At 44.3% G+C, this 67,793-nt stretch overlaps 4 protein-coding genes across 9 annotated transcripts; 3 read left to right on the top strand and 1 right to left on the bottom strand.

The window, feature by feature from the left end:
* The first annotated feature begins 5,244 nt into the window (after nucleotides 1–5,244).
* On the top strand, nucleotides 5,245–12,451 carry LOC139543092 (matrix metalloproteinase-9-like). The gene is made up of 13 exons (XM_071349249.1): nucleotides 5,245–5,542; nucleotides 5,856–6,094; nucleotides 6,340–6,488; nucleotides 6,808–6,936; nucleotides 7,480–7,653; nucleotides 7,825–7,998; nucleotides 8,289–8,462; nucleotides 9,102–9,257; nucleotides 9,547–9,754; nucleotides 10,322–10,461; nucleotides 10,640–10,790; nucleotides 11,244–11,347; nucleotides 11,532–12,451. The coding sequence occupies exons 1-13, from the start codon at nucleotides 5,399–5,401 to the stop codon at nucleotides 11,654–11,656; spliced, it is 2,067 nt and encodes a 688-aa protein (XP_071205350.1). The 5' UTR covers nucleotides 5,245–5,398; the 3' UTR covers nucleotides 11,657–12,451.
* Nucleotides 12,452–12,961: 510 nt separating this feature from the next.
* On the top strand, nucleotides 12,962–42,198 carry LOC139543091 (zinc finger protein 335-like). 5 transcript variants are annotated; one of them, XM_071349244.1, is made up of 30 exons: nucleotides 12,962–13,125; nucleotides 14,251–14,505; nucleotides 15,026–15,166; nucleotides 15,611–15,725; nucleotides 15,895–15,978; nucleotides 18,929–19,030; nucleotides 19,141–19,265; nucleotides 19,460–20,696; nucleotides 22,519–22,662; nucleotides 22,919–23,080; nucleotides 23,300–23,555; nucleotides 23,788–23,962; nucleotides 24,172–24,284; nucleotides 24,555–24,573; nucleotides 26,347–26,466; nucleotides 26,593–26,669; nucleotides 26,918–27,078; nucleotides 29,858–30,078; nucleotides 30,273–30,372; nucleotides 30,547–30,635; nucleotides 30,790–30,876; nucleotides 31,554–31,750; nucleotides 31,984–32,110; nucleotides 32,919–33,128; nucleotides 33,595–33,737; nucleotides 33,898–34,043; nucleotides 34,226–34,554; nucleotides 36,886–37,029; nucleotides 37,225–37,330; nucleotides 40,540–42,198. In XM_071349244.1, the coding sequence occupies exons 2-30, from the start codon at nucleotides 14,251–14,253 to the stop codon at nucleotides 40,665–40,667; spliced, it is 5,313 nt and encodes a 1,770-aa protein (XP_071205345.1). In that variant the 5' UTR covers nucleotides 12,962–13,125; the 3' UTR covers nucleotides 40,668–42,198. The 5 variants fall into 5 exon arrangements, with proteins under 5 accessions (XP_071205345.1, XP_071205347.1, XP_071205348.1 ...); XM_071349246.1 differs by having other exon boundaries at nucleotides 26,350–26,466; XM_071349247.1 differs by having other exon boundaries at nucleotides 12,983–13,125; nucleotides 15,895–15,945.
* A 123-nt stretch (nucleotides 42,199–42,321) lies between these two features.
* Nucleotides 42,322–44,857, top strand: LOC139543094 (uncharacterized). 2 transcript variants are annotated; one of them, XM_071349250.1, is made up of 6 exons: nucleotides 42,322–42,611; nucleotides 42,739–43,053; nucleotides 43,364–43,478; nucleotides 43,607–43,716; nucleotides 43,890–43,936; nucleotides 44,195–44,857. In XM_071349250.1, exons 1-6 carry the CDS (start codon nucleotides 42,530–42,532, stop codon nucleotides 44,378–44,380), a joined length of 855 nt encoding a protein of 284 aa, XP_071205351.1. In that variant the 5' UTR covers nucleotides 42,322–42,529; the 3' UTR covers nucleotides 44,381–44,857. The 2 variants fall into 2 exon arrangements, with proteins under 2 accessions (XP_071205351.1, XP_071205352.1); XM_071349251.1 differs by having other exon boundaries at nucleotides 42,739–42,945.
* A 1,092-nt stretch (nucleotides 44,858–45,949) lies between these two features.
* LOC139543063 (pepsin A-like) lies at nucleotides 45,950–57,509 on the bottom strand. Its single transcript, XM_071349192.1, has 9 exons — nucleotides 57,311–57,509; nucleotides 56,984–57,128; nucleotides 53,896–54,013; nucleotides 53,382–53,500; nucleotides 52,010–52,206; nucleotides 51,667–51,783; nucleotides 50,795–50,939; nucleotides 50,384–50,482; nucleotides 45,950–46,432 (listed from the first exon to the last, which is right to left on the bottom strand). Exons 1-9 carry the CDS (start codon nucleotides 57,367–57,369, stop codon nucleotides 46,295–46,297), a joined length of 1,137 nt encoding a protein of 378 aa, XP_071205293.1. The 5' UTR covers nucleotides 57,370–57,509; the 3' UTR covers nucleotides 45,950–46,294.
* Nucleotides 57,510–67,793: the final 10,284 nt, after the last annotated feature.

The raw sequence follows: 67,793 nt of genomic DNA on the forward strand, positions 1-67,793 counted from the left end.
GAGCAGCTACACACAAGCCTAAGATCACCATGCACAATGCCAAGCGTCGGCTTGAGTGGTGTAAAACTCGCCGCCATTGGAAACGCGTTCTCTGGAGGGATGAATCATGCTTTACTATCTGGCAGTCCGACGGACAAATCTGGGTTTGGCAGATGCCAGGAGAACGCTACCTGTCCCAATGCATAGTGCCAACTGTAACGTTTGGTGGAGGTGGAATAATGGTCTGGGGCTGTTTTTCATTAGTCGGAATTAGGCCCCTTAGTTCCAGTGAAGGGAAATCTTAACGCTACAGCAGTTTGGGGAAGGTCCTTTCCTGTTACAGCAGGACAATGCTCCCATGCACAAAGCGAGGTCCATACAGGTTTGTCAAGGTTTGTTGAGATTGATGTGGAAGAACTTGACTGGCCTGCACAGAGCCCTGACCTCAACCCCATCAAACACCTTGGGGATGAATTGGAACGCTGATTGCGAGCCAGGCCTAATCGGGCAACAACCGTGCCCGACCTCACTAATGCTCTTGTGGCTGAATGGAAGCGAGTCCCCGCAGCAATGTTCCAACATCTAGTGGAAAGTATTCTCAGAAGAGTGGAGTCTGTTATAGCAGCAAAGGGGGGGACCAACTTCGTATTAATTCCCATGATTTTGGAATGAGATGTTTGACGAGCAGGTGTCCACATACTTTTGGCCATGTAGTGTAACAGTATGTCAGGTACACACACATACAGAAAAAAAACATACCTGCTGAAGGTGAGTCATGTGTATTGTATAAGACCGTGCTGCAGGCAGGCGGAAACACTTCCCCTAACAGAGGAGTGGAGCCAGACTGATTTGACTCATCAGTCCCAAGGACAACAGCCAGTCAGAAGTAGTTATTTCTGGTCCATTAGACCAGTCGTCATCAAAATAGTCTATTTTTCTGATACTTGATCTCTCTGTCAGTCTCCAGATCTCTCTGTCAGTCTCCAGATCTCTCTGTCAGTCTCCAGATCTCTCTGTCAGTCTCAACTGTGCTGAGTCTGACAAACAGCTTTTTTTAGGAGCAAGTTAGTATGATTGACTGGGTTTGAACAATTTACAAGACTGTGTAATTATGCTGAGCTAAAGGCTATGGCATTAGCTTCGAGAGCCAACACAAGTCTTCAGGTTTCTGTTACGCATCAAGCGAGCAAGGTTCTGACAGACTATAGCAGAGCAGATCTGTTCCACACATTTTCCCTTAACTCTGCTGGTATAATTAAGAAATAAGGCCCGGGGGGGGGGGGGGTGGTATATGACCAATATACCACGGCTAAGGGCTGTTCTTGTTGCGGAGTGCCTGGACACAGCCCTTAGCCGTGGTATATTTCGGCCATATATCACAAACCCACGAGGTACCTTATTGCTATTATAAACTGGTTACCAACATAATTAGAGCAGTAAAAAATTAATGATTTGTCATACCCGTAGTATACGGTTGATATACCATGGCTGTCAGCCAATCGGCATTCAGGGCTCGAACCACCCAGTTTATAAATGCAGACAATGACTCCCGTTGTGGTTTTACAGTAAGAGATTTTCAAGAGATGTTTCTATGGTTTTTAATTTCCTTTGTTTTATGGTACTTGTTACCTTTTCCTGACCTCCATTTTACACAGAAATACTCAACCGGCTCTTCTTAACTGCACCTTTATGGCATCAGGCCTACAGTGAGCATTGGCCAATGTATGTTCCTGGACTGGAGCAGTATATTTTTAGGCTGTTGCTGTATGTGTATACCAGGTGCATCAAAGCTACTGTATACTGTAGACTGAAGTGAATTGTGTATGGGATCGAGTAAATATATTTTGCACCTTGGACAGCTATCAAGATAAGATACAAGATATGCTCATGCAATATCCTAACGAACACGGCAACATTTCTTTGGTGTTGTTTGTCATATCCCTTTACCAATAATTCTGAGAAAACCAACCAGCCTTTCGCCAACCACTGGCAGAAAGTAGATGGACAATGCTTCCCATCAGTCCCTTGCCTCACGTCCTGCCTACGGAACTAGAATGAATGTGATTCAATGTCTATAGTTGTACCATCACCTGGATCATTCCCAGCTGTAGACCGCTTCTCGACACATCTGGTCTAGTGTATATGGGGACAGGGGGGGGGGGGGGGGGGTCAGCTGTGTGCTCATAGAAAAAAAAGCCCCTCATGCAGGTTTGAGTCATTCTTCCTGCTTCACAGAAATGCTGCTATATACAGAAGTAATTAACCACATAACCACATCATAATAATAGGTCACGTTGTATCTGGTCTTTCGGGGGTCATTGTCTCCATTTTGATTGTAAGGCAGAAGAGCAAACCAATACTCTACTCTGTATGTTGTAAAGGTGTTGCACTGAGGCCTCTGTAAGATTATTGGACGCTTGGACTGGAAATAAAACCAGTCTTGAATGATGAAAGATCTCCTCTGTTGGGAAACACACACTACTGATGACCCAATATGGGGCTCACGCGTTTGATCACAATGATTTAGGTGATGATCATCACTGTTATGGTGACATTAATGTAGCTTGTTACCTAAAACAAATTGTCCACAGATGGTATTGCAACGCCATTATGACATGGACATGTTCAGTAAAAAGTTCAGTTGTGAAATTAATCACAACGTATGTTGTTAAGAAGCATTTTATTTGTGTAATAATGTGCATAGCATTATTAGATCCTTATATATACAAATAAATATGTAAATATATATAAAAACATGACTTTCTGTATCAATTTATTTTGTTTGTAACATTTTTATTTAGTTCAATGTCAGCCATATCATTCTGAACCATACCTCATCTACTACATGTATTCAGTCATTGATCTGTGGGGAAAGACAGAGAATGTTATTTTTATACCTTTATTTAAACTAGGCAAGTCAGTTACGAACAAATTCTTATTTTCAATGATGGCCTAGGAATAGTGGGTTAACTGCCTTGTTCAGGGGTAGAATGACAGATTTTGTACCTTGTCAGCTCGGGGATTCGAACTTGCAACCTTTCGGTTACTAGTCCAATGCTGTAACCACTAGGCCTGTATATCTTAGACAGTTGTCAGTACAGTAGTTATAGCTTGACCCAGTCAGTCACAGTTTTCTAAGTCTGAAAATAGAAAAGTGGAAGCAATCTCCATTTAGAGAAGTTTTTTTTTTTTTTTTTTTTCAGCTACAATGTATTATTTTAGATAACAGAAGTTTGTGTATTATTTTACATTTTACATTTATCTTCCACATGTGTTACAGTTACACAACCTCTGGTTAAACCTCACAGATGAATATGACCATTGAATAAACATGCCGTAACCATAACTATGCATATATTTATGTGACTCAAAAACTAGTCAGCAGGTGCTTTTCCTAGAACCTCGTACAGGAAATGAAAACAATGGATTTCTGGGACACTACAGCATACCCTGTTCAAATCAAATCAAATCAAAGTTTATTACGTGCGTCGAATACAACTAAGGTGTAGACCTTACAGGGAAATGCTTACTTACAGGCTCTAACCAATAGTGCAAAAAAGGTATTAGGTGAACAATAGGTAAGTAAAGAAATAAAACAGTAAAAAGACAGGCTATATACAGTAGCGAGGCTATAAAAGTAGCGAGGCTACATACAGACACCGGTTAGTCAGGCTGATTGAGGCAGTATGTAGATATGGTTAAAGTGACTATGCATATATGATGAACAGAGAGTAGCAGTAGTGTAAAAGAGGGGTTGGTGGCGGGACACAACGCAGATAGCCCGGTTAGCCAATGTGCGGGAGCACTGGTTGGTCGGCCCAACTCAGGTAGTATGTACATGAATGTATAGTTAAAGTGACTATGCATATATGATAAACAGAGATTAGCAGCAGTGTAAAAAGAGGGGTTGGGGGGGGGCACACAATGCAAATAGTCCGGGGAGCCATTTGATTACCTATTTAGGAGTCTTATGGCTTGGGGGTAAAAACTGTTGAGAAGCCTTTTGGTCCTAGACTTGGCACTCCGGTACCGCTTGCCATGCGGTAGTAGAGAGAACAGTCTATGACTGGGGTGGCTGGGGTCTTTGACAATTTTTAGGGCCTTCCTCTGACACCACCTGGTGTAGAGGTCCTGGATGGCAGGAATCTTGGCCCCAGTGATGTACTGGGCCGTTCGCACTACCCTCTGTAGTGCCTTGCGGTCAGAGGCCAAGCAATTGCCGTACCAGGCAGTGATGCAACCAGTCAGGATGCTCTCGATGTTGCAGCTGTAGAACCTTTTGAGTTTCCTGAGGGAGAATAGGCTTTGTCGTGCCCTCTTCATGAATGTCTTGGTGTGTTTGGACCATTCTAGTTTGTTGTTGATGTGGACACCAAGGAACTTGAAGCTCTCAACCTGCTCCACTACAGCCCCGTCGATGAGAATGGGGGGCGTGTTCGGTCCTCCTTTTCCTGTAGTCCACAATCATCTTCTTAGTCTTGGTTACGTTGAGGGATAGGTTGTTATGCTGGCATTTCCTGTTACTACAGGAAATAGGTTCCCATAAGAAATAGTTATTTTAGATTACATTTATGTCATAGTGTCACTCTTTTGCCAAAATTCCATACATTGCTTTGACTACAATAAAAGCCAAAACATAATTATTCAACTGTGTATTGTTCCCAACTGTGTGTGTTATCCTCGTCAGTGGAGGCTGGTGACGGGAGGACAGCTCATAATAATGTCTGGAACGGAGCGAATGGAACGGCATCGAACTCATGTGTTTGATGTATTTGATACCATTCCACTTATTTCCGCTCCAGACATTACCACGAGCCCTGTCCTCCCTAATTAAGGTTCCACCATCCTCCTGTGATCCTTGTACATGTCAAAACGGAACAAAAAAAAGTTAGATATTGGGATACATTTGTAGATTACTACATTTTGGAAACCCCCTGAACAATAACATAATGCTCACTCCCAGTGGGAGGGGTAATGACCGGGAGAGAGAGAGAGAGAGAGAGAGAGAGAGAGAGAGAGAGAGAGAGAGAGAGAGAGAGGAGGGGGGAGAGAGAGAGAGAGAGAGAGAGAGAGAGAGAGAGAGAGAGAGAGAGAGAGAGAGAGAGAGAGAGAGAGGAGGGGAGAGAGAGAGAGAGAGAGAGAGAGAGAGAGAGAGAGAGAGAGAGAGAGAGAGAGAGAGAGAGAGAGAGAGGAGGGGGGAGAGAGAAAGGGGGTGGAGGTTAAGAAGGTGACTAAGACTAAGAGCATAAATACTGAACCCAAAGCACCAAAGGAGAACATCCTATCCACTGAACTTCAAGGAACAGTGATCCACTGCAAGCTTTGTTACTGTCACTGAGAGTCCCTTCATTGGCTGTCTGGCACATCATAGTATCTTCTCTATTACTTTGGGCGACTTTCATCTTACCTTGGTCTCACCATGAGATCTCACCATAGAGTTCTGGTTTTCCTAGTGTTGGCAATGTGCACTGTAGGTGGATGGTGCGTTCCCCTGAAGAAAAGCGTGTCTGTCACCTTCCCTGGAGATGTCCTTAAGAACATGACGGATTTGGAGCTGGCAGAAGTGAGTAGCGGATACATAGAGATGCATTAAATGTTCTAGCTTTTGTTTTATTTTTTAATCTATAAACAGATTTAATTTGTCCTGAAAACAAAACATACAGCCTGGGCTGTGTGTGGAGGATTGCTAAAATACATTTGGTCGAATTGTCCATTGTGTCTCAATGTCATGACTTATAATATAAACCTAAAGTCAATCAATCTAAATGGAGTCATTTCTAATTATATGCAATAATCTCAACATTTGTAATCTCATTATTTGCAATTATCAAAATTATCTATTAAATCTCGTCGCGTTCATTATTTCCTACCTCCAGAGCTACCTGAAGAGATTTGGCTACATGAACGTTCAGCACCGCAGTGGTTTCCAGTCCTTGGTGTCCAACTCCAAGGCTCTGACGAGAATGCAGAGGCAGATGGGGTTGGAGGAGACAGGGACGCTGGACAAGTCTACGGTAGCAGCCATGAAGGCACCTCGCTGTGGGGTACCCGACGTACGCTCCTACCAGACCTTTGACGGGGACCTAAAATGGGATCATCATGATGTTACATACAGGTACTGTGAAGGGGATTATGTGGCACTGGTTTAGGGTTCTAGCATTAGGGTTGCGGTAATCTCATCCACCCAGTGTGGACGAGGTTAGTGTTGCAGGTACAGTGTGCGGAGAAGTTAAAGCCAGGTGTGCACAGTGTAACAATGGCCTGGAAATACTATATGATTTACAGTAAACAGAGCAAGTAGCTAAACATGTGGCCGTTAAAGCCTCAGTTGCCTTAATAGCGATTTGCTTTTCTCTCTAGGATCCTGAACTACTCTCCAGACATGGGAGCCTCTCTGATAGACGATGCCTTCGCCAGAGCCTTCAAGGTGTGGAGCGAGGTCACCCCTCTCACCTTCACGCGACTCTTCGACGGCACCGCCGACATCATGGTGTCATTTGGAAAAGCAGGTAAAGAAGGGCTGCGGTAACTGTATGCAGCCCGGGATCCAAACTGATGCTCTTGTTTTTTCACCCATTGTTTCACTTCAGTGAAACGGCGCGTGTCAGTTTTGGATTTCAAGGCTATGCAATATGTGCCATACAATCTCTGAAAGCATCAATTAAACAGCCTCAGCCTCCCAGAACATTGACATTTTTAAAACATCCAAATTAAATCTTTATTGAAGAAACATGAAAGGAACTAACTGAACTGACCATATTGAAATACATTTGACCCCAAACCTGCATGAAATTAATGGCATTAATTCATTGCCTTGTTATTTTCCAGATCATGGAGACGGCTACCCCTTCGATGGTAAGGACGGCCTTCTGGCCCACGCCTTCCCCCCTGGTGAGGGCATACAGGGAGACGCCCACTTTGACGATGACGAAAACTGGACCCTCGGCAAAGGAGCAGGTAAGCATGGAGGTGTATAGTCAATCCTGGCTGTTTCAGTCAGTCAGTATTTCATGGAGTTAGGTCTCCCCGTAGTGTCCAGTATTTCATGGAGCTAGGTCTCCCAGTAGTTTCCAGCGTTTCATGGATATTGGTCTACCTGTAATGTCCAGTATTTAATGTAGCTAGGTCTCGCCCTAGTGTCCAGTATTTCATGATGCTAGGTCACCCTGTAGTGTCCAGTATTTCATGATGCTAGGTCTCCCCGTAGTGTCCAGTATTTCATGATGCTAGGTCTCCCCGTAGTGTCCAGTATTTCATGATGCTAGGTCACCCCGTAGTGTCCAGTATTTCATGATGCTAGGTCACCCCGTAGTGTGCATTTTAAGCATCTTATTGACTGAGATTGAACTGAACTATGTGCCTCTGTCAACATCTCCACATCATCTGTAGGATTGAAATCTTGAGCTGCAGTGAACCATCTTATTATATGTATTTAATCATGTTTGACATAGCTATTGTTCACAATTGCTCCCAATAAAAACATCACTTTTTTTGTTCTAGCTGTGAAGACTAGCTTTGGCAACGCAGAGGGTGCCCTGTGCCACTTCCCTTTCTCCTTCGAGGGCAAGGAGTACTCCACCTGCACCACAGAGGGGCGCTCTGACAACCTGCCCTGGTGTGCCACCACAGCCGACTACGGCAGAGACAAGAAATTCGGCTTCTGTCCAAGTGAACGTAAGATTGATAGTTAATACTTGAGAGGAATGATTGGTCAGAAAGTCTTTTAGACAGAGTTTGCTTTGACATGCCTCTAATTATACGTCCCCTGTCTCTCTACCTCTTTCTCTCTCTCTTTCTCTCCCTCTTTCTCTCTCTCGCTCCCTCTCTCCGTTTTCTCACACACAGTTCTGTACACATTCGACGGAAACAGCAACGGCAAAGAATGTGTGTTCCCCTTCGTGTTCCTGGGGGAGACATATGAAGGTTGCACCACGGAGGGTCGCAGTGATGGATACCGCTGGTGTTCCACCACAGACAACTTTGACAAGGATAAGAAATATGGCTTCTGTCCCAACAGAGGTGAGGGAGTATCACTGTCACCACTACCAGACCTGGGTTCAAAAAGTATTATTTTTCTTTCAAATACTTTGAATGTTTGATTGATCTTGTCTGGAGAGTCAGATGGGCGGGGTTTGCATTTTTGGGACTATTCCAATGGTTCCATTGCTCCAGGAAACCTCAATCAAGCACAGCCAGAGAACACAAATAGTATTTGAACCCAGGTCTGATTACTGTCACACATACATGAATCACTAGCCTGCCTTCAGTGACACATGTTCCCTAATAGTGTTGTGTCTGTGTTATGACAGATACGGCTGTGATTGGTGGAAACTCTGAGGGAGAGCCGTGCCAGTTCCCCTTTGTCTTCCTGGGGAAGAAGTATGACGCATGCACCAGCGAGGGACGGGGAGACGGCAGGCTGTGGTGCGCTACCACCGGCGACTTTGACGCAGACACGAAATGGGGCTTCTGCCCAGATAGGGGTGAGTGACATAGACAATGTCAGTGCACCTACCATGCTGACTCAAACTGCTGGCTCGGATCATTTACTTTCAAATTGCCCTTTCCAGCACGGTTCTTGGTATATGCATAACCAGGCTAGCGCAGTATAGCTCATCTTGGTTCAATAGTGTGGAAAATGTATATTACTGTAGGTGCACTAGCCTGGTCACAGATCTGTTGTCTCCTTCTATAGCCTGGTCCCAGATCTGTTGTCTCCTTCTATAGCCTGGTCCCAGATCTGTTGTCTACTTCTATAGCCTGGTCACAGATCTGTTGTCTACTTCTATAGCCTGGTCCCAGATCTGTTGTCTCCTTCTATAGCCTGGTCACAGATCTGTTGTCTACTTCTATAGCCTGGTCCCAGATCTGTTGTCTCCTGCTATAGCCTGGTCCCAGATCTGTTGTCTCCTTCTATAGCCTAATCCCAGATCTGTTGTCTCCTTCTTATAGCCTGGTCCCAGATCTGTTTGTGCTCGAGCCAACTCCATTACTGTAATTTTACAGCCAAACATGACATGGATTGACGGGTAGTTGGCGTGATAGCAGACTTGCACTCAGGCCATAGGTGCACACTACAACTGACTTAATGATGTGTTTCTACTCACCCTCTCCTCTCTCAGGCTACAGTCTGTTCCTGGTTGCGGCCCACGAGTTTGGTCATGCCCTGGGTCTGGACCACTCCAACATCAGAGACGCCCTCATGTATCCCATGTACAGCTACGTTGAAGACTTCTCCCTGCATGAAGATGATGTTGAGGGCATTCAGTATCTCTATGGTATGATATTATCACAATATGACATGATTACACAATATCCCTAGTCTGGTCCTAGATCTGTTTGTGCTTTCTTGACTGACAACGACCATAGGGGTTGGCAAAACAAACAGACCTTGCACCAGGCTGCAATATCATGTGAATAGCACAGAATTCACAACATACATACATACAACAACGCAGTATTTCCCTCTATCACCACAGAGACCAGTTGGTAATGGAACAACAATGACAATAGTTAAGTGTTGTTCATTTCATTCATTGCATTCCTTCCCACTATCTTCCCACCCAGGATCCAAGACAGGCCCTGACCCCACACCCCCTGGGCCCACCATCCCTACACCTGGTCCCAGCGATGAGCCTGAGCCCAACACCCCGACTACCACCACTACCAGCCCCACCACTACACACCCTGTGGACCCATCCCAGGACCCCTGTCAGATCAACAAGTTCGACACCATCACAGAGATCGATGGAGACCTGCACTTCTTCAAGGATGGGTGAGCAACCTTTTTAAAAAGAAGGTTGCTTTGCTGTCCGACAGTAGAACCTTTTTGAGGGCTTTGATGTTAAATGGGTGTTGTGCCCCTTTAAGAGAGCACAAGAGTTGTGAGATAAGGGAGAGATAACCGAAGAGAGATAGAGGATAGAGTTATGAGTTAAGGGAGAGATAACCAGAGAGAGATACAGGATAGAGTTATGGGCTACGGGAGAGATAACCGGAGAGAGATACAGGATGGAGTTATGAGCTAAGGGAGAGATAACTAGCGAGAGATACAGGATAGAGTTATGAGCTAAGGGAGAGATAACCGGAGAGAAAAACAGGATATACAATGTAAGAGTACAGGACAGAATGTAAATAAACAAGCCAAGGATTCACATATTCCTTACACTGGATTACCCTTTTACTACTAAGAACAGCTACACCACAAGGACCATCATGAACACTTTTTGGTTCATTATAGTACAATTTCTTCTGACAGTATAGCCCATTATCTTATAATGTAGAAAATAATTATACATTGTTGCTAATTTCCTAATTGTGATGTTTTTTGCTGATCCAACAGGCAATATTGGAGGCTGTCAAGCAAGACAGACGGTGGACTGAAGGGTCCGTTCTCCATGTCTGAGAGGTGGCCAGCTCTGCCAGCCGTCATTGACACGGCCTTTGAGGACCTTGTGACAAAGAAAATCTACTTCTTCTCAGGTAAACAGAATTCTGATTTTTACACACACACACACACACACACACACACACACACACACACACACACACACACACACACACACACACACACACACACACACACACACACACATTTCCCATCCACACACACACACACACAGACGACATCACTCTAAGCTTCGTCTCTGTTATCCCTCAGGCACCAGGTTCTGGGTGTATACAGGACAGAGTCTCCTGGGACCCCGCAGCATTGACAAACTGGGTCTGCCCTCTACTGTAGAGAAGGTGGAGGGAGCACTGCAGAGAGGGAAAGGCAAGGTGCTGCTCTTCAGTGGAGAGAACTACTGGAGGTGAGTCAAGTTTCAATGTCCTGTATACAAGTACAGTGAAATGCCTTTCTTGCAAGCTCTAAAACACAAAAAATGCAGTAATCAATATCAATTTAGTACTAAAAAGAACATAAGGTAGAACAAAAACCAGGAAAAAAAAAAAAAATTCAGGAAGGAGGGTGTGTTGAGATAAGGTTGTGGGTTCAAGTTCTGAAGGGATTGTCATCGTATACACATACTAGAAATGCATGCACACACTGTATTGTAAATTGCTTTGGATAAAAGTGACTGCTAAGCAGCAGAATATTGTTATATAAACTATATTATCATAACCTAGAAAATACTGATCTAAAATGTAACTAGAAGATGATCAGGATCAGAAGAGCTCAAGGAAGGGTTAAACTTATAACTATTTACTGGATCTGTAGGTCTGTGTTTTGTAATAACCAAACCAAATGTATCTGATCCTTACAGGCTGGATGTGAAGGGCCAGAATATCGACAAGGGATATCCCCGCTTCACAGACATTGTCTTCGGGGGTGTTCCCAATGATGCTCATGATGTCTTCCACTTCAAGGGTAAATATTAAATTATTAATTTACTCTGTGTGTAGACCTTTAAAAGGGGCCTTATTTTATTCTACACGAAGCAAAGAAATATTACAGCAAACTGTCAGTTTAGTTTGTACTTTCTTATCAAAGTTAGACACATTACAATCATGTTATAACTCCTCATAACGTATTGTGATTGTTTCTACTCTAGGCCACATCTACTTCTGTCGGGATCGTTTCTACTGGCGAATGAACTCTAGGAGACAGGTAGACCGTGTGGGATACGTGAAGTACGATATCCTGAAGTGCACCGACTCCTCCAACTACCGCTACTGAGCTACTTTACCCATAGAAATTGATATAGTAGAATGAGTATCCCCATTCAAGTCAGTATTCCGTGACGGTCTAAGGGGCCATCTCGGTTCTAGTATGTCTATTTCTATGGAACTGTTTCTGGGCTGAATATTTAAGAACCTTTCCAACAGGATGTTCATTCTTAGCCTGAGTCCCAGATTTGTTTGTGCTGTCTTGCCAACTTACTGCTATGCCATTCTCTGTCTCCCCTGAGGCTATAAAGGGGGATCTCTGATGTGAGAATTATGCAGATGAGTGCTTGTGGTACTGTTGGTGTATGGGGTGCCGTTTGTAAAGTTGAAACGACGCCCCACTTTGTGTGCTTTGTAAGATGGTGAAATATTGCCCCCCGCCCAGTTGATTCAGGTCAAACCAAATGATACACATGTATGGGCAATTTCCTTCTAACTGTGTGAGTAAATGGGTTCATTGTCCTCTAGTCTAGGGTCCAGAGACAGATAACCACAGCCCTGAAATAACGATTTCAGCACCAGCAGATCCGATTCACAATCTGTTGGTGCTTAAGCCTATCTGCCTGGCGCAGATATTTTTGATGAGCCATGAATTTGTATGTATATTACCCTCTGGTTTTATTTTTGTGTTCAACAATGCAATGTTGGTTTATTTGGTGTTATTTTATATTTCTGAACTGGCTCAAAAGCCATGTATTTTGCACTGGATGTCACGCAATGGTGTCTCCATCACTTTTAAGTTATTTTGTAAGTAAATCAATGTTTTGTATTAGAACTGGAAATTCAATAAACAAATAGCACTTCATTATTAGTTGTTGTCATTTTAACTATATAGCTAACTAATCATCTTGTGCAGCTGTCACCAAGCCTCTTCCTCTCTGCTGTCAACACAATGAGGTTCCGCATAATAGTTGAAGCTATGCCTGTTTTTTGTTGTTGAATGTCCACACAGCTGACAGAGCCAAACATCCAGCGTAATTAGGTGCCACTGCCACATTATAACAAATCCAAGTAAATAGATGCATTGTAACATCTAACCATAGTTATACAATCATCAAGATGCTATTTTACAATTGTAAGAAGCAGCTTGATGCAACATCGTAAGAAGCTCGATATTACACTTGATATTACTGCGCTGCTCATAGTCAAATTCTGTAATACGTCTTCCTCTGGAAACAATAATCCTATACTTTCCCCAAACATCTAAATATACTCTTAATTATATTTATTGAATATAATCGTTTAATACGATTAATTGGGGGGGGGGAAGCTGCCCTTAACACAATGAAAATGCAAGGAGCACATTTTAAAGCGGCTTCCACTTTAGCAAAACAGAGAAATAAGATCCGGTTTGTCGAACAGGAAGCGAGGAGATACTGATGGCGCCCGACTAGAATGGAGTAGCAATTATCGCGTACAACTTCTTATACTGTTTGGCGTGTCTACTAAGTCATAAACGAATTCAACTCGCAATACACGGTAAGTAAAAATCCCACAGGATCTCGTGTTATATAGATAAATTAATTACATTTTCTTCAGGAACGAGCGTTGGGCGATCTGTTTTTGCTGAGGCCCTCGAGGCCCCACGCCTTGGTAGGTTCTATAATGCCTGAATGCAAAACGAAGGCTTGGCGGAAAATGGCGGAGCAGGCAGGAGGGAGGGCAGCTAGGCTTGTTTAAATCAAAAAGAGGGGTCGTTGTTAGCTACACGCTCGACTCCAGGTGTGTTTAGCTAGAGTTGACAAAATAAAAACGACAATAATGGCTATATTTGACCTGTTATGCCACCGACCTTGTTGCATGTGTTGTGCAACCTCATGTTAGCAGTATTACATTACCAGGATCTGACTGGCTTATCCAAGAACGAACGTTAGCTGGCTAACTAACCTTGCTGTCTTCCTAGCAAAGCTGCTATTACTAGCTAATTTAGCTACTAGCTAGTAAACGTGGCTTTCACTTTGGCTATCTAAGCACACAGAAGAAGAAACCACGTCCAATGTAGTCAAGTTACAGTTAGCCATGTAGCTAACTAGCTGGATAACTACTGCATGTTAATCAGTGATATTGTTTACCTTCACACTCAAAGACCCACAGAAAGGAGTCCCGTTCAACAAAGCACCCTCACGAATGCTACTCTAGAGAAACACCTATAAACTGATATGCAATAAGCTGCAATTCTTTAAAAAAAAAGAAGGTTATTTCACACAATCAATATCCAATTAAAAGTACACTCCCTGTGAAAGAATAGGCTAATGCCAGAAGATGGATATTCGATAGACGTATTATAGTTGAAAACTGCTATCTATCATCAATATAGATGTGTCTAGTGTGACCATGACTGTCCTAAGGAAGGAAGGACTAGTGTGACCATGACTGTCCTAAGGAAGGAAGGACTAGTGTGACCATGACTGTCCTAAGGATGGAAATGGGTCAGATGGCTCGAGAGTTAAAAGCATTATGTTGACAATGCCAAGGTTGTGGGTTTGATTCCCTCACACACGGAACATGTCACCCAGTCTCTTTGGATACTGAAGTTCCCTCTGGGGAAAATGAACATTCAATTCTAAAAAGCGCTGCTATGGACCATATTATTTTCTATACTAGATGGAAGGGGAGATAGAGGTGGAGAGCAGCAGTGATGTGGGTCCGTCAGGGTCCAGGATGGAGGAGCCGTCGGAGAGCGGTATGGGCATGGAGTCCTCAGAGGCCATGTCTGCAGACAGCAGTGATGCAGCGGCCCACCATGCATCCCAACATCACAGCCAGCACCACCACGGGCACGGTCGCCACGGACACGGTCACCACGGCATTGCCCCAGAGTCAGACTGCCACGTGGGACAGAGCTCAGAGGGGGTCCTGGTATGAACAACAACACTATCTGAACTGTTCAGAATCATCCAATTTTAATGCTATGTAACATACAAGAGATACTTAATGGTACAGTGTAATAAAGTCAAAAGTAATACACTTAAAGCCTGTGTGTTTGTAATGATAATCATAGTACATTTTATAAAGCACTTTTTCAAGGATCCAATGACGTCTATGTTTGATTGTCCTGATAGGGGCTCTAGTGATTTGGTAACACTTTTATTTTGGATAGTCCCAAATAGATGGTTAGTAGATGTTCAATAACTGTCAACAACATTTCAACTAACTATCTACTAACCTTAACCCTTATCCTAACCCTAAACTTAACCCTTACCCTTATTCTCAACCTAACCCTAACTGTAACCATAACAAGCAGTTGCTTATCAACAGATAGTTTGTTGACAGTATGACCATCTGTAGAGCATCTATATGGCACTAGCCACATAAAGTGTGACCTTAAGTTTTATTTAGCCTCCATGGCCATGCCTCTCACCCGTGTTTCTGTTTCCAGGTGTTCCTACCAGAGACTAGCTCCAGTACGGATGTCACCCACCACAGGGCCACCGTCCACCTCCCAGACTCCTCCTCTGTGGCCCAGTCCACCAGCGTCTCCACTGTAACGCAGTCCATCCTGGTGTCTGGGTCAGCCCAGGTGAGGATCTCTAATATTCAAGCGCACCTTGGTTCACCCCCATAGTACCCTTCTCCCCCCAAACATTTTTTTACTGGTATACTACACTCTTTTCTTACTAGCATTGATTTAGCTAATAGCTGTGTTTCTTTTAGATTTGACTTGGATTGACATGTATAAAGTTATTTTACCTACCTTAGTTGAATGTCACTGATCGTTAGTCGCTTTGGATAGAAGGGCATGTAGCCTAGTGGTTAGAGTGTTGGGCCAGTAACCGAAAAGGTTGCTAGATCGAATCCTCAAGCTGACAAGGTATACATCTGTTGTTCTGCCCCTGAACAAGGCAGTTAACCCACTGTTCCTAGGCCATCATTGTAAATAAGATTTATTTCTTAACTGACTTGCCTAGTTAAATGAAGGTTAAAAATACATTTAAAAAACGTCATACCATATATTATATTACAGGTGATGGTTCACTCCAGCGCGGCGGTGTCTGACTCGACAGCCTCCACCTCCTCAGATCTGGGATCAGCCATAGACAAGATCATAGAGTCCACCATCGGACCCGACATCATGAACGGTGAGGGAATGAAAAACATTTTCCCCCGAAGGGAATTTGATTCCTATCAATCGTGAAAATATATAAAACATTAGACATAAACGTAACAATCAATGTCAGTACAACATACGCCATTCAGGTAATGTAATCTGTCCATCACAGTCAATATCTATGTATCATTGTTGTCCAGGTTGTATAGCAGTGACCAGTGCAGAGGACGGCCCTGCAGAGACCAGTGAGGGTCAGTATTTGATACTACAAGGATCAGATGATGGTGAGCTTTTCTCTCACAGGCTACAGGAACTAATTCCGCTTGTGTACAATAGTTACAAAAACTCTCCGCTCATTGCTAGACAATTAAAATGCTATTAATGCAACATGCTAATAAAATGTTGCTTCAAAAGTAAATTAGTTTTTTTTACATAGGCACTATAGTGTTTTAATGTTACGTGTTAGTGAGAATGCTAACAGTAACAAAATATGGCTCTTAAGTATCGAAGGGAAACGAAACATTCCAAAACTGCCTTCTGGAATCAAATACAGCTGTTAGGTTCTAAATATCAGAGTAAGAACTCGACGGACTCTTATGAAAGCATAAATCAAGTTTAATCAAAAGAAGACAAATTCACACAAGCACTGATATTTAACCCTTTCTCCTATGCTGAGTCTCCTCCTACACGTCTGAACAGCCAATGCATCTCTGTTGCTAGACAGAACCTTTCGTGATATCTGTTCTTCCTCACTTCATCTGACCTGACCTCTGCCCCAAAGTGCAACACTCCTCCCCAACTCACGGCTGTCATGGTGACTGGTACCAGACTGTGTCTCTTCTCCTTCCAGAGGATCTCTGATGGCTAACAGTAACATATCCTGACGGAATGTAAACGGTATACATTCCCCTCTTTCCCTCAGTGAAAGGAATAAGTATATTTCATGATTTCGTCATGAAGCCAACACAGCCATGGCAGGTTGAACATCATGTTTTTGTATTCTGAATAAACTATCCCTTTTAAAGATGGTATAGTGTATTTTTGAAACAAGAACACTTATCTGTACAAAATATCATTGGTTGATTGGTTTGACTTGATTCGGTACACCTGGAGCGATGGACATTCAGGAGAATGGACATTTACACAATGTAAAGATAGAAATGTATTGTGTAGATCAAATGAAGAGTTTAATTTCAAAAAGCTTTATATATATCAGGAAATGTTGGGCAAATTAGCGTTTGTTGTTTAAAGAACTTATGAAAGAGATGTTTTTTCACCATCTTATCATGGAATGGGGTTGTTCAATGACGGACAAATAATCATGTTTTGTTGCAAAACGTTATATATCCCACCTCACTCGCAGAGAAATGGGTAGTACTGCTTGATTTTACAGTCAAATGTGACAAATAACTACACTTTTAATAAAGAACTGTACAAACGATACATTTTGTGACATCAATATACACTGAGTATACAAAACATTAAGGACACCTGCTCTTTCCATGACATAGACTGACCAGGTGAATCCAGGTGAAAGCTATGATCCCTTATTGATGTCACTTGTTAAATCCACTTCAATCAGTGTAGATGAAGGGGAGGAGACAGGTTAAAGAAGGATTTTTAAGCCTTGAGACAATTGAGACATGGATTGTATATGTGTGCTATTCAGAGGTTGAATGGGTAAGACAACGATTTAAGTGGCTTTGAAAGGAGTATGGTAGTAGGGGCCAGGCGCACCAGTTTGTGTCAAGAACTGCAACGCTGCTGGGTTTTTCACGCTCAACGGTTTCCCGTGTGTATCAAGGATGGTCCACCACCCAAAGAACACCCAGCCAACTTGACATCTCTGTGGAACGTTTTCAACACCTTGTAGAGTCCATGCCCCGGCGGATTGAGTCTGTTCTGAGGGGGAAAGGGGGAGGTGCAGCTTAATATTAGGAAGGTGTCCTTAATGTTTTGTACACTCAGTGTATATATGAGATATTTTTTTAAATAAAACATTTATCAATACAGTAATATGAGATCATGTATGTAAAGTATTTACGTTTGACATGTTAGTCATTTAGTAGATGCTCTTATCTAGAGCGACTTAGTTAGTGCATTTATCTTAAGATAGCTAGGTGAAACAACCACAAATCAAGGGTTCCATATAGAAACTTATGAGAATGGTTCTTTATTTAACCTTCAAAAAGGGTTCTATAAAGCGCCAAAAAGGGTTCCGCTATAGTTACAAGCCAAAGAACCCCTATCTGATACTATTTAGAACCATTGTTTTGTGTACAGGACACGAACATTCCGTTTCAGCTAAACAATTGATATATAGCATTTTGCAACAAAACCCCATTTTAATACACATCTAAAATCTATAAAAATTAAAAATCTGAGAACAGTAGTATTTTTACGCACATGAAGGTACGCATAAGCAATTATTTCTGATCAAAAAACACAAACGTGAAGAATGTGTGTATGTCACGTTTTGAACAGAAGCTCTAAAGAAATTAATGTCATATTGGATTAGTTGAGCATCACAACTTATTTATACTTCTCTGTACAAAAATATCATTCGTTATTTGGTTTGACTTGATAATGTACACCTGGGGCAATGGACATTCAAGAGAATGGACATTTACACAATGTTCAGATAGAAATGTATTGCGTAGATCAACTATAACTGTCAGGATAGGATAGGAGATTGTATGTGCTCTATTCATTCTATTTCTATATCCAACATGCAGTTCCAGATACATCCCTGCCATTAGTGAAGGCAGCCAATCCAACATGCAGTTCCAGGCACAGCCCTGCCATTGGTTGAAGACAGCCAATCCAACATGCAGTTCCAGATACAGCCCTGCTATTGGTTGAAGGCACCCAAATCAATAGTTTCAGAAAAGGAGTCACTTCCTGACATCTGTATTCAGATAGTTGTAGTCACCTCCAAAGTTACTATTTGTCCCCTGGAAAGATAATTACTTTCCACAAAGCAGAGTTAAAACTAGAGTTATCCAGGTTTGTACTAGACCCGGACAGAGAGTTACTTTCCACAAAGCAGAGTTAAAACTAGAGTTATCCAGGTTTGTACTAGACCCGGACAGAGAGTTATTTTCCACAAAGCAGAGATACTAGAGTTATCCAGGTTTGTACTAGACCCAGACAGAGAGTTACTTTCCACAAAGCAGAGTTAAAGCTAGAGTTATCCAGGTCTGACCAGTGTGGTTTCTCCCTCTTCTATTGTAGCCCACACGTCAACCTCGGCCCTGTCCAGCCATCACCGCATCACCATCGAGGCTTTGGGAGAGGGTCCTACCTCCACCTGCCACGACCAGGGAGACATGCAGGGTATGAAATATGCAACGTATGCCAGTGGGTTGCCATGAAAGAACATTGAAACAGAGATTTCAAGTGAATGCTGTCCCTTTTTTTTCATACAATGTTTTATGACATGCAAGATAACCTGCACCGTGACCAGCCAGACCAGCCCTCTGGCAGCCACTACCCAGACCAGGACAACCAGCACTCCCACGCATCTCAGTACATGGACTGTAGCGGTGGAGACGCAGACAGACCAGACCAGGTAAGGGGCAGACACGATTTAGGTTTTTTGAGTCACGTCTGAAAACACAACCTTTTAAGTCAAGGATTTAATTCTTATTTTAGAAATCCTTCTTGTTTTATCTCCTTTATGGCTTTTCAGTTTCTTTTATTCCGTTGTTTTACGGTAAAGTGTGTAACATCTTTAAATAAAGTTTGACTATTTGATTTGACCAGACTGGAGAGTCGTCCTCCTCGTATGTAGACGACGAGGAACCTGACCAGATGAGGATCTCGTCCCGGTCTCTGTCCCGCTTCCCGGAGTACGGTGTAGTCGACAACTCTGACCAGGACCTGCGGGGGTACGTGGAGGGTAGCGGAGCCGCCGACTCCAACCCCTCGTCCCCCGGCATTCGACGACGCCACTCTCACTATGTTGTGGACTGCAGTGCGGGGACGGAGGTGTACATGGAGTGTGAAGAGGATTTGAGGCCGCAGCACTCTCAGAGCTACATTGACAGCAGCAGCAGAGCTAACCACTCCCAGAGTCACCGTACCCTACAGCAGTATGTGGAGTTTGTTGCTGCAGATTCAGAGCAGCCCGGTTGTTCCAACTACCAGGATCAGGAAGGGCAAAGGGAGGACCCAAACAAGAGCCCAGACCAGAACCAGGGCCCAGACCAGAACCAGAACCCAGACCAGCCACAGCACTCTGACCAGCAGCAGCCCCAGCACTCCCACTACATGGAGACCACCAGCAGCAGCACTGGCCCAGAGGCCTCCCCGGGCCGGTACACTGGGATAGGGGAGGGAGGCGAGGGCTCCTCCACAGACCACCACCACCCCCAGGCAGACACTGTGGGATCAGACCACCACCACCCCGAAGCAGACACTGTGGGATCAGACCACCACCACCCCGAAGCAGACACTGTGGGATCAGACCACCACCACCCCGAAGCAGACACTGTGGGATCAGACCACCACCACCCCGAAGCAGACACTGTGGGATCAGACCACCACCACCCCCAGGCAGACACTGTGGGATCAGACCACCACCCCGAAGCAGACACTGTGGGATCAGACCACCACCCCGAAGCAGACACAGCAGGCTCAGCAGAGGCTATGGAGTGCACAGAGAGCCAGCCTGGCCCTTACATCAGCAGCAGTGGGACCTACTCCTCCCGCCTGGAGCCTGACGTTGAGGGGGCCCCTGAGCCTCAGTGGTCCCCCAGTCTGGGGAGGCCTTTCAGGGGAGAGGAGGGTGGCATGGTGGGGGGGTCTAGATCTTCAGCCGTGGAGGAGGGGGGGGCTGGAAGAGGACCAGGGGTCACCGTCCCCCACACCATGGCTGAACTGGAGGAGATGATGGAGGTGGTGATCGTTCAGCAGTTCAAATGCAAGATGTGTCCCTACAAGAGCGTCTCCAAAGACACCCTCATCAACCACATGAGAGACAGGCACTTCAAACCCACAGGTACAGTAGCCCCATCCCACCTAGAGAGAACTGAGAGACAGGCACTTCAAACCCACAGGTACAGTAGCCCCATCCCATCTAGAGAGAACTGAGAGACAGGCACTTCAAACCCACAGGTACAGTAGCCCCATCCCATCTAGAGAGAACTGAGAGACAGGCACTTCAAACCCACAGGTACAGTAGCCCCATCCCATCTAGAGATAACTGAAAGACAGGCACTTCAAACCCACAGGTACAGTAGCCCCATCCCATCTAGAGAGAACTGAGAGACAGGCACTTCAAACCCACAGGTACAGTAGCCCCATCCCATCTAGAGAGAACTGAGAGACAGGCACTTCAAACCCACAGGTACAGTAGCCCCATCCCATCTAGAGAGAACTGAGAGACAGGCACTTCAAACCCACAGGTACAGTAGCCCCATCCCATCTAGAGAGAACTGAAAGACAGGCACTTCAAACCCACAGGTACAGTAGCCCCATCCCATCTAGAGAGAACTGAGAGACAGGCACTTCAAACCCACAGGTACAGTAGCCCCATCCCATCTAGGGAGAACTGAGAGACAGGCACTTCAAACCCACAGGTACAGTAGCCCCATCCCATCTAGAGAGAACTGAAAGACAGGCACTTCAAACCCACAGGTACAGTAGCCCCATCCCATCTAGAGAGAACTGAGAGACAGGCACTTCAAACCCACAGGTACAGTAGCCCCATCCCATCTAGAGAGAACTGAGAGACAGGCACTTCAAACCCACAGGTACAGTAGCCCCATCCCATCTAGAGAGAACTGAGAGACAGGCACTTCAAACCCACAGGTACAGTAGCCCCATCCCACCTAGAGAGAACTGAGAGACAGGCACTTCAAACCCACAGGTACAGTAGCCCCATCCCACCTAGAGAGAACTGAGAGACAGGCACTTCAAACCCACAGGTACAGTAGCCCCATCCCACCCAGAGAGAACTGAGAGACAGACACTTCAAACCCACAGGTACAGTAGCCCCATCCCACCCAGAGAGAACTGAGAGACAGGCACTTCAAACCCACAGGTACAGTAGCCCCATCCCATCTAGAGAGAACTGAGAGACAGGCACTTCAAACCCACAGGTACAGTAGCCCCATCCCATCTAGAGAGAACTGAGAGACAGGCACTTCAAACCCACAGGTACAGTAGCCCCATCCCATCTAGAGATAACTGAAAGACAGGCACTTCAAACCCACAGGTACAGTAGCCCCATCCCATCTAGAGAGAACTGAGAGACAGGCACTTCAAACCCACAGGTACCGTAGCCCCATCCCATCTAGCGAGAACTGAGAGACAGGCACTTCAAACCCACAGGTCAGTACATCCCATCTAGAGAGAACTGAGGGAAGAAAGACACATAAACATACAGTACAGGAGGCAGCCATCTATGAATGAATCACTAGTATTGATCTTCAGTTTAGACATCTGAGGGCAGAAACAGAATTCAAATGGAATCAAACTTTATTCATCTTCAATTGAAATAATTAGATTAAAACTATTTATCCTCAGCTGAATTAATTAGATGACAACTTTTATTTATCCCCCTGGGGAAAATAGACTAATACAACCTTTTTATCATTTACCGAACGTGCGCTCTGCCAACGAGGCCTGTATGGAATATGATCAAATAAAACGAGATAGTGCTTTATTAACTCCTAAACTGAGGTTCTGTGCTCCACTAGAAACTAAAAGGAATATGGCTAAATCAATCCCCAAAGGGAAAAATTGCATTTGATTGAGCTGATTGATGGTCCTGAATGGAATACAATGATCTGATTGGTGGTGTGCTGTGTGACTTCCAGGTGGCCCCCCTCCTAAGAAGCGTGGTCGGCCCAGGCGTAGTGATACGTTGGCCTGTCAGCAGGCTGAGGTGAAACCAGAGCCACAGCCTGAGGAGCCAGAGGACGAAGACATCGTAGATGCTGGGGCCATCGATGACTCTGAAGGTACGTTGAGATCCATGTCAAGTTTTTTTTATATATAAGCACTTGTCACAAGAAGCCGATAGCAGGTCGGTCGGTCAGCTGGACGGTCGGTCTGTTAGCCGGTCGGTCAGTCGGTCGGTCAGTTAGCCCGTTAGCCGGTCAATCGGCCGGTCAGCTGGGCAGTCGGTCGGTCAGTCAGTCGGTTGGTTACTTGGGTGTATGGGCTAGTGGTCGATTTGGGATTCACACACTCACTCTCTCCCTCTTTTCTCTCCAGAGGACAGTGACTATAACCCAGCAGATGAGGACTGTAGGGGCAGACAGCCTGCCCTGCTGAGACAACCTGCCCCTCCTCCCTGCTCCTCCACAGACCGCCCCCGACGCAGGGTGGGACGCCCCAGGAAGTTCACCTACACAGAGGGCAGCTACAACTGCAAGGGTGGGTACTACTGTAGGAACAATACACTCGCCATGCTCACATTCAACGAATAATACGCTCAGCTGTTTCTGCACGTCTTCTTAATTTTTAAGTGAAGGCTTTTCCAAAGATCACTGCAAGAAGACAGTTGTGTGCTGTTTTCATTCACTAAGCTGTTATTGAATAGGTTTCTTATGCATTAACTCTGCTCTGTATTTCCCTTGTTTCGGCTGAGTACAGAAGCTGAGGGTGCATCCAAGCAGCGTAACGGGAGTGGGGACCCTCAAGGCTCCGAGGAAGCCAGTTCCTCAGGCCTGGGAAACGGACCAGATTCCTTGGCCAATGGAAAAGCAGTGGAAGCCGGCATCAGCCAGTCAGACTCTGAGAACAAAGACCCGTCACCCAATGGGAGGCCGGAGGAGGCAGAGTTTTTCCCCAGGAAACGAGGTCGACCCTCCAAGCGGTTTCTCAGAAAGAAATACAAGAAGTACATGAAGTAAGACTCATTGTTACGGACACCTGAAGCGAGCTACTGTATCTCTGAATACCTGTATCGTACTGTCCTGTGATAGCCTGGATTTTGACATTTGACATTGTCCCTTCCAGCAACTATGGTGGTTGCGTACGGCACAGATCTGTACTGTTGGAAAGGATATTACATGATGTAGCCGCATACTGAGATCTTCTAACTAAATACCTTCACTCCCCCTACCGGTCTGTATCACCAGGTATTACACGTCTCTGAAGCCCCTTCTGAGGCCTCACAACTGTTGGATTTGTGGCTCTCGCTTCCTGTCCCAGGATGACTTGAGGTTCCACGTAGACTCTCACCAAGGAAACGACCCAGAGTGCTTCAAGTGCCTGCAGTGTAACTATCGCTGCAAACGATGGTCCTCGCTCAAGGTGAGTGGGGCCGGGGGCATACAGTCCGATCAGTCAGTCAAATGTATATAGCCTTCATTACAGCATTTATTGCAAATGAATTACACTGCTTCTTTAATCATTGAATCAGTCTTCAGTTTTTCTCTTGTATCTCAGGCCTAGTCTGTTCCCTGTACTGTCTGTAATAACCACAGTGGAATGGTGCCTGTTTTCTCTGTTGTGTTAAACAGGAACACATGTTTAACCACCAGGGGAACAAGCCCTTTAAGTGTGAGGAGTGTGACTACAGCAGTGTGTATAAGAAGGATGTCATCAGACACTCTGCAATACACAACAAGGACAAGTATGTACACACACACACACACACACACACACACAGGACGTTATCATACACTCAGCAGTACGTAACCAGGGGCAGTATGTTCTCTCCTGACACCATGTGTGTGACATTCACATGTGAGCATCATACAACTCACATCACCAGACCAAAATGGCACATAAACCTTTATTGTTTTGAGTTTTTTTTAAAGCTGGAGATCGATCGAAGCTTAATCGATTTTAATTAATCAATCAAATCATTCGATACAGTAACTTATTTTTCATCCTTTCACAGGAAAACAAAGTCTGAGTCTGTAAGTATTTTCACCTTTTTAATCTATAAAATGTTGAGTTACTATAGTTGGCCACCCTAGATAGACTTTTTCTATCCAGGTCATCCCATTTAAAAACATGTTATAAACCTAGTGACATATCTTGTTTTCATGCCATAGCAGGTTTATGAAATCTGTATAAAGGTTTTAAACCCAGTATGATATCTTGTTTTTTATGCCATAGGAGTCGTATGGTCTGTCTGTACAAGCCAGATGTATTTGTACAGGTCTGTCTGACTCTCAGCAGGTATCTAAGGTGTTGTCGTCCCTGTGTGGTCTGTCTGACTCTCAGCAGGTATCTAAGGTGTTGTCGTTCCCGTGTCCAGTGTGGTCTGTCTGACTTTCAGCAGGTATCTAAGGTGTTGTCGTTCCAGTGTGGTCTGTCTGACTCTCAGCAGGTATCTAAGGTGTTGTCGTCCCGTGTCCAGTGTGGTCTGTCTGACTCTCAGCAGGTATCTAAGGTGTTGTCGTCCCGTGTCCAGTGTGGTCTGTCTGACTCTCAGCAGGTATCTAAGGTGTTGTCGTTCCCGTGTCCAGTGTGGTCTGTCTGACTCAGCAGGTATCTAAGGTGTTGTCGTTCCCGTGACCAGTGTGGTCTGTCTGACTCTCAGCAGGTATCTAAGGTGTTGTCGTTCCCGTGTCCAGTGTGGTCTGTCTGACTCTCAGCAGGTATCTAAGGTGTTGTCAGTCCCGTGTCCAGTGTGGTCTGTCTGACTCTCAGCAGGTATCTAAGGTGTTGTCGTTCCCGTGTCCAGTGTGGTCTGTCTGACTCTCAGCAGGTATCTAAGGTGTTGTCGTTCCCGTGTCCAGTGTGGTCTGTCTGACTCTCAGCGGTTATCTAAGGTGTTGTCGTTCCCGTGTCCAGTGTGGTCTGTCTGACTCTCAGCAGGTATCTACGGTGTTGTCGTTCCCGTGTCCAGTGTGGTCTGTCTGACTCTCAGCAGGTATCTAAGGTGTTGTCGTTCCCGTGTCCAGTGTGGTCTGTCTGACTCTCAGCAGGTATCTACGGTGTTGTCGTTCCCGTGTCCAGTGTGGTCTGTCTGACTCTCAGCAGGTATCTAAGGAGTTGTCAGTCCCGTGATCAGTGTGGTCTGTCTGACTCTCAGCAGGTATCTAAGGTGTTGTCAGTCCCGTGACCAGTGTCGTCTGTCTGACTCTCAGCAGGTATCTAAGGTGTTGTCGTTCCCGTGTCCAGTGTGGTCTGTCTGACTCTCAGCAGGTATCTAAGGTGTTGTCGTTCCCGTGTCCAGTGTGGTCTGTCTGACTCTCAGCAGGTATCTAAGGTGTTGTCGTTCCCGTGTCCAGTGTGGTCTGTCTGACTCTCAGCAGGTATCTAAGGTGTTGTCGTTCCCGTGTCCAGTGTGGTCTGTCTGATTCTCAGCAGGTATCTAAGGTGTTGTCGTTCCCGTGTCCAGTGTGGTCTGTCTGACTCTCAGCAGGTATCTAAGGTGTTGTCGTTCCCGTGTCCAGTGTGGTCTGTCTGACTCTCAGCAGGTATCTAAGGTGTTGTCGTTCCAGTGTGGTCTGTCTGACTCTCAGCAGGTATCTAAGGTGTTGTCGTCCCGTGTCCAGTGTGGTCTGTCTGACTCTCAGCAGGTATCTAAGGTGTTGTCGTCCCGTGTCCAGTGTGGTCTGTCTGACTCTCAGCAGGTATCTAAGGTGTTGTCGTTCCCGTGTCCAGTGTGGTCTGTCTGACTCAGCAGGTATCTAAGGTGTTGTCAGTCCCGTGACCAGTGTGGTCTGTCTGACTCTCAGCAGGTTTCTAAGGTGTTGTCGTTCCCGTGTCCAGTGTGCCATAGAGTCTACCCCATGCAGAAGAGACTCACTCAGCACATGAAGACACACAGTGCTGAGAAACCACACATGTGTGACAAGGTAACACATCATCTGACCTTGATTAACAATTCCAATAATCCACTCAAATCAATCAGGGTTCTAGTTGTAATCTCCTGATTTTCTTTGAAATCTTTATAAATATCTGTTTGTGCTTTGACTTCCCAGTGTGGGAAGTCCTTCAAGAAGAGATATACGTTCAAGATGCATCTCCTCACACACATCCAGAGTGTTGACAACAGCAGGTCAGTACAGGATGTAGCGCCATTTTCATTGGGGCTCTTAGCAGAACACAGGGTCTCAGCAGAACACAAACATAGTCAGTCCTGTGAAACCAGGGTGGTGTTCATTACACACTGTAGCAAAACCAATTTGCACTGTGAAGTTCAGTTAGTACCTCCTGTTTCACCTGTTTCAAAATGTTTTCTCCTTACCATACACTAAACAGTGTTAATATCCTGTAACCTGTCTAATGCATGTGTCTGTCTACCAGGTTCAAGTGTGAGTTCTGTGACTATGACTGTGACAACAAGAAGCTCCTGCTCAACCACCAGCTGTCTCACGCCAACGACCGGCCCTTTAAATGTGACTACTGTAAATACTCCACCTCTAAAGAGGACTTCCTGGTCTCTCACCTGGCCATCAAACACACAGGTGAGTTCTACACCTAATCCTGACTCTTAAAACCCTATCAGTCCCGAGACCCCAGGGGGAAAAAAATAGTATTTTCTTTTATGACTTTCATTGATCTGCATGTCCAGCCTTTTATACTTAGCCTCACAATGAGGTGTTTTACCATGTTCAGGACAACCAGAGCTAGCTACCAAACAATTTGACATAAACAGTAGGGCTGACCCCAATTAGTCCACCGGTCGATTGTTTGATCGATAGGCTGTTGGTCGACCAACATTTGTATATATTATTATTATTATTGTTTTTTTCAATTTACGGCACACAAGTTTGTTTTATTCGTGTCCATCTCAGTGAACTAATCCATTGTGGAGGCTACAGGGACGGCCCATTCCAAGAAGAAGTGCATTGTGGATGCACAATGTACTTCTCTCTCCAGAACGGGCTCTCTCCCAACAATTTGTGCACGTTCATTGTTTCATAACTTATTGTGTGAATTGTTTGCTTTTGATTTTTAGTGTCTATCAATTCTCTTATTACATATATCACCAGTAGTATATTTACTGTTAATTCCTATAAAGTCTAATCTACAATGTTTGTATGGTTACGTTCATGTCTGTTAATGCATTCAATGTATTACTATTCCAGTCTTTTACCGTTCTCATTGTCGGAGATGATACGTTGTTCGCAGAGCCCACAACCTATGTTACACTTGTTGAGTAAGGACGCGCACCTGATTACGCATAGAAGTAGGCCTATAGGCTACCTAGCCTGCGTGCAAATGTTGGCATATAAATGTGCCCTGATTTTAGTATTTCTGATTGGCCTAAAGTACCACCACTAATGAGCTGTGGAGCTTCTCAAAGGAATGTTTTCTTCACCTCAAACAGCAAGCAAACAACCTTTACATCCATTGAGAATGACAATAGTTCCTCAATGTATTAGAACAATCTTTCCAGCTCTCTCTCCCTTTCGATAATCACTCAGCGTGAAAGGGGGAAAATGTTGTGCTCTGAGGCAGTGGAAACGTCATAAAATAGACCAACATAATTACTTCTTATCTTTTGCTCAAATAGCCTACAGCTGTGTCTGTCCTGAGCTCACTGGCACAGGAAACGCTGAAGGCCCAGAATATTTTATACAATGTTGTAAGTTTGCTCGTGAGAGCTTTGAGCCAGATCCAAGTTAAACAGTTGATACAATGTTTTAAGTTCATTGCAGACAGGCCATGCGCAGCCAATGTGATTTATAGGATATTTATTTTAATCGGGATGTTTTCTACCTGCAGGCTGCACTGTTTTACATTTTTTTGGCTTTATAGGCTATTTTTACATAGTTGGCAATGCAATAGAAGTTACTTTTCTCGGGTTCATCATTTTCATTTAGATTTGGATATAAATTTTGATTAACCACATGACAATGATTTTCAGATACAAAGATGTTATTATAAATTAAATGAAACTGTTCCAGGAAAATGTGCATATGTAAACCATAAATGGCAAGATAAATGGTCATTCCACATGAGAAAGGTTGCAGGCTCCTCATGTAGTCTATTACCGGCAACTTCAGGAGAGTAACGGCAGAATCTGCCAGTAGGAGCAGGAGGACAATCGGGTCAGGTTAAGTTATTTTTCTTCTGATTATCTGGCTCCCTCTTGAGTCATTTGTCTTATGTCAAGCTCAATGCATATATGGTTTATTTTCTTAACACATAGACATACCCTATGTATGGAAAAATACACGTTTTAAATTTCTACCAATCGGTTGGATCAAAAGAGCAGACGACTTTTGGTCGACCAAATCATTTTTAGTCATGGACAGCCCTAATAAACAGTTGCATTCAAATGTCAATTTTTTAAAAACACTAAAGCAAAAACTAAATAAATATGTATTCATATGAATGCTGTCAGTACAGAAATTGTTTGCTCAGTAGGAAATGAAATCCAACTACTCAGTGACAACTATGTGGAGTTTGTGACAGCAACTATGTGAGTTTATTATAGACACTATGTCCATGAGATTTCTTATGATCTTCTATGTAGAAGAACCCCTTACCGTCTAACAGCTCTGTAGCTTGTGAGCATCATGGACGTGTTTGACTCTCAGACATTTTTGTAAAAAGACATGTCGCCGGCCCCGTTCAGGCCCCTTCAGATTCCGCCCTTGGTCTCACTAACACCTCTCAAATCAAATCAAATTCATCCCCCGTTTAACTCTAGCTCATCCCCCGTTTAATCACACAGATTAATGGTACCAACCGATGCGGAAGAAATAGACCAATCCTATGGTACAAGCCACACTGTTTAAAAGGGGTTAGAAGTCCAAATTGCACCGGCGTTGCAGTGGGACTCATTTGGGTTAAACCCAACCCTAACCCTTTAAATGTGACTACTGTAAATAGTGCACCTCTAAAGAGGACTTCCTGGTCTCTCACCTGGCCATCAAACACACAGGTGAGTTACTGTAATGTCACTATGATCTTCTCCATCCCAATCAGTTTAGTTCACTAGCTATTACAAGGGTTTACCACTCAACACCTGGAGACAAACACACCCTTGTGGGGTTGGTAGCACAAGGTCAGGCTCACTCTCCACCAGTTTCCCCCCCCCCCCCCCCCGCTGGACCTGGGATTTGATCCAGCGACCCTTCGGCCAATGGTTCTCTTTAACCTCTCTAGGCTATCTGCCGCCCCTATTCAGCTATTCAAGGTGTTGAATATCTAGAAGCAGAAGGATTTAGGATCACTGCTTTAGCATATTTACCCCAATGGGTAGATCTAATGTGCCCTCCTTTCACCCTCTAGGAGAAAAGCCGTTCTCCTGTGAGATGTGCCACTTCATGACGAAGCACCGTAAGAACCTGGGTCTGCACGTCCAGTGTCGCCACCCGGAGGCGTTTGAGGAGTGGAGCGCTACGCACCCCGAGGAGCCCGTCAGGCGGAGGAGGAGACCCTTCTTCACCCAGCAACAGATAGAGGAACTCAAACAGCAACACGACGACACAGCGAGCCTACAGAATACTATAGTACGCCTGGGGAAGAGATATACTGTACTTTAAATATCTATAATGCCTCTAAATATAGAGATGAACAGGAGTTTGTGGGCTTCAGAGGGTCTTCTAAAGGAAAAAGAGTAGAAGCTAGTAACTTGGAATGAATAATATCTAATGGATAGTTTTGGATAGGGAATGTTTGACTGTTTTTCCCACCCATGTGTTAGGTAGCAGTGGATTCTGACACACTACAAGCCATGCAGACAATGCAGAACGCCTCAGTCTCCCAAGATGCAATGGGAAACACCACCATCACTTACGAACAGGGTCAGTTATTTTTCGTCTTCATTCCTCAATATTCTTCCTTCTTCTTCTTCAGTGGCCAACTGCCCCTGAGGACAGATAAACAGGCCTAAGATCTCTACCAAGCCCAATGGTAACGTTTTATAATGCATTGAGAAGCATGACACAATAATAACTAAAATCTCTCCATCTCCACAGCCGGGAATTCGAACCTGTCAGCCCAGAATGCACTGGATCTGCTGTTGAATATGAGCAACGCCAGACAGTTGGTGGAAAACTCACTACAGGTACTGGCTGGTTCACACATTGGCTCATTGAGTAGACCTCTGCTGTTTTACTGACCTATCTAATGATTCCTACAGGTCTGCTACACAGTTCTGCATGATTGGGACAGACTAGGTTGTGTATTGGATGAGCAGTCTGTCTGTGTGTACTCCTCAGGTACAGATGTTGAAATCATCGGACTCTGAGGTTCTAAACGCAGGCTCCTGGACAGCGGTTACCTCAGCGACCACGGGAGCACAAAAGGTTTATTTGATTTTCATTTATTTCAGGCTGGTGTAGCGTAATGTTTCTTTAAAGGAGAATTTTGGCTTATTTACAACCAGATCTCAATTTGTATGTAAATTGCATGTTATAGAAGGGTCCAGACACAATTTCGTACGCACACTAGGGGGTTAGTACTGTATATATGTGCTTTAGGAAGCGTCATTAGATCAGAATTTCTTAATCCTGGTCCCTGGTCCTGGGTAACCAAAGGGATGCAAGTTTTAGTTGTTGCCTTAGCTCTCACACACCTGATTGCAATCAAAGGCTTGGTGATGAGTTGATTATTTGAATCAAATGTCTGAGTGGAAGGGCAAAAGTTTAAAAAAAAAGTTGACCCCTTTGGGTCCCCAGGATTAAAGGAGAAATATATATATTTTTTTGTGTTGTTGTTTTTTAACCAAATCTCTGTCTTTGTATTTGGCATGTTATAGGAAGGGTCCAGACACTTTTTATTTTTTATTTTGCGATTTCAATTGTTTTTGTATAAACTTACCCCCAGCCAGCGATTTTAATTTCCTCATCCTTGTTGTGCGGTACGGGGGTCTCTGAAAAAACACTATACCGAGAGCTTTTCCTTAAAAGTACCCAAAAATTATTTTATATAAAAAAAATTACAAAAAAGTATAGTCCTTTTAATTTCTGCTGTGGTCCTTTAGGTTGTGACGTTCCACATGTCTGAGAATGGGGAGACCCTGGTGCAAGAGGTCCAAGAGGTCTATGAGGCTGGGACCAATGAGAATGGAGAGATTACTCAGATAGCCGTCCAGGCCTATGAGGACGCAGAGGGCTTCAGTGTGGTGGAACAGATGGAACAGGCTACACAGGAGATAGAAAGCACTGGACCTGGATACAGGTACTGTAGAACCTGGCCTCACCTGGCCAACACGGCACTGGCCATTAGCTAATGAGCGCCATTCTGTCTGATCTGCTATACAATTCGCATTCCTGATGATATTTTCCCATGATTTTTGAAGCGCTGAAATAAATTTCTTCTCCCATTTCCAAAAAAAGTATCAAACATTTTTTGGAAATAAATCAACTTAGTTGACTTTTACTTCACCGTGTTCCAATGTGTTGTGTTTTCAGTAGTGACGTGGGCAGTCCCCAGCCCATGGAGGAAGAGCAGGAGGGAACAACAACACTCAAAGAGAACAGAGACACCCAGTACTACCTGACCTCTGGTGTGGGGGATGGAGTTCTACAGCAGGTAGAGGTAAGCCAGCCACAGGAATACCACATTCTGTAGCAGGGGGTGTTAGAGAACAGTTTCTACAGGAATACCACATACTGTAGCAGGGGGTGTTAGAGAACAGTTTCTACAGGAATACCACATACTGTAGCAGGGGGTGTTAGAGAACAGTTTCTACAGGAATACCACATACTGTAGCAGGGGGTGTTAGAGAACAGTTTCTACAGGAATACCACATACTGTAGCAGGGGGTGTTATAACAGATTCTACAGGAATACCACATACTGTAGCAGGGGGTGTTAGAGAACAGTTTCTACAGGAATACCACATACTGTAGCAGGGGGTGTTAGAGAACAGTTTCTACAGGAATACCACATACTGTAGCAGGGGGTGTTATAACAGATTCTACAGGAATACCACATACTGTAGCAGGGGGTGTTAGAGAACAGTTTCTACAGGAATACCACATTCTGTAGCAGGGGGTGTTATAACAGATTCTACAGGAATACCACATACTGTAGCAGGGGGTGTTAGAGAACAGTTTCTACAGGAATACCACATACTGTAGCAGGGGGTGTTAGAGAACAGTTTCTACAGGAATACCACATTCTGTAGCAGGGGGTGTTAGAGAACAGTTTCTACAGGAATACCACATACTGTAGCAGGGGGTGTTAGAGAACAGTTTCCACAGGAGTACAGTTCCTGTGTCTAAGATTATGTTAATGCTCTGAAACTCTCGGGAAACTCATCCCTGTTCTGTTGAACTGTAGATCTCTGAGAAGGTAATGTGCTGTCTCGTCCTCCATCTCTCTCTCTCTCTCTCTCTCTTCAGCTAAGCAGTGAGGTCCCCGGTTCCCCCTCCATGGTGGGATCCCCCCAGGACCAGAACCAGCTCAACCCAAAGAGGTTCTCCTGTCGTATCTGCTCTGAGTCGTTCCAGGGCCGCAGTGGCATGGAGAACCACAAGAGGGCCCACATCGACCCCTCCACCTTCAAGTGTCCCGACTGTGACTTCACTGCCTCCTCCTGGCCAGACGTCAAGGTGGGTCTTTTCTCATTTCTCAGCCAGGATGGAAATCTAAAAACAAATCTCTCCTTGATTCCTTGTGCCCTCTCTAGGGGAGGGCTTTGGAAGAGTAGATAAGGACCCTCCCCTCAGATCTCTGGTCTTCTACACCTGCATTGCTTGCTGTTTGGGGTTTTAGGCTGGGTTTCTGTACAGCACGTTGTGACATCAGCTGATGTAAGAATGGCTTTATAAATACATTTGATTGATTGATTCTTCACCGTCTGACGTTTTTCAGAAGGTGGGTGAGGAGAGCACACCCAATAAATTGAGGAAAGCGTTTGAGATTAACCATTTTAATAAATATGAAGGGACACTTTTTTTGCCCCCCCCAAAAAATGTTCGTCTTGAAAGGCAGCATTGACCCCTTGTAGTGAATTACAGTTCGTCTCTATCCAAAGCATGCTATCATTTGGTTATCAATGTACCATTCCTTTCCCAGACCCACATGGGCATGCATACCTACCTGCGGCCTCACAAGTGCCCCAGCTGCAGCTTTGCCTCCAAAAACAGGAAGGACCTGAGGAGACACATGATGACGCATACCAACGAGAAGCCCTTCACCTGCCAGATCTGTGGACAGAGGTAATTCAACCAATTAGGGCATCTTGAGGCCGTGAGAATAAACTTTGTTATGAAGTGTTGGGATGGTGACGCCAGCATAGAATGTTTTTTTGTTGTTGTTGTACAGAAAATGTTTTTGAAAGCACCTTAGGTAACCATTCTGGTCTGTCCCACCTATCAGGTTTAATCGTAACGGCCACCTCAAGTTCCATATGGAGCGTCTCCACAGCCAGGACCTTCGGACAAGGGAGACCCATTCTGGAGGAGGCTCCCAGCAGCAGACCTTTATAGTCAGCAGTGACGAGGAGGCTCTCGCCGTGCTACAGTGTAAGGAACACACACACACACACACGTTTACACCAACTTGTAGGTCATTTCACTGGGTGAATAAATCACTGATGTCCTCTATTTCCATCCATACCATTTGGAGGACATTTTGTTTGAAATGTTAACACTTATGTTGTTATTGGCCATTGTCTGAGGTGCTGTTGTTTCTCTCTTTGTTACAGCCCTGCAGGCAGGACAGACCATCAGTCCGGAGCAGATACAGAAGGCCCTGGGTCAGGACAACATTATATTGTCCCAGGAACAGGGCCTGGATCAGGACCACATTATATTGTCCCAGGAACAGGGCCTGGATCAGGACCGCATTATATTGTCCCAGGAACAGGGCCTGGATCAGGACCGCATTATATTGTCCCAGGAACAGGGCCTGGATCAGGACCGCATTATATTGTCCCAGGAACAGGGCCTGGAAGACAAGGAGGAGGCCACGTACATCCAGCAGATCACCACAGTGGACGGACAGACGTTACAGTACATAACAGGAGATAACCAGGTGACGTTACAGCACATAACAGGAGATAACCAGGTGACGTTACAGTACATAACAGGAGATAACCAGGTGACGTTACAGCACATAACAGGAGATAACCAGGTGACGTTACAGCACATAACAGGAGATAACCAGGTGACGTTACAGCACATAACAGGAGATAACCAGGTGACGTTACAGCACATAACAGGAGATAACCAGGTGACGTTACAGCACATAACAGGAGATAACCAGGTGACGTTACAGCACATAACAGGAGATAACCAGGTGACGTTACAGCACATAACAGGAGATAACCAGGTGACGTTACAGCACATAACAGGAGATAACCAGGTGACGTTACAGCACATAACAGGAGATAACCAGGTGACGTTACAGCACATAACAGGAGATAACCAGGTGACGTTACAGCACATAACAGGAGATAACCAGGTGACGTTACAGCACATAACAGGAGATAACCAGGTGACGTTACAGCACATGACAGGAGATAACCAGGTGACGTTACAGCACATGACAGGAGACAACCAGGTGACGTTACAGCACATGACAGGAGACAACCAGGTGACGTTACAGCACATGACAGGAGACAACCAGGTGACGTTACAGCACATGACAGGAGACAACCAGGTGACGTTACAGCACATGACAGGAGACAACCAGGTGACGTTACGGCACATGACAGGAGATAACCAGGTGACGTTACGGCACATGACAGGAGATAACCAGGTGACGTTACGGCACATGACAGGAGATAACCAGGCGACGTTACGGCACATGACAGGAGATAACCAGGCGACGTTACGGCACATGACAGGAGACAACCAGGCGACGTTGCGGTACATGACAGGAGACAACCAGGCGACGTTGCGGTACATGACAGGAGACAACCAGGCGACGTTGCGGTACACGGGGAGCCAGAGATGTATAGCTGCTTATAGACTTTTTATATGGATCCATATAGGTAAACAATGAAGATCTCATCCTCGTCCTCTACCCCATGTCAATCCCCCTCACACATTTCCAATTGGCAACATAAAGATTTAAAGATTTAAAAAAAAATCAAAAATAAACTTTACTTTGACTATAAAGAAGCAGGACAGACAGTGAAGATATTGTGGTAATTCTCCTCCTTCACCCTCCCGAGGTCTAATTCTCCTCCTTCACCATCCCGGGGTCTAATTCTCCTCCTTCACCATCCCGGGGTCTAATTCTCCTCCTTCACCCTCCCGGGGTCTAATTCTCCTCCTTCACCCTCCCGGGGTCTAATTCTCCTCCTTCACCCTCCAGGGTCTAATTCTCCTCCTTCACCATCCCGGGGTCTAATTCTCCTCCTTCACCCTCCCGGGGTCTAATTCTCCTCCTTCACCCTCCAGGGTCTAATTCTCCTCCTTCACCATCCCGGGGTCTAATTCTCCTCCTTCACCCTCCCGGGGTCTAATTCTCCTCCTTCACCCTCCAGGGTCTAATTCTCCTCCTTCACCATCCCGGGGTCTAATTCTCCTCCTTCACCCTCCAGGGTCTAATTCTCCTCCTTCACCATCCCGGGGTCTAATTCTCCTCCTTCACCCTCCCGGGGTCTAATTCTCCTCCTTCACCCTCCCGTGGTCTAATTCTCCTCCTTCACCCTCCCGGGGTCTAATTCTCCTCCTTCACCCTCCCGGGGTCTAATTCTCCTCCTTCACCCTCCCGGGGTCTAATTCTCCTCCTTCACCCTCCCGGGGTCTAATTCTCCTCCTTCACTCTCCCGGGGTCTAATTCTCCTCCTTCACTCTCCCGGGGTCTAATTCTCCTCCTTCACTCTCCCGGGGTCTAATTCTCCTCCTTCACCCTCCCGGGGTCTAAATCTCCTCCTTCACTCTCCCGGGGTCTAATTCTCCTCCTTCACCCTCCCGGGGTCTAATTCTCCTCCTTCACTCTCCCGGGGTCTAATTCTCCTCCTTCACCCTCCCGGGGTCTAATTCTCCTCCTTCACCCTCCCGGGGTCTAATTCTCCTCCTTCACCCTCCATGGGGTCTAATTCTCCTCCTTCACCCTCCCGGGGTCTAATTCTCCTCCTTCACCCTCCCGGGGTCTAATTCTCCTCCTTCACCCTCCCGGGGTCTAATTCTCCTCCTTCACCCTCCATGGGGTCTAATTCTCCTCCTTCACTCTCCCGTGGTCTAATTCTCCTCCTTCACCCTCCCGAGGTCTAAATCTCCTCCTTCACTCTCCCGGGGTCTAATTCTCCTCCTTCACCCTCCCGGGGTCTAATTCTCCTCCTTCACCCTCCATGGGGTCTAATTCTCCTCCTTCACCCTCCCGGGGTCTAATTCTCCTCCTTCACCCTCCCAGGTCCAGTATGTCATCTCTCAGGATGGAGTCCAACACTTCCTACCCCAGGAGTACGTGGTGCTAGCAGACGGGAACCACATCCAGATGTCAGATGGACAGATCATCCAATATGAGAATGATGGGGCCTTCCTACAGGAGCAACAGGTGAGCTGGAGGATCCCAAAAACACTCCAATCACAAAACACTCAAGCCCCAAAAGAATCACTTCTAGAAATATTCAACCCCCAAAACAGTCCAACCAGAATACTGCTGTCTTTTGGGATAAGGAATTTAAATGTTCCTTGTGACATAGAGTAAGATGGAAGGTTAAGTGTTTAACTTCCATGGCTCTCTTTTCAGATTTCCCTGAGTCATGACGGCCAGATCCAGTATCTTCCCATCAGTTCAGAACAACAGATAGTCAGTCCTGAAGACTCGGAGGTTGCTGAACATTCTGCTGTCACCGGTATGATAACACACTGTCTGCTTCAGTCAAGGGCCTGGAGGGTAGGGCCTGGAGGACAGTAGCATCAAGTATTCCCTGGTAGGTTCAGGAGGGTGTAGTAGTAACAGCAGCAGCAGATAGCCAGTCCTGAACACTTGGAAGATTGGAGGTTGCTGAACACTGCTGTGACTGGTATGTTAACCCACTTTCTGCTTCATACATTACAGCAGTGTTTCCCAAAGCATTACTTTACTGTCTTCAACCATTCCACTTACACTATGTGATCTATGACAGTGGTAGGACACCTGATCAGAGACAGTATGTGATCTATGACAGTGGTAGGACACCTGATCAGAGGCAGTATGTGATCTATGACAGTGGTAGGACATCTGATCAGAGGCAGTATGTGATCTATGACAGTGGTAGAACACCTGATCAGAGGCAGTATGTGATCTATGACAGTGGTAGGACATCTGATCAGAGGCAGTATGTGATCTATGACAGTGGTAGGACACCTGATCAGAGGCAGTATGTGATCTATGACAGTGGTAGGACATCTGATCAGAGGCAGTATGTGATCTATGACAGTGGTAGGACATCTGATCAGAGGCAGTATGTGATCTATGACAGTGGTAGGACATCTGATCAGAGGCAGTATGTGATCTATGACAGTGGTAGGACACCTGATCAGAGGCAGTATGTGATCTATGACAGTGGTAGGACACCTGATCAGAGGCAGTATGTGATCTATGACAGTGGTAGGACACCTGATCAGAGGCAGTATGTGATCTATGACAGTGGTAGGACACCTGATCAGAGGCAGTATGTGATCTATGACAGTGGTAGGACACCTGATCAGAGGCAGTATGTGATCTATGACAGTGGTAGGACACCTGATCAGAGGCAGTATGTGATCTATGACAGTGGTAGGACACCTGATCAGAGGCAGTATGTGATCTATGACAGTGGTAGGACACCTGATCAGAGGCAGTATGTGATCTATGACAGTGGTAGAACACCTGATCAGAGGCAGTATGTGATCTATGACAGTGGTAGGACACCTGATCAGAGGCAGTATGTGATCTATGACAGTGGTAGAACACCTGATCAGAGGCAGTATGTGATCTATGACAATGGTAGGACATCTGATCAGAGGCAGTATGTGATCTATGACAGTGGTAGGACATCTGATCAGAGGCAGTATGTGATCTATGACAGTGGTAGGACATCTGATCAGAGGCAGTATGTGATCTATGACAGTGGTAGGACATCTGATCAGAGGCAGTATGTGATCTATGACAGTGGTAGGACACCTGATCAGAGGCAGTATGTGATCTATGACAGTGGTAGGACACCTGATCAGAGGCAGTATGTGATCTATGACAGTGGTAGGACACCTGATCAGAGGCAGTATGTGATCTATGACAGTGGTAGGACACCTGATCAGAGGCAGTATGTGATCTATGACAGTGGTAGGACACCTGATCAGAGGCAGTATGTGATCTATGACAGTGGTAGGACACCTGATCAGAGGCAGTATGTGATCTATGACAGTGGTAGGACACCTGATCAGAAGCAGTATGATCCTCTTGATGGGGCTGTCCATATTGGCCATTTCTTGGAGAGACTCCTTCCGCTCCTGGAGACTGTCAAACATGATGACAACACCATCCCAATGGGTGTTGCTGGGCAGCTTCAATGTGGTGCTCTTATTCTTCTCACTTTGCTTGGTGATTTAGATTGCTGCTATAACTTGATGACCCTTCACATACCTAACCATTTCCTTGGCTCTCTTGTAGAGTGTATCCATTGTTTTCAGTGCCATGATGTCCTTGAGAAGCAGATTCCATGCATGAGCAGCACAGCCAATGGGTGTGATGTGAGTGTAGGACTCCTCCACTATAGACCAAGCAGGCTTCATGTTCACAGCATTGTCTCTCACTAGTGCAAATACCTTCTGTGGTCCAAGGTCAATGATGACTGCCTTCAGCTCATCTGCAATGTAGAGATCGGTGTCTCTGTTGTCCCTTGTGTCTGTGCTCTTGTAGAATACTGGTTGAGGGGTGGAGATGATGTAGTTAATTATTCCTTGCCCATGAACATTCGACCATCCATCAGAGATGATTGCAATACAGCCTGCTTTCTCTATGATTTGCCTGACCTTCACTTGAACTCTGTTAAACTCTGCATCCAGCAAATGAGTAGATGAAGCATCTCTGGTTGGAGGGGTGTATGCTGGGCGAAGAACATTCAGAAATCTCTTCCGATACACATTGCCTGTGAGCATCAGAGGTGAACCAGTTGCATACACAGCTCGAGCAAGACATTCATCAGCATTTCTCTGACTACGTTCCTCCATTGAGTCAAAAAAAAACGTTTGATTCCAGGAGAGCCATGAGCTGTTGCTATCGATAAGGTGTCTGATTCATCATTTTCACCTCGAATAAAAGTAGAGGGACTTTTGTCAGAGGTTGCTTGTTGTGAGCGTTGAGGGAACTTTATGCACTTGGCCAGATGTTTCTGCATCTTTGTTGCATTCTTCACATATGATTTGGCACAGCATTTGCAAATGTACACAGTTTTTCCTTCTACGTTAGCTGCAGTGAAATGTCTCCACACATCAGATAGTGCCCGTGGCATTTTATTGTAAAGATTAGGAAAAAATGAATGAGTAAAAAAAAATATATATATATATTCAATTCCATGTACAGATAAATAGTTAAGCAGATAGATTAACCAACTCCTTTGTAAGATAAATGTTTTAAAATGAAACATGTATGGAAACAGGTGAATTAACACTCCTCAGTTACCAGGCTCAATCAAGCTAAAATGTCCATTTCCCCCAAGGAAACAAGGCTGTTCTGAGGGCGAAAAGGGGGTGCAACTCAAATATTAGGAAGGTGTTCCTAATGTTATGTACACTCGCTGTACATCGTTCAAATAAACATTAATAAATAAATCAAGGACTAGATCAGGGGTGGGCAACTCCAGTCCTCCAGGTCCTGATTGGTGTCACACTTTTTCTCCATCCCTATCAAACACAGCTGATTAATCAAACTGCATTCTAAACTGAAGATCACGATTAGGTGATTATTGGAGTCAGGTGTGTTCGCTGGGCCTGGGGGCAAAACTGTGACACCAATCAGGTCCCCGAGGACTGGAGTTGTCCACTCCTGGACTAGATAGATGATAAGTTGAATCAGTACTTACTCTCTCTATCTGTGTTCTAGTCATAGCAGATGCCACCACGCAGCAGACACAGACAGTCTACGCTGAGGCCACACAAGAACAGCTGGAGCTGCTACAGCAGCAGGGCATCCAGTATGATGTAGTCACCTTCACCGACGAGCAGAGATGACGTCATCACCTTCAGATGGGATGGATGGGATGGGGACCTGCTTTAAAGGACAGAGAGACAGGCCTGCAGTGCAGGACCCAGTGTGATGGAACCACTATGAGCTGACAGAGGGGCCAATGACATACGTCGTTTTTTTATTTTATTGATTTAACCTTTATTTAACTAGGCAGGTCAGTTAAGAACAAATTCTTATTTACAATGATGGCCTAGGAACAGTGGGTTAACTGTCTTGTTCAGGGGCAGAACGACCGATTTTTACCTTGTCGGCTTGTGGATTTGATCTAGCAACCTTTCGGTTACTGGCCCAACGCTCTAACAACTAGGCTACCTGCCGCCCCCTAGTAGCCCTCGTTTAAGAAGTTCAGCCAAAGCAAGGCTCTGCACACAATTCCCAAACTACAAGTCATCTTGTATCCCAAACAACTACATTACATGATCAGGATTAGCAAATCTGGGCAGCGCCTTGCTCAAGCTGATCCCCTCGAACACGGTGCTCTACTATTAATGCCCATGATGTTTGGAATGAGATGTTCGACGAGCAGGGTGTCCACATACTTTTTGTCATGTGGTGTATCTTCAGATATCTAAGTTGATAGGAACAGTAATAGAGAGGATTTTAGTGGCTGCTAGCTATCACTCATCTTTTCAGTGTTCAAATAGATAAACTCTCACTGTTAAATACATGTACAAAAATCTTCTTTAAATTCTAAAATGTTGCTTCTAAGTTGATCATAGGGGCTGCTGTACATTTTAAGGAACAAAGTTACACGAGAGGTTGGTTGATCTAGGGCTGATCCCAAATGACACCCTATTCCCCACATAGGGCACTACTTTTGACCAGAGCCCTGGTCAAAAGTAGTGCCCTAAATCAGTAATAGGTTGCCATTTGGTGCGTAACAACACTCTGTAATTATTTAAAAGGATCTTTCTGCGTGTGCCTCAATACCCGCTTTGACTTGCAAGACGAAGAAGAAGATGGAATTAAATGGCTGATTTATATTTAAGCAATATGTCCCGAGGAGGTGTGGTATATGGCCAATATACCACGGCTAAGGGCTGTTCTTAGGTACCACACGCTAAGCCGTGGTATATTGGCCATATATCACAAACCCCTGAGGTGCATTATTGCTAACATAAATTGGTTACCAACGTAATTAGAGCAGTAAAAATACATGTTTTGTCATACCCGTGGTATACGGTCTGATATACCACGGCTGTCAGCCAATCAGAATTCAGGGGGCTCGACCCACCCAGTTTATAATTCAGAATAGAGCGCAGCATCCAATCGACGTTTCAGTTTTGAATAGTAAAAGACTGTGTGAAGGCTATGCCTATGGAGGATCGGATGACTGACTGTGTGACTACAGGATTGATTGTGATTCGTGGATAAAGAGTGGTTCATCATTTTGGTAATTTGTACATATATTTTTGCATATAAAGCATTTTGTTCCCATGATCAAGGACATTCTTGAATGAAAATGTCTGAATAACTAAAAGCTGATACCAAATAAATCAATGCTATATTGTGTAAGATCTTTCACTTCCCTTTTTGTGATTTGTGTTTTTATTTTGGCCAGATAATTTGTTTTTCTATGACCAAAACAGAGGTATTGTGATACTACTTGGAACCATGATGGCCGAGCTGGTACCGTGACAACCTGTCATCTTCATACTCTAAGCCAATAATGAGCGTGTTCTAAAACTTGTCAAATCTAATTTTATTTGTCACATACACATGGTTAGCGGATGTGTAGCGAAATGCTTGTAATTGCAAGTTAGAGAGATCACCTCCCCCAAATGAAGGAAGTTAATCACAAGGCTGGTGTCAGAACAGTGCTTTTTGGGGGGGGGGGGTGAATAAGATGTATGGGGACAGCTGCCCCGCCTCAGTGAGTATTTCACTGAAGATGAAAATGATTATCTTTCTCTTGCTTCTTCTATTAGGTGAGATTTTATCTAGGTTTGTCTCATTTGAGATAAAAAAATTAAAAAAAGAAAGTTTAGCAAGATATTTTTTGTGCCATATTTGGTCATTTGTAAGTGTTTTTGTGTTCGCTTGTTTGTTTGCTAGATGACCCTGAGATAGAAGCACAACAATGGACGGAGGTGAATGGACAGGTATACGGACACGTTCTGCTGAGATTTATCTTTCCTCCCTTCTACAATGGTTATGAGAAGTTATGTTCTAAACTATATCCGGGGCCAATTCCTGTTGTGAATACCAGAGGATATGTCAACCACTTCTACAAGGGAAGAATATCGAGAACGGAATACAACGGTGAGATGTACGTTATGATATGGAACTTAAAACCTGTGGACGCTGGCGACTACAGGTGTGTTGTCAGCAGTGTGAATCATATCTACTCTGACTTTCACCTCCACATTGGTAAGAACCCTCGTAAATGAATCAAACCATCTTTTAAATGAAGTAAAGAACTATTTTGTTCTAATCTAGTAACTGCTATTAGAAACTGGAATTTCATACTGTAGGTAAACCAATGTGTTGAGGCCAAGGAAATCTGCAAGCATTGTACAGTAGCAGGAAGATTACATGTATTTATTTTATTTAACCTTTATTTAACTAGGCAAGTCAGTTTAAGAACAAATTCTTATTTACAATGACGGCCTACGCTAAGTCAACTTGTAAAAGAACAGATCGCTGTGTTGAAATGAGTGCTTATTCGGTCTCTGTTTAGATAGTGGTCGACGTAGCGGTCTTGTACCCCCTCGACCTCGTGTCAGATCAACCATCAGACCCTCCATCTCCTCATCATCCTCCTCCTCAGACACCTCTGGGCCTGTTTTCCCCAGGTGCAATCTCACACACACAAATGCTGGTTAATTATTCCTTCTAGTTGATAATGTTATAGTTGATAATAGTTGTGGGAGTGGTGTGCCTATGTCAATATTTAGTAATCTTTGTCCTATTCACCTGTTAGTGTTTCCTGGAGTGTTGGTATACCACTGGCTGCAGGTCTCTGCATCACGATGGGGATCGTTATCTGTTCAGTCATAGTTGCTGTGGTTCATCGCAAAGTCAGGGCAAAAAGTAAGAGGACGCGCTTTCAGTTACAGCTTTCAGTGTTTCATTACATGAATTGCTGTTCATGTTAAATCGTCTATTAAATACGTAGGCTACGACCTTTAGCCAGTAGACGTTCAATGATTTTTGACATTGTTGCACTGTGTCTGTTCTTTAAGTTGATGTCATTTTCTTCACAGAGAAATGTGGAGCAACGTCCAGTGACTCAGCAGCCCACATCGTCTCAGTAAGTGCTAAACTTGGACGTTGTCTTCGTGACTCAGTGTCAAATGTCCTGTTTTGTCTCAGAAACGACAACAAAGAGTAATACTAGTGTTTGCGCTTGACGTCCCCATGATGTCTGTTGATATGTCACCTGCAGTGGGCCCCGTAATAAACAGTTTATAAACAACTTATACATATGTATAAATACAAATTATAAAACAGTTATATACCTTAATATAAAGTGTTACCAAATAATATTTAATATGTATGTCTCCTGCAGCATGTCCCTCAAGAGGAGAGCAGTATTGTCTACACCACAGTGAACTTCAAACCTCATGAGAACCATACCACAGAGCTGTATGCTAACCTACAGACACTCAGCAGCCCCAGAGGTCATGACCCTGACACACACAGAGAGCCTGCTGGGACGGTGGTGTACTCCACAGTGGCTAGCAACCAACACTGAACCGGATTGTTACGTATCTGTATCTTTCTTAGCCTGGTGGTCACAGATCTGTTTGTGCTGTCTTGATATGCTATCATGACCAGGCTATCTGTATAATCCTTAGTTGCTACATATTTAACATTTTTTATTAATTTTATTAACTTATAAATGCCTCATGAGCTTAGTTCATCTGTCGTACCCCCATCAGAACCCAAAATATAAGCTTGTTTTACTCCAATGTTTGTAAACAAATGTAAACAAACACATTATAGCCTCAACACATGGTTAAAACTATAGTGTTGATATCATGGATGGTCAGTCCTTTTATCCATAGCTCTGTCTAGGAATTAGACAGGCCCATCCTTCTGCTTTTTACCAAAATAGCGGCGGGGTGACACTTTGTTTCAACTGCGGATTATAGCTTTAAGATGATTGATTTATGTCTATACCCTTTTGACTTATGAACTATACGAATAAAATAACTCAACTGCACCAGGATTTACCATGACTGTCTTTCAACAAGCTGGCTCTATTGACAGGCTGAGAGACACTATCTGGCATCCAATCACCATGTCCATATCAGTTTCCTCTGGATAAAACCTTTCAGACACAGAGTTCCCCTACCCATTCATATAAGAGATGGTTGTATATGTCTCTGGGCCTACCTGCCTCCACCATGTTTGGGTCTATGTCTCTGGGCCTACCTGCCTCCACTATGTTTGGGTCTATGTCTCTGGGTCTACCTGCCTCCACCATGTTTGGGTCTATGTCTCTGGGCCTACCTGCCTCCACCATGTTTGGGTCTATGTCTCTGGGCCTACCTGCCTCCACCATGTTTGGGTCTATGTCTCTGGGCCTACCTGCCTCCACCATGTTTGGTTCTGTCTCGGAGCCTACCTGCCTCCACTATGTTCGGGTCCATGTCTCTGGGCCTACCTGCCTCCACTATGTTTGGGTCTATGTCTCTGGGCCTACCTGCATCCACTATGTTTGGGTCTATGTCTCTGGGTCTACCTGCCTCCACCATGTTTGGGTCTATGTCTCTGGGCCTACCTGCCTCCACCATGTTTGGGTCTATGTCTCTGGGCCTACCTGCCTCCACCATGTTTGGGTCTATGTCTCTGGGACTACCTGCCTCCACCATGTTTGGTTCTGTCTCGGAGCCTACCTGCCTCCACTATGTTCGGGTCCATGTCTCTGGGCCTACCTGCCTCCACTATGTTTGGGTCTATGTCTCTGGGCCTACCTGCATCCACTATGTTTGGGTCTATGTCTCTGGGCCTACCTGCATCCACCATGTTTGGGTCTATGTCTCTGGGCCTACCTGCCTCCACTATGTTCGGGTCCATGTCTCTGGGCCTACCTGCCTCCACTATGTTCGGGTCCATGTCTCTGGGCCTACCTGCATCCACCATGTTTGGGTCTATGTCTCTGGGTCTACTTGCCTCCACCATGTTTGGGTCTATGTCTCTGGGCCTACCTGCATCCACCATGTTTGGGTCAATATTCTATCCCTATTCTTATCTTACATGAAGAGGTTCCACAAGAGGATAGTTTCACTTCAGGGAAGAAAAGCTACAGACAACGAAACACAGAACATAGGCTTTATTTGCAATGTTAAAATACATTAGAATTTGAATACATTTAACAATCTGCAAAATTTCCCCAACCAGTTTAGAGCATAAATCACATATACAACATACTATTCATTACCTGGAAAACTAGGGTCTCGATTCAATCCAGACTGTGGAAAACCACGCTATAAATTTAAAAGGTGATGTTCCCGCATTTGCCAGAGACTTCATTCACGGTATACGCTGCATATGTCGGCTCTATTGCACTATTTACGCGGATTTTCCGCTGTCAGGATTTCATCTAGCAAGGATCTTTTAAGATCTCTGGGATAAGTGGACCTCTGTAGATCTAGTGGATCTCTTACACAGCATTGGCCAGACCAACCATGTTGTTGTCCCTGTCGAAGATTGTATAGTACTGCCTGATGAAGACATCTCCAAGGACCCAAAGCTGCTGAAATCCACCGTTACCAAAACCAGTCCTGCAGCCGTAGGAGTCCTAGAGAGAGAGAAGAAGAGGGGGGGGAGTAAAATCAGGATTTCTTTCTGATACCATTGCTTTTCCTCTTAGATATGAGGCCCTTTGCTCCACTAGGATCTTAAAGAAAGAAGTCAAGTCTCAGATATACGGGAGCTCTGATGAAGGAGCTTGCTCCGAAACACATCATTAAAGATCAGATAGGTTGTATGTAACAACATGTCTTTCAGTAGACTCTACCTGGGAGGTGATATGTTGTATGTAACAACATGTCTTTCAGTAGACTCTATCTGGGAGGTGATAGGTTGTATGTAACAACATGTCTTTCAGTAGACTCTACCTGGGAGGTGATATGTTGTATGTAACATGTCTTTCAGTAGACTCTACCTGGGAGGTGATATGTTGTATGTAATTCCTATTGGACCTTGTAGACCTTGTAGATAATATTCACATTTTTGGTGACTAATATTCTCATGGAAAAGTCCACAGACCTACCCCAAAAGGCTTTCGGAGCCATCATCGACTTAGTAGGTTTTGTCTAACATGTCTCTGGACCTACTCACTGCCGCAGTCATACTATGGACCTAGTTTTGTCCCGTGGATTAAATATTGTGGATCTTAATGTTTTTCCTCATATTCCGGACTATCGGACAACCATTTTATTACGTTTTCAATCGCAACAAATAATCTGCTGCGACCCCAACCAAGGATCATCAAAAGCTGTGCTATAAATTCTTGGACAACCCAAAGATTCCTAGATGCCATTCCAGACTCCCTCCAACTACCCAAGGACGTCAGAGGACAACAATCGGTTAACCACCTAACTGAGGAACTTAATTTAACCTTGCGTAATACCCTAGATGCAGTCGCACCCCTAAAAACAAAAAACATTTGTCATAAGAAACTAGCTCCCCAGTATACAGAAAATACCCGAGCCCTGAAGCAAGCTTCCAGAAAATTGGAACGGAAATGGCGCTACACCAAACTGGAAGTCTTCCGTTTAGCTTGGAAAAACAGTACCGTGCAGTATCGAAGAGCCCTCAGTGCTGCTCGATCATCCTATTTTTCCAACTTAATTGAGGAGAATAAGAACAATACAAAATGTGCTTTTGATACTGTCACAAAGCGAACTAAAAAGCAGCATTCCCCAAGAGAGGATGGCTTTCACTTCAGCAGTGATAAATTCATGAACTTCTTTGATGAAAAGATCATGATCATTAGAAAGCAAATTACAGACTCCTCTTCAAAGCTCAGTTGTCCTGAGTCTGCACAACCCTGCCAGGATCTAGGATCAAGGGAGACACTCAAGTTTTTCAATGCTATATCTCTTGACACATTGATAAATAGTCATGGCCTCTAAACCTAAAAGCTGCATACTGGACCCTATTCCAACCAAACTACTGAAAGAGCTGCTTCCTGTGCTAGGCCCTCCTATGTTGAACATAATAAACGGCTCCTTATCTACCAGATGTGTACCAAACTCACTAAAAGTGGCAGTAATAAAGCCTCTCTTGAAAAAGCCAAACCATGACCCAGAAAATATTAAAAGCTATTGGCCTATATATCCTATAGCCTATATCCTGGAAGCCTGTGTTTCAGACATAAGGAAGTAGATGGCGCCAAATGTTTTACTTTTAAACTCGTACAAAACAGAGATGCTAGGTCCCAAGAAACAAAGTGATCTTCTGTTGGATCTGACAATTAATCTGATGGTTGTACAGTCGTCTCAAATATAACTGTAAAGGCCCTCGGCGTTACTCTGGACTCTGATCTCTCTTTTGACAAACATATCAAGACTGTTTCAAGGACAGCTTTTTCCATCTATGTCACATTGCAAAAATCTGAAACTTTCTGTCCGAAAATTATGCAGAAAAATGTATCCATGCTTTTGTCACTTCTAGGTTAGACTACTGCAATGCTCTACTTTCCGGCTACCTGGATAAAGCACAAAATTAACTTCAGTTAGTGCTAAACACGGCTGCTAGAATCTTGACTAGAACCCCAAAATATGATCATATTACTCCAGTGCTACGCTCTCTACACTGGCTTCCTGTTAAGACTAGGGCTGATTTCAAGGTTTTACTGCTAACCTACAAAGTATTACATGGGCTTGCTCCTATCTATCTATCTTTTCGATTTAGTCCTGCCGTACATACCTACACGTACGCTACGGTCACAAGACACAGGCCTCCTTATTGTCCCTAGAATTTCTAAGCAAACAGCTGGAGACAGGGCTTTCTCCTATAGAGCTAAATTTTTATGGAATGGTCTGCCTATCCATGTGAGAGATGCAGACTCGGTCTCAACCTCAACCTTTAAGTGTTTCTTGAAGACTTATCTCTTCAGTAGGTCCGATGATGGAGTGTAGTCTGGCCCAGGGCTGTGAAGGTGAACGGAAAGGCACTGGAGCGACGAACCACCCTTGCTATCTCTGCTTGGCCGGTTCCCCTCTCTCCACTGGGATTCTCTGCCTCTAACCCTATTACGAGGGTTGAGTCACTGGCTTACTGGTGCTCTTCCATGCAGTCCCTAGGAGGGGACTGAGTGGGTTGAGTCTCTGACGTGATCTTCCTGTCCGGGTTGGCCCCCCCTCGGGTTCATGCCGTGGGTTATACTCGGCCTTGTCACAGGATAGTAAGTTGGTGGTTGAAGATATCCCGCTGGTGGTGTGGGGGCTGTGCTTTGGCAAAGTGGATGGGGTTATATCCTGCCTGGTTGGCCCTGTCCGGGGGTATAGTCGGACGGTGCCACAGTGTCTCCCGACCCCTCCTGTCTCAGCCTACAGTAATTATGCTGCAATAGTTTGTGTCAGGGGGCTAGGGTCAGTCTGATATATCTGGAGTATTTCTCCTGTCTTATCCGGTGTCCTGTGTGAATTTAAGTATGCTCCATCTCATTCTCTTTCTTTCTCTCTTTCTCGCTCTCTTTCTCTTTCTCTCGGAGGACCTGAGCCCTAGGTCCATGCCTCAGGACTACCTGGCCTCATGACTTCTTGCTCTCCCCAGTCCACCTGGTCGTGCTGCTGCTCCAGTTTCAACTGTTCTGCCTGCGGCTATGGAACCCTGACCTGTTCACCGGATGTGCTACCTTGTCCCGGACCTGCTGTTTTCGACTCTCTCCTCTCTACCGCACCTGCTGTCTCTAACTCTGAATGATCGGCAATGAAAAGCCAACTGACATTTACTCCTGAGGTGCTGACCTGTTGCACCCTCTACAAACCACTGTGATTATTATTATTTGGCCCTACTGGTCATCTATGAACGTTTGAACATCTTGGCCATGTACTGTTATAATCTCCGCCCGGCACAGCCAGAAGAGGACTGGCCACCCCTCAGAGCCTGGTTCCTTTCTAGGTTTCATCCTAGGTTCCTGCCTTTCGAGGGAGTTTGCCTAGCCACCATGCTTCTACATCTGCATTGCTTGCTGTTTGGGGTTTTAGGATGGGTTTCTGTATAGCACTTTGTGACATCAGCCTATGTAAAAAGGGCTTTATAATTACATTTGATTAAATTTGATTGATGCAACAACATGTCTTTCAGTAGACTCTACCTGGGAGGTGATAGGTTGTATGTAACATGTCTTTTAGTAGACTCTACCTGGGAGGTGATAGGTTGTATGTAACATGTCTTTCAGTAGACTCTACCTGAGAGGTGATAGGTTGTATGTAACATGTCTTTCAGTAGACTCTACCTGAGAGGTGATAGGTTGTATGTAACATGTCTTTCAGTAGACTCTACCTGAGAGGTGATAGGTTGTATGTAACATGTCTTTTAGTAGACTCTACCTGAGAGGTGATAGGTTGTATGTAACATGTCTTTTAGTAGACTCTACCTGAGAGGTGATAGGTTGTATGTAACATGTATTTTAGTAGACTCTACCTGGGAGGTGATAGGTTGTATGTAACATGTATTTTAGTAGACTCTACCTGGGAGGTGATAGGTTGTATGTAACATGTCTTTTAGTAGACTCTACCTGGATGGTGTAGGCAGAGGCAGGGATGGTGAAGGTGTTTCCGTTGAGGGTGAAGGTCACCTCGGGCATGTTGGGAATGATGTTGCAGTTCACGGTGGTCTAGGAGAGAAATAATAACGTCACCCTTTATACTTTATACTGTGGTTAATGAAAGGGGAGCCGGTGATTTGAGAAAAACAACAACAAAACACACTTATACCATGCCGGTTCCAACCTAAATATGCTTGCGCAGATATTTGCTGTTCACACTTGTTCAACACGTTCCAACAACACAATTAGTTCCAACAGTTAACAAGGCCAGGCAGCTTGGGTTGGCTCGGCTTGGCTCAGTAGTTTGAAAAACCCTATAATTGGACTCACATCTCTGTATCGGTCGGTGTGTGCGTTTGCGTGTGCGTGCGTGTCACTCACATATCCGTACTGGTTGATGGTGGCTCCGACCCAGTAGTTCATGTTTTTGATGTCATCGGTTGGACCGACGATCAGGGAGGTGCCAGTATCTATGATAGCCTGACAACCACCATTGCAAGCCACTGTGTTGCCGTTGATGGTAACACTGGAAGGACAAATATTAGCTGTATTTAACTGTTGTTGTATGTATTTCTTGCTGTTATTGTGTTTTTTAAATGAGCAAATGAACTTGAACTTGGTAAGTGCACGGCAAGATTCAGTCAAAGGCTCCAGACTGGAAGTACACTGAGACACTCCATTTAGTATGATATTTTACATTTTGTATGGTATGTATTAATTTGTGGATGTCCATCACCCATTTCGTATGATATGTTACGAATTACAATTCGTATTATATGTTACGAATTTGCCGAATGTACTATATGTAAAGAAAAAAATAGCTAAACGTACTATATTTTACAGATTTGCAAACGTATTATATGTTATGAATTCTAGCTAGGTGGCTAATGTTAGCTAGCTGGCTAACGTTAGCTAGGCTAGGGGTTAGGGGTTAGGGTTAAGTTTACGAGTTAGGTCAAATGGTTGAGGTTTGGGAAAGGGTTAGCTAATAAGTTTAAGGTTAGGGGAAGAGTTAGCTAACATGCTAAGTAGTAGCAAAGTAGCTAAAAAGTAGTAAGAAAAACAAAAAACCGCAGACACTAGGTCCTCCATGGAATGAGTTGGACACCCCTGGTCTATAGGTTATGGGAGGTGGCATGAAGGGATGATCCAAAAGTTGATAACATGTTGAACAGGGACTTAATTCTCTGTGTAGAGAGTAAAGGCGATATATAGGACATGGATATAGGCTCTGTGTGGACTAGTGTACCTACCTGTCCATGTTGATCTGCCAATAGGTCTCGGAGGACAGGGGGATCCAGGTGATTTGTCCGGTGTAGTAGGAAGGCTCGATGACACCGAAGGACAACACGCTACCCTCTGCTGAGTTTCTATTGGTCGAGGAGAAATGGTCAAAAAAGGTTGTTTTAATTATCAACACTTTAAAAAAAAAATGGTGGCCACCTCTCCTTCAAAGGCATTAAAGCAATTGTTTAATTGTATTTACTATCAATGCACTGGTACTTAGATATTTATATCACAACTAAGACAAAATGCCACTCTCGCCATCCAAATGCCACCTCCAGTCCAGGCGTATTTGTATAGTAACTATGTTACCCGCTCAGGTAGACAGAGAAGAGGGACTGGGCCACGAGACCATTCGTCATCATGTTGTCAAAGACTGGTGTGGCTCCAGAGGCTGCCAGGTTGGGGAAAGCCAGGCCCAGGATACCGTCGGCAACCATGTAGGCCATGAAGGGACCCTCGGTCTCACTGGCACCAAAGATCTGCTGGGTGACAGAGATACCTCCCACCTGGAAACACACAACAGCAGACGTCAGTCACTTGGCTCCATAGAAATATAATTACACTAGAATGGTTATCCCCATTTCAGTCAAATGTACTGTGATGGGCCAAATTGAGTCTGCCATATTGAGTGCACCTGGGGAACATGGAAATAGAAATACTAGAACGGATATTCCAATTCAATTGTTTTGTGATGTGTGGACCGGCGGCCATATTGAGTGTACCCAAAATAGTAATTATATTTCTATGCTGACTATACTGGAGCCAGTTACTAATATATATTTGTTTTTTATTATCATGTGACATAAAATGTGACTAAGATTATTTTGGGGTTGTATATAATGTACAGTATGAAGTGTCAATGAAAAATATATCACAATAATCAGGGGCGTCATTACATTAGGATGGAATGGGGGGGGTGGTCCCCGTCCGTAAATTGGATAATTTAGCAATAAAAAAAATAAAACTGAAACAGCTTTTTTCCAGCAAACTAGAGCCATAATAATTACGCTTAATTATATGTAAAAGAAAAAATATATATATATATATTTTTCAGCATATCTAAGCTGTCTAACTGGTGTTATTATTTTTTAAGAAACCAAATATGCTTCTCTGCATCTCTGTTAAAATCTGGGTAAAAGATTGAAAGGAATGTGAGTGTTATTCAGTACATTTAGTTATTGCTAGCTTTTCTAAAGTCTGCCAACCTTGCCATTAGGCATGCCAGCTAAGATAGTTAGACAAGCTAGCTACTCTAACTTGATTAATAGCCTGAAATGGCTTCTTATTAGCTAGTTTTGAGGTTGGGAACCTATCTGGGCTAACTAAAGCCAACTTCATAACACGTGTGGCTAAAATGTGTGGCTAGTAGTATTACAGAGAAGAAAAAATATGTTATTATTAACATTTTAGTCATTTAGCAGACACTCTTATCCAAAGTGACTTGCAGTTTGTGCATTCGGCTTCAGATCGCTAAATGGAACAACCACTTCTCATTCATGGCATTTTTTCCTCAATAAAGTACCCATCAGCAAAGTCAGTGCTAGTACGGAGGGAAAAGAAGTCTAGTGCTATTATTAAAAAAAATATATTGAAGCAGGACAAATCTGAGAGGGCACGTGCCCCCTATGGGCATGACGCTTCTGACAATAATAGGTAGCTAGCTACATTCACAAATACTTACCGAAACAGTGTCGTATGCCAGCTTTCCAGTCATGCTGCCAGATCCATACTGAATGTAAACAGTCTTGCTTCCCCACTTGAAGGTGCTGGACAATCCAGGATTGAATTTGTCATGGTTCTCTATTCAAAACATGAACATGTTTATTACAGATCAAGCACATACCATACCATTGCAAAACCGAACATTCATTAATTGATTCATTGGTATTTCAAACATTGAGTTATTCTCTGCAATACACACTGTAAAGGGGAAAATATTTAAATACATTTGTCCAATTTCATGTTTTATTGTGTCGAGCCAACACCCTTATGCAGTAAACCTCAAGGTACTCCCCTCAGACACGAACCTCAACCCATAACCAAGTCTCCCATTCTCTGGCTAGGTACTTAATATGACACTGTTTGTGCAACACTGTCACAAGGGACGACTCAGAGAGAGAACTCAGAGACTACACTGTGAGACTACCTAGAGAGACTATCCAGAGAGACTACCCAGACCCCTGGAGTATACTCACGGCAGGCCTGACTGGAGCAGTAGACAGAGGGAACCCACAGGTTGGAGGAACCAGTGTCAAAGATGACCTTGAAGGACTGGGGAGGGGTTCCAATGGAAATCACGCCATAGTAGGACAACTGCAGGGAGACGGTGAAACAGAGATTTACTGTAAGTCAAGAGTACTGCAGTATGAACTGAACAGTCGTTGGTCTGGTATGTAGATATACTGAACAGTCTTTTATACAGATGTGAGCCGATGTGAGCAAGACGTTTACAGGTCAACATTCACAAGGCCGCGGGGCCGATTACCAGGACGTGTACTCAGACATGGGCGGACCAACTGGCAAGTGTCTTCACTGACATTTTCAACCTCTCCCTGACCGAGTTTTGTAATACCTACATGTTTCAATCAGACCCCCCCCCCCCCCCGTTTGTACACTGCTGCTACTCGCTGTTTATTATCTATGCACAGTCACTTTACCCCTACCTACATGTGTCAAGGCTCAGGTGAAGACCCAGAAGACCCTCGTTTGCCAAGATAATCCATCCACCTGACAGGTGTGGCATATCAAGAAGCTGATTAAACAGTATGATCATTACACAGGTGCACCTTATGCTGGGGACAATAAAAGGCCACTCTAAAATGTGCAGTTTTGTCACACAACACAATGCCACAGATGACTCAAGTTGAGGGAGCATCAAATCATATCAAATGTTATTTGTCACATGCACCAAATACAACAGGTGTAGACCTTACAGTGAAATGCTTACTTACAAGCCCTTAACCAACAATGCAGTTTTAAGAAAACACCAGAAAATAATAACAAATAATTAAAGAGTAGCAGTAAATAACAATAGCGGGGCTATATACAGGGGGCACTGGTACAGAGTCAATGTGGAGGCTATATACAGGGGGTACCGGTACAGAGTCAATGTGGAGGCTATATACAGGGGGCACTGGTACAGAGTCAATGTGGAGGCTATATACAGGGGGTACCGGTACAGAGTCAATGTGGAGGCTATATACAGGGGGTACCGGTACAGAGTCAATGTGGAGGCTATATACAGGGGGTACCTGTACAGAGTCAATGTGTCAATGTGGTGGCTATATACAGGGGGTACCGGTACAGAGTCAATGTGTCAATGTGTGGGGGGTATCGGTGTTGAGGTAATTGAGGTAATTATGTACATGTAGGTAGAGTTATTAAAGTGGCTATGCATAGATAATAACAGAGTAGCAGCAGCGTAGGAGGGGGGCAATGCAAACGGTCTGGATAGCCATTTGATTAGCTGTTCAGGAGTCTTATGGCTTGGGGGTAGAAGCTGTTTAGAAACCTCTTGGACCTAGACTTGGCACTCCAGTACCGCTTGCCGTGCAGTAGCAGAGTGAACAGTCTATGACTAGGGTGGCTGGAGTCTATGACAATTTTTAGGGCCTTCCTCTGACACCACCTGGTATAGAGGTCCTGGATGGCAGGAAGCTTGGCCCCGGTGATGTACTGGGCCGTACGCACTATGCTCTGTAGCGCCTTGTGATCGGAGGCCGAGCAGTTGCCATAACAGGCAGTGGTGCAACCCGTCAGGCTGCTCTCGATGGTGCAGCTGTAAAATCTTTTGAGGATCTGAGGACCCATCCCAAATCTTTTCAGTCTCCTGAGGGGGAATAGGTTTTGTCGTGCCCTCTTCACGGCTGTATTGATGTGCTTGGACCATGTTAGTTTGTTGGTGAAGTGGACGCCAATGAACTTGAAGCTCTCAACCTGCTCCACTACAGCACATTCGATGAGAATGGGGGCGTGCTCGGTCCTCCTTTTCCTGTAATCCACAATCATCTCCTTTGTCTTGACCACGTTGAGGGAGAGGTTGTTGTCCTTGCACCACACTGTCAGGTCTCTGACCTCCTCCCTGTAGGCTGTCTCATAATTTTCGGTGATCAGGCCTACCACTGTTGTGTCATCAGCAAACTTAATGGTGGTGTTGGAGTCGTACCTGGCCGTGCAGTCATGAGTGGACAGGGAGTACAGGAGGGGACTGAGCAGACACCCCTGAGGGGCCCTCTTGTTGAGGATCGGCATGCAATTGGCATGCCGATTGCAGGAATGTCAACCAGAGCTGTTGCAAGAGAATTTAATGTTAATTTCTCTACCATAAGTCTCCTCCAACATCGTTTTAGAGAATTTGGCAGTACATCCAACCGGCCTCACAACTATAGACCACCTGTATGGCGTCATATGAGTGAGCGGTTTGCTGATGCCAACGTTGTGAACAGACTGCCCCATGGTGCCAGTGGAGTTATGGTATGGGCAGGCATAAGCTACGAACAACGAACACAATTGCATTTTATGGATGACAATTTGAATGCACAGAGATACCGTGAAGAGATCCTAAGGCCCATTGTCGTGCCATTCATCCGGCGCCATAACCTCATGTTTCAGCTTGATAATGCACAGCCCCATGTCACAAGGATCTGCACACAATTCCTGGAAGCTGAAAATGTCCCTGTTCTTCAATGGCCTGCATACTCACCAGACATATCACCCATTGAGCATGTTTGGGATGCTCTGGATCAATGTGTACGACAGCGTGTTCCAGTTCCCGACAATATCCAGCAACTTCGCACAGCCAATGAAGAGGAGTGGGACAACAACCTTCCACTGGCCACAATCAACAGCCTGATCAACTTTATGCAAAGGAGATGAGTCGCGCTGCATTAGGAAAATGGTGGTCACACCAGATACTGGCTGGTTTCCTGATACACGCACATACCTTTAAAAAAAAATGATATCTGTGACCAACAGATGTTTATCTGTATTCCCAGTCATGTGAAATTCATAGATTAAAGTCTAATGCATTTATTTCAATTGACAAATTTCCTTATATGAACTGTAACTCAGTAAAATCTTTGAAGTTGTTACATGACGCATCTACATTTTTGTTCAGTATAAATCAGAAGGATCCTACAATATAGCCTTTGTAGACTAGCCTGGTACCAAATCTGTTGTATATAATGGTATATAACTCCCATGGCCATTGGCTGTACAGCACAAAAAAGATCAGTCACCAGGCTAATGCAGAATATGACCATACTGCTCCTGACTCTGCCTTACATCAGCATCGTTGGTCATTGCCTCATTTGCACCAGTCTGGTTGAACTTGGCCATAGGGTTGTAGGGGAACTTCTGCCTAGTCTCCTCCCATATACCTTTCTCCATCAGGGTTTCTCTGGCAGTTTTCCCCTTGATCAGAGAAATCCTGAAAACACACAATCAAAATCAGAATCACCGTTATTCGACAATTACATGTACTAGGAATTTGACCTGGTGACAACAAACAGAATATACAGACAAAAAAGAAAATTACAGGACTTGCTTGGTATGACACTCGGAGAGGACAGGACTTACTTGGTGTGACACTCGGAGAGGAACAGGACTTACCTGGTATGACACTCGGAGAGGGCCACTAGGGCACACAGGACGATAGCCCACTTCATCATGGGTGCTTCTAGTTCTTCTTGGATTCAGGGAGTGAAGTTAGAGTAGGAGAACCAAGGCCTTATATACAGTTATCCTGTACACCAGGACCCAATCCACAGCCAGTAAAGACTCAAATCCACAGCCAATTGACCATGTCATGCCATGCCTTCCCTTAGCAAACAATATCACACAATTTGTACGTCTCAAAATGTCACGCTATCACCAACATAGTCCACTACTTTTGAACAGGACCCATATGCCTCTGGTCAAAAGCAGTGCACTATATATGGAATAGGGTGCCATAGGGCTCTGGTCTAAAGTGGTGCACTATATAGGGAATAGGGTGCCATTTGGAACACAGAAGATAACAGAACTTCAGATAAGAAAAGTGTGCAATGGTTACAAACATAAAACGCATTAGTAGCATAAGTAAATATGCTTTGGAACAATGTTAATGAACAGTCATTGTCTAATTATCTAATCTTGGGAAATAGCTGATACAAGTCTGAGTCACCATCACCCTTGTTTCGTAATTGAAAAAAAATAACATATTTGTATATCATCATATAGTCAAAGGGACAAATTAACAAAAACATTAACAGTGGAATAATATTCCAAAGTGTGTTCCATGTTAGTTTTTTTCACATGTAAATATAACTTCATTTTCTATACATACTGTATATGTAGGGGAGAGTGAGGTAAGTTGTGCCAATGGGTTAGTTAACACACAATTTATTTCTAGGAAACCATACACAAAATGAATCCTGTGACCAAATATTTATATGAAGAGGTCATTATTTCATGGGGTCTGCGAAGGAAGAAACCACATGGAAAAAGTGGTAAGCAAGTAAGGTACAACAAAAATGTGATATGAACAAAGTCAAATAAATGTATTGTGTTATGGGTTTCATGATGCTAAACCAAAGTAGACACAGTGCCTTCAGAAAGTATTCATACCCCTTAACTTTTCACACATTTTGTTGAATTAAAAATGTATTAAATTGAGATTTTTTGGCACTGACATACACACAATACCCCATAATGTAACAGTGGAATTTTGTTTTTAGAAATGTTTACAAATTAATAAAAAGTTAAAAGCTAAAATGTCATCAGTCAATAAGTATTCAACCCATTTGTTATGGCAAGTCTAAATAAGTTCAAGAGTAACATTTTTGCTTAACAAGTCACATAATACGTTACATGGATTCCCTCTGTGTGCAATAATAGTGGTTAACAAAATTTGTGAATGACTACTCCATCTCTGTACCTCACATATACGGTAAGGTCCGTCAGTCAAGGTCTGTAAGGACCCTCAGTCGAGTAGTGAATTTCAAGCACAGTCAAAGACCAGAGAGGTTTCCCAATGGCTCACGAAGAAGGGCACCTATTGGTAGATGGGTAAAAAAAAAAGAGGCAGATACTGAATATCCCTTTGAGCATGGTGAAGTTATTAATTACACTTTGGATGGTATATCAATGCACCCAGTTACTACAAAGATACAGGCGTCCTTCCTAACTCAGTTGCCGGAGAGGAAGGAAACCGCTCAAGAATTTCACCATGAGGCCAATGATGATTTTAAAACAGTTACAGAGTGTAATGGCTGTGATAGGAGAAAACTGAGGATGGATCAACAACGTTGGAGTTACTCCACAATACTAACCTGCATGACAGTGTGAAATAAGGAAGCCTGTACAGAATAAACATATTCCAAAACATGTATCCTGTTTGCAATTAGGCACTAAAGTAATAATGCAAAAAAATGTGGCAAAGAAATGCATGTTCTGTCCTGAATACAAAGCATTATGTTTGGGGCAAATCCAACAGAACACATCACTGAGAACCACTCTTCAAATTTTCAAGCATGGTGGTGGCTGCATTATGTTATGGGTATGGTTGTCATCGGCAAGGACTAGGGAGTTTTTTTTAGGATAAAAAGAGAGCTAAGCACAGGCAAAATCCTAGAGGAAAACCTGGTTCAGCTTTCCAACAGACACTGGGAGAGGAATTCACCTTTCAGCAGGACAATAACATAAAACACGAGGCCAAATATAAACTGGCGTTACTTACCAAGAAGACATTGAATGTTCCTGAGTGGCCTAGTTACCGTTTCGACTTAAATCAGCTTGAAAATAGATGGCAAGACTTGAAAATGGCTGTATAGCAATGATCAACAATCAACTTGACAGAGCTTGAAGTATTTTAAAAATAATAAATGGGCAAATATTGTACAATCCAGTTGTGCAAAGCTCTTAGAGACTTACCCAAAAAGACTCACAGCTGTAATCGCTGTCGAAGGTGATTCTAACGTGTATTGACTCAGGGGGTTGAATACTTATCTAGTCAAGATATAGTAGTGTTTTAATTACCATACAAAAACATTAAAATATTCACATTTCTCTTCCACTTTGACATTATAGATTATTTTGTGTAGATCGTTGACAAAAAAATGACAATTAAATACATTTTAATCCCACTTTGTAACACAACAAAATGTGGAAAAAGTCAACGGGTGTGAATACTTCATGAAGGCATTGTAGTTTTAAGATTGTTTAATACATTAGTTGGGGTCTCTATAAGCTTCAATATGAGGTCCTAAACATAGCGTGAATGTGCATCCTTGTAGCTGTGTGGCAAGTTGAGCCAATGGCTAATCAATATACCGCATACAAATGATGATCACATTTTGACAATTTTATGTATAATATGCATACTATTTTGAAGACACCTCCCATTTGTGTGACTAGTCAGGTACAAATTATGAAAAATGCCTTCCTCAGTTGGATTTGAGTGGGTTGAGTCACTGACGTGGTCTTCCTGTCTGGGTTGGCACCCCCCCTTGGGTTGTGCCGTGGCGGAGATCTTTGTGGGCTATACTCGGTCTTGTCTCAGGATGGTAAGTTGGTGGTTGAAGAAATCCCTCTAGTGGTGTGGGGGCTGTGCTTTGGCAAAGTGGGTGGGGTTATATCCTGCCTGTTTGGCCCTGTCCGGGGGTATCATCGGATGGGGCCACAGTGTCTCCTGACCCCTCCTGTCTCAGCCTCCAGTATTTATGCTGCAGTAGTTTATGTGTCGGGGGGCTAAGGCCAGTCTGTTATATCTGGAGTATTTCTCCTGTCTTATCCGGTGTCCTGTGTGAATTTAAGTATGCTCTCTCTAATTCTTTCTTTCTTTCTTTCTTTCTTTCTTTCTTTCTTTCTTTCTTTCTTTCTTTCTTTCTTTCTTTCTCTCTCTCTCTCGGAGGACCTGAGCCCTAGGACCATGCCTCAGGACTACCTGGCATGATGACTCCTTGTTGTCCCCAGTCCACCTGGCCGTGCTGCTGCTCCAGTTTCAACTGTTCTGCCTGCGGCTATGGAACCCTGACCTGTTCACTGTGATTACTATTATTTGACCATGCTGGTCATTTATGAAAATTTAAACATCTTGGCCATGTTCTGTTATAATCTCCACCCCGCACAGCCAGAAGAGGACTGGCCACCCCTCATAGCCTGGTTCCTCTCTAGGTTTCTTCCTAGATTTTGGCCTTTCTAGGGAGTTTTTCCTAGCCACCGTGCTTCTACACCTGCATTGCTTGCTGTTTGGGTTTTAGGCTGGGTTTCTGTACAGCACTTTGAGATATCAGCTGATGTAAGAAGGGCTTTATAAATACATTTGATTTGAAATTTGATTTGATTTGCCTCCCTATAGGCCATAATTGAAGTGTTTTCTTCCAAGCGTAATGCAAGGCATTTTTGCTGGGATATGAGGTTACACCAGGGCCTGAGCTGATGCTGTGTTTTAAAAAAGTCCTAGGTGTTAGAAATGTGTCCCTATGCTCAGTTTACCCCACACCCAGGGTAAGTTGCGTTTTTTGGGGGACAAGTTATGTTTTCAAAACGGTTATGTTTACATAAATATCTTCATTAGAAGGAATACTGTATTTCCCTTAACGTAGTGATGCTGAATGTTAAGAATAGCTCAACATACCCCACTCACCCTCAGTACTCAACAAATGACATCGCTTGTCAGAGCAACACTGTATTATATGCTGGACCGTTTGCATTATCTTATCAAAATGTCCCATGTTTCCATGGAAACTATGTAGACTAGCTTGCCTTCGCCAAAGTTATTTAATAACAGCATTCCACAAGAACATGGCAATCAACATATGAAAAAAATGAAAAAAAGTTAGGGCTCTATTCAATCAGATCCGCTGTAGCCGACAACAGTGGTTGTTTTGGTGGTGTCGGAGGTGGATCTGCCTTAGAGCTGTCAAATCCACAAGCGGCTCCTGACACTATACCTAAAGCGGACATTGACATTGGCTGCACGGAACCTTACGATGAATCCCATGCAGAATGTGAGATGTAATCTACACCTTGATTAAGCTGACAGAAATATTCATTATTTTTGTTTAATGATTTTCAATCTTAGTGTCAATATTTATACAGGCCTATAGCCCTCACATTCGACTCTGGACATTGAAGTCAGTTCCACTGTTTTTTTTCCATTGTTCCCCTCTAATCAGGGAATGATTCAGACCTAGATCACCAGGTGTATGCAAATCAGGTAGAACAATAAACCAGCATAGTAAGAGTTGAATATCCCTGACCTATAGCCTACACTTGCTCATTCTAAACTTACGTGAATTGGACGGGTTTGGCTTCCTGACAATGATCAAGCACAGCTACTTAACGATTTGACAGATCCAAGCAGATACACCTCCAAAACATTAGCTATGTGAAGTGAAGGTCAAATTGGTTTTATATTGGATATTTGGTGGATATTCAGTTCTCTTGTCAATAGCTATTGAACCCAGCCTGACTTGACTCTGAAAATGATATATTTTGAATCAGGGGAGGATGGACAAAAATCAAAATATTTTTTTTTTAGGTTGTTAAACTTAATTAATTTAGCTTTCAATTGTCAATAGCTCTGCTTGGTGTCACACTTTCCCCCCCATCCCTAGCTAACACACCTGATTTAAACTAATTGCATTTTTAACTTAAGATCATGATTAGTTGATTATTGGAGTCAGGTGTGTTAGCTGGGATTGGGGCAAAAGTGAGACACCAATCAGGCCCTCGAGGACTGGAATTACCCAGGCCTGTCTTAGACAAAGCGTGCCATGACTATAAAAATCATATTGTGAATCGAGGGAGGATGGACAAAAATCCTTTTAATTTGTTTAAATGTGATTTATTAAAACGGGAAAAAAGTTTTCATTCTTCAATAGCTCTTACACAAAACGTGCCATGACCATGAAAACGATATATTCGGAATCAGGGGAGGATGTTGACATGTAGATGTTCTTTTTTTAGGGTGGTTTTCCCTCTTCAATAGCTCCTACACAAAGCGTGCTATGTCTATGAAAATTATACATTTTATGAAAATTATAAGTTTTATGAAAATTATAAATTTTATGAAATTTATAAATGTTCAAATTTCAACAACAAAAAATAAGTGGATTTTGTCCAGCCTTATCTTTCATTTTCATAGTCATGGCAATTTTAATAGTCATGGCAAGATTGTAAGATTTTAGTCTGAAAAAATGTTGTTCTTCTAAAAAAAAGTGGATTTTTGTCATTTTCATAGTCATGGCACACTTTGTCAAAGAGCAAAAGAAATTGATTGAAGAAGATTCATTGAAGAATGAAAGCAACAAAAAAATCCTAATACATTTCAAAAACACGGAAGTCGTGGATTTTTGTCCATCCAGAATATATAATTTTAGTAGTCATGACACGCTTTGTTTAAGAGCTATTGAAGATATTTAAGATTGAATCCCCCCCCCCCCCCCCCCCGCCAAAAAAAGCAGTGGATCTTACCCTGATTCACAATATATCATTATCATAGTCATGGGGCGCTTTGTGTAAGAGATAGTGAGGATTAAAATCTGAAATCTTATTATAAAAAAATTGGGTGGATTTTTCTCCTTCCACGCCATTCAGAATATACCATCTTCATAGTCATGGCATGCTTGGTTCAATAGCTATTGATGAGAGAAAACCGAATAGCCGCCGAACATCCTTTATAAAACTAATTTTACCTTGGTGCTATGCCAGTGTCTGCTATTGCCTTAGCGCTAGGCCTTAATGTCCCAGACAATATGTAGTATATTGACCGATCAAATATAACACAAAGTTATCTACAAGTCATTAATGAACAATTGGTCTGTAATCAGGCGTTGGTTATCAGTTCATTAAACATAATGTCTGGCAGTGTAGAGGTAGTCTCTGAAAATACATTTTAAAGATCACATTTTAACCATTTTAAAGATGAAAATGCTTTTTTCCCCCCAATAACATAAAGATGACCTGCAGGACACAATTTGAACTATTGAAAGGAGATCTACTGCTTCAGTATGTCACCCTCCGCAATATAAATAAAACGCTAATGTAACTGGGAATATTTTTTTTATCTGAATTAGAAAATATGAGTAGATATATTATTTCAAAATAATAGAGTTTACAGTGCTACGTAATTAAATTATCCTTAAGTACGTTGTGTCGTGTCTTTGGCATCATTAAAGTGAAGACTGTTTTTTATCAAATCAATTCTCTGTAATTATTATGACGTGATTAAACTAATCACGTAAATGTAATGAACTAGGAAGTTGTGGCACCAAGGAAAATCTTCAGATTACAATGTTATAATTTTTCTAATATAACTCTTCAGATATTTTAATATCTGATCAATTAGTCTTCTTATTAATGAATTATTCTTTACCTCACGTTAGTCTCATTCCAAACATCGTAAATTGTTGGTTATCTGCACGAACCCAGCCTTTACTATGAATCATCCATACATCAATTGTCTTAATCATTTATCTACAAGGAAATGATAGGAGAGGTTCCCTAGTGGGCTAAGCCGATATGATGGTTTGGTGGACAAAGGTAAGTGGGTGTGGACTGAAAAGGCAGGAAAGAACAGAAGGAGTCACTACACAGTTGATAATTATATGAATTGAAATGTTAATCCTTTGCACATGAACGCTGACTCATTCGGGAATAATTGCAATCAATATATATATTTATGCCCAGTGTGTAGTCGTGATCTCTGTTGGAATCGTCTGTCTCTCTGCCTCCCTGAAATTCAAAAGTCTTTCGTGGTTAGAATGGATACTTCAGAGTACCATTCAGAAATATTCTCATAGAATAGCTGTTTCGGCGGTTGTCGGTCTTCGCATCCCAGGTTGACATCATTTCTAGCTCAACCTGTGCCCCCTCGGTGTCCATCGAGGTACGCGTTGTCTGAAGAGGATTTCTTCAGGTGGGGGTTTTATTCGTAAGAGTAGAAAAGGGCTGTTCCATGATGCCAGATCATGTCTGTGCTCACGGGGGCGGGCCAATGACTTGGTTAAACTTTAAAGGGAATACAATTCTCTTTCATTAAAGGTTTAACATCACCTTACATCATTTCACAAATAGTTTCATCTTTACTCATTCATTTTATACAAGAATTAGATGCAAACCTCATAACGGAGGCACCTGTATAAATAGAAATATGGTAATGTGGCTGTATTGTCTTTCATGAGGTCACAAACATGAAACAAAACGGACCGGGTCGTAGTTGGCTTCTCCACCGACCGTTTACACATTCTCCAAAACATGGATATTGTTCAGTTCTCAAATTCTGTGATGTAGAAGATGTTCATTTGTTCTACTGTGAAACTCTCTCTCTCTATACTGCATGGCCGGGGGGGAGAGAGTCTCCTCTAGGAATTCCCGACCTGAGATAACAGAACCTGGGTGTAGGAGAGAGAGAGGGGGATGCCACGATCTATACCCAGAAAGGGCCACGTCATGACAGTTGGTATACACTGTATTGTAATCTGTCACAATGTCCTCTTCCCTATTGCAGGAGACTGACAGGTTTTGACTTTCATTATATTAGTGCCAGTGGCGGTCAGTGCCGTTTATGATGAGGGAGGACAATATATTTTTTTCATGAGCATGGCCTTATTTATATTACAGCATATTGGACGACTCTCATTCATATTCCATTCACCTAGTTCAATGTAACATTGATAGGTTTAGGCTATTACATGATACTCATGTAGTAGTATTTTCCCAATACCAATCATGAGGTTGCTTCAACCGAGCCTATGAATGAAAGTTTACAACGTACAGTAGGTGCACACAAGTCAAGAGAAAAATTTGAGATGACAGACAGTGACACATGGACAGAAAGTGACACATTCAATACCGCCTTGCACACTCTTGCCTGCATCTAGCTGATTTAGTGTGTAATCATTAATCCAACAGTTGCAAACGAGAGTTTCTATTAGACAAATTCAGGATCTCAAATCTGTGGTTGAAAGTAGTGCACTATGTAGGGAATGGGGTATTATTTGGGATGCAAACCCAGCATATTTATTTTATTTAACCTTTATTTAACTAGGGTCTCTCCATGCATGATGAATGATCTGTAGTCTAGAAGAGGATCCTTTAAATAGAGTAGAGGTTTAGCATGGCAATATTCAGGACAAAATGCCATATTGTGTGACACATATCATACCATATACCGATGTGATGACTCAATGGGATCTTAAGGTCATTCAAGGGACCAAGGCCCATCTGTAGACAGATAGGTGCACTGCTGATTAATATACAGTAGCAAATAGCAGTTAAGACACCTGTTAAGTTTCACCACCTCTGGCCATAATGTGGATGAGACGACCTGTGTGTCTGGGCTGAGGGGGTGAGCGGTGTGTTTGTGGGCTGAGGGGGTGAGAGGTGTGTTTGTGTGCTGAGGGGGTGAGGTGCGTTTGGGCTGAGGGGGTGAGAGGTGTGTTTGTGGGCTGAGGGGGTGAGGTGCGTTTGGGCTGAGGGGGTGAGAGGTGTGTTTGGGCTGAGGGGGTGAGGTGTGTTTGGGCTGGGGGGGTGAGAGTTGTGTTTGTGGGCTGAGGGGGTGAGAGGTGTGTTTGTGGGCTGAGGGGGTGAGGTGTGTGTGGGCTGAGGGGGTGAGAGGTGTGTTTGTGGGCTGAGGGGGTGAGAGGTGTGTTTGGGCTGAGAGGTGTGTTTGGGCTGAGGGGGTGAGAGGTGTGTTTGGGCTGAGAGGTGTGTTTGGGCTGAGGGGGTGAGAGGTGTGTGTGGGCTGAGGGGGTGAGGTGTGTTTGTGGGCTGAGGGGGTGAGGTGTGTTTGGGCTGAGAGGTGTGTTTGGGCTGAGGGGGTGAGAGGTGTGTGTGGGCTGAGGGGGTGAGATGTGTGTGTGGGCTGAGGGGGTGAGAGGTGTGTTTGGGCTGAGGGGGTGAGGTGTGTTTGTGGGCTGAGGGGGTGAGGTGTGTTTGGGCTGAGAGGTGTGTTTGGGCTGAGGGGGTGAGAGGTGTGTGTGGGCTGAGGGGGTGAGATGTGTGTGTGGGCTGAGGGGGTGAGGTGTGTTTGTGGGCTGAGGGGGTGAGAGGTGTGTTTGGGCTGAGAGGTGTGTTTGGGCTGAGGGGGTGAGAGGTGTGTGTGGGCTGAGGGGGTGAGGTGTGTTTGTGGGCTGAGGGGGTGAGGTGTGTGTTGGCTGAGGGGGTGAGAGGTGTGTTTGTGGGCTGAGGGGGTGAGAGGTGTGTTTGGGCTGAGAGGGTGAGAGGTGTGTTTGTGGGCTGAGGGGGTGAGAGGTGTGTTTGGGCTGAGAGGTGTGTTTGGGCTGAGGGGGTGAGGGGTGTGTGTGGGCTGAGGGGGTGAGAGGTGTGTTTGGGCTGAGGGGGTGAGAGGTGTGTGTGGGCTGAGGGGGTGAGAGGTGTGTTTGGGCTGAGGGGGTGAGAGGTGTGTTTGGGCTGAGGGGGTGAGAGGTGTGTTTGTGGGCTGAGGGGGTGAGGTGTGTGTGGGCTGAGAGGGTGAGAGGTGTGTGTGGGCTGAGGGGGTGAGAGGTGTGTTTGGGCTGAGAGGGTGAGAGGTGTGTTTGGGCTGAGGGGGTGAGGTGTGTTTGTGGGCTGAGGGGGTGAGAGGTGTGTTTGGGCTGAGGGGGTGAGAGGTATGTTTGGGCTGAGCGGGTGAGAGGTGTGTTTGGGCTGAGAGGGTGAGAGGTGTGTTTGGGCTGAGGGGGTGAGGTGTGTTTGTGGGCTGAGGGGGTGAGGTGTGTGTGGGCTGAGGGGGTGAGAGGTGTGTTTGTGGGCTGAGGGGGTGAGGTGTGTGTGGGCTGAGGGGGTGAGAGGTGTGTTTGGGCTGAGGGGGTGAGAGGTATGTGTGGGCTGAGGGGGTGAGGTGTGTGTGGGCTGAGGGGGTGAGAGGTGTGTTTGGGCTGAGAGGTGAGAGGTGTGTGTGGGCTGAGGGGGTGAGAGGTGTGTTTGTGGGCTGAGGGGGTGAGAGGTGTGTTTGGGCTGAGGGGGTGAGAGGTATGTTTGGGCTGAGCGGGTGAGGTGTGTTTGTGGGCTGAGGGGGTGAGGTGTGTTTGGGCTGAGGGGGTGAGAGGTGTGTGTGAGCTGAGGGGGTGAGGTGTGTTTGTGGGCTGAGGGGGTGAGGTGTGTGTGGGCT

This window comes from Salvelinus alpinus, chromosome 17 (genome assembly GCF_045679555.1).
Source record: "Salvelinus alpinus chromosome 17, SLU_Salpinus.1, whole genome shotgun sequence".
Taxonomy (NCBI): Eukaryota; Metazoa; Chordata; class Actinopteri; order Salmoniformes; family Salmonidae; genus Salvelinus; species Salvelinus alpinus.

What these genes read in the sequence shown, in the direction of transcription:
- LOC139543091 (XM_071349244.1), top strand. Translation starts at nt 14,251, where the DNA reads ATGGAAGGGGAGATAGAGGTGGAGAGCAGCAGTGATGTGGGTCCGTCA. An exon ending in TGGTGTCTGGGTCAGCCCAG is followed by an intron (nt 15,167 to 15,610) that starts GTGAGGATCTCT and finishes ATTATATTACAG; the next exon opens with GTGATGGTTCACTCCAGCGC. An exon ending in ACTACAAGGATCAGATGATG is followed by an intron (nt 15,979 to 18,928) that starts GTGAGCTTTTCT and finishes CTTCTATTGTAG; the next exon opens with CCCACACGTCAACCTCGGCC.
- LOC139543092 (XM_071349249.1), top strand. Translation starts at nt 5,399, where the DNA reads ATGAGATCTCACCATAGAGTTCTGGTTTTCCTAGTGTTGGCAATGTGC. An exon ending in CGGCTTCTGTCCAAGTGAAC is followed by an intron (nt 7,654 to 7,824) that starts GTAAGATTGATA and finishes TCTCACACACAG; the next exon opens with TTCTGTACACATTCGACGGA. An exon ending in TGATGTCTTCCACTTCAAGG is followed by an intron (nt 11,348 to 11,531) that starts GTAAATATTAAA and finishes TTTCTACTCTAG; the next exon opens with GCCACATCTACTTCTGTCGG.
- LOC139543063 (XM_071349192.1), bottom strand. Translation starts at nt 57,369, where the DNA reads ATGATGAAGTGGGCTATCGTCCTGTGTGCCCTAGTGGCCCTCTCCGAG. An exon ending in CTGCTCCAGTCAGGCCTGCC is followed by an intron (nt 53,501 to 53,895) that starts GTGAGTATACTC and finishes TGTTTTGAATAG; the next exon opens with AGAACCATGACAAATTCAAT. An exon ending in TGGCAGATCAACATGGACAG is followed by an intron (nt 50,940 to 51,666) that starts GTAGGTACACTA and finishes TTGTCCTTCCAG; the next exon opens with TGTTACCATCAACGGCAACA.
- LOC139543094 (XM_071349250.1), top strand. Translation starts at nt 42,530, where the DNA reads ATGTATGGGGACAGCTGCCCCGCCTCAGTGAGTATTTCACTGAAGATG. An exon ending in TCTCTTGCTTCTTCTATTAG is followed by an intron (nt 42,612 to 42,738) that starts GTGAGATTTTAT and finishes TTTGTTTGCTAG; the next exon opens with ATGACCCTGAGATAGAAGCA. An exon ending in TGACTTTCACCTCCACATTG is followed by an intron (nt 43,054 to 43,363) that starts GTAAGAACCCTC and finishes GTCTCTGTTTAG; the next exon opens with ATAGTGGTCGACGTAGCGGT.